This window comes from Sphaerodactylus townsendi, linkage group LG08 (genome assembly GCF_021028975.2).
Source record: "Sphaerodactylus townsendi isolate TG3544 linkage group LG08, MPM_Stown_v2.3, whole genome shotgun sequence".
Lineage (NCBI taxonomy): Eukaryota > Metazoa > Chordata > Lepidosauria > Squamata > Sphaerodactylidae > Sphaerodactylus > Sphaerodactylus townsendi.
Genome location: NC_059432.1, coordinates 85,772,785 through 85,844,873, shown reverse-complemented (window position 1 = coordinate 85,844,873; position 72,089 = coordinate 85,772,785). Strand labels below are relative to the sequence as shown.

General features: G+C 41.5%; 1 long non-coding RNA gene across 1 annotated transcript; it reads right to left on the bottom strand.

Annotated features, from left to right (window-relative positions):
- Window positions 1-33,584: 33,584 nt before the first annotated feature.
- LOC125438090 lies at window positions 33,585-66,926 on the bottom strand. The gene is made up of 3 exons (XR_007245291.1): window positions 66,812-66,926; window positions 35,753-35,889; window positions 33,585-33,725 (listed from the first exon to the last, which is right to left on the bottom strand). It is a non-coding gene; the product is annotated as an uncharacterized LOC125438090 (long non-coding RNA).
- Between the last annotated feature and the right edge of the window lie 5,163 nt (window positions 66,927-72,089).

The window sequence follows — 72,089 nt, the reverse complement described above, 5'->3', positions numbered from 1 at the left end:
TGATAAGAAGCATATGTCTGGAGAGAGAGAGAGAAAGAATCTTCATGTCCTACATTAGTTGAATTTTTTTTCTTTACTGAGTGTTGATCAAGTAAAAAACTATCCCGATGCCACAAGAGCAAGTGAGAATCTTAGTGGAGATAAGAGGGAGTAATGGAGAAGGAGAGGGTAGTCACAAGCTGGAATGTAACTTCCTTACAAAAGGTTGTGTATTTTGGAATGTCACTTGCTTGGGGTCATGGTGGAGACAGCTGCAATGCACCCTTTTTGCAGTGTTTGAAATTTGGACTTGTGTCACCAAACTGAAAAGATTAGGAACCGCTGGTCTACAGTGTTCCACACTGTATTAATGTTGTTCTCCATTCACACATTAAATCTGTTGAAATTAGTCATCAGGGATGCCCAAAAGTATTGCATGAAACTGCCCTCCAAGACCAAATGAGAAATTATAGTTCAGATGGTTGTTTCCAAGTTAGAATTACTGGGCCTGTTTTTCTTTACTGTCCAAGGACTGACCAAGAGGTTATTATGAAAAGGATGAAGCACCCTTGAAATTAGAATGTCAGAAAGACCATACAATTTATACCTGTTTGTGTACCATTTCTCACCTGCAGGAATCCCAATTAGATGGAATTACCACCCCAATTAAGCAGCAGTCCTTGCCATTAAGTATCATTAGGCTTAATTTGGTTCCTTGGGAAATGTCCCGTTTAAACAAATTTCATAATTAAGCACTTGCAATAAATGTGTTAACTCACATATAAAATCCTTCATGTTTCATAATATTGTGGTCATTTTGTTTAAAATTGATGGACCTCTCCGGCCCAGTCTCTTGCCGCAGCCGTGGATGTTTTCCACATGAAAAAGACTGCTTCCATTTTTGCTTGTGCATTTTGATGCATGCTTCATTAACTGTTGGTAATCTTTTTTCCTCTCTTTTCAGTCTGACTGTCATTTTGTTAATGATTCACAAAACATATCAAAACCTATCAATCACTGATCAGGCCCAAAGTGATCACGCTAAACAAAAAGAATGGTTTGGAGTTTCTGGATGATGTGTGTACAGGGTAAGAAAAAGAAAAAAAGATCTACAGATTTTTTTTATGAGTGCCTCACTCAACCATGTACATTGTGGTATTGTCAATGAATGGAAACCCCCCATGGAAGAAGCATAAAGGAATTGTGGGAATTGTTTTGAGACAGTTGTGAAACACTGGGCCATCAGCTATATAACTACACAGTACCATCTGCAGTTGGCAGCCATGAAATGTGTAACATAAGGAAATGTACAGCATGCATAATTGTAATGTCCAAAGCCTTTTGCAAGCTAAGATGAAGATTGTGTACTCTCATGAGACCAGATGATGACTTGAATTCACAACAAATGCTACACTCTCTGCCACTGAGTTCCACGGAAACCTTGCTTTGCAACTATTCTTGAATTTGCTATGCTGATATTTTAATCAGACACCCTGTGTCCAAAGTTCCGTTCTTATTTCTTTCCCCATTTCTATTCTTTATCACTTGTGATGGGGGTGGGGGGAGTCACTTGGATTTGGCAAGACCTTAGCCCTATTACTGGAGAAAAGCTGTCAGAAACTTCTTGAGGCATGGCTGAGAGTTTATTAGGGTGAAAGATTCTTGTCAATGGGAAAGCTGCGTCAGTGACACCTGACATTGTTTTTTTGAGGCTTTCTTGAGGCATAGGGAAGCATCAGGTTCTCGCAGGATTTGTAAATTTTGTGAGATTTGGGAAATTAGGTGGTTTATTTGTGGAACTGTGCATCACTTTTCTTCCCAAAGGGATCAAAGCTTCTCAAAGAAAAATACTGAAAAACAATTTAGGAATTGAAATGAATAATATAATTAAACAAGAACATAATTCCCAAGCCAACAGGATCTTCCTCGCTCCTTCCCATCATCCTATGCAACAATCCTATGTCTTGAATAAAACCCAGAAAACCCACACCAGCCAAAGTGGGACTTCTGCTGTAAGATGTACAGCTGTGTACTGTCAAAACTCAGAAATTCCTTAGGCCTATATTAGATCATACAAAAACTTACATTTATTCAAGTGGAAGAAGAAGAAGAAGAGTTTGGATTTATATCCCCCCTTTCTCTCCTGTAGGAGACTCAAAGGGGCTTACAATCTCCTTGCCCTTCCCCATCACAACAAACACCCTGTGAGGTGGGTGGGGCTGAGAGAGTTCCGAAAAGCTGTGACTAGCTCAAGGTCACCCAGCTGGCGTGTGTGGGAGTGCACAGGCTAATCTGAATTCCCCAGATAAGCCTCCACAACTCAAGCGGCAGAGCTGGGAATCAAACCCGGTTCTTCCAGATCAGAGTGCAGCTGTTCTTAGCCACTGCTCTTAGTTGATAGAAAGATAGAAACCCAATCTCAAGAGTATATTTCCTTAACACAAGTGGCTAGCTATTCTGGCATGTGAATTCAAGTATGGGATATTTGTTTCTACAGGAGAGACCCGCAGAAATGTCTGTCTCCATTGCACTTCAATGGGGAGAACAATGGCTACTGGGAGATAAGAGAGAGGCATCAGAGGGCAGCTCCCGGATTCAAACCGAGGAACATCAAGAGATAACACTTATGCACTCTTAAGTGATTTAGCACCTCCAGTGTCTAGGCATGCTGAATCGCTCATTCTAACAGTATGCATATACGCATATATAGGGACACATGCAAACACTCCCACCACCTTTTATCTGAGAAGAAAGTGAAGGAGGGATTTCCATTTTGTTGCAAGTATGTCTTGACCAGTGTTCAAACTTCAGTAAAAGGATTTCAGTAGAAATCCTCTCGACCAATCCAAGACTGTTTTACCCATGTGAAGGGGGTAGCTTTCAAAGTGTTTTGCTAGCTCAGTGGTGGAAAACTGTGGCTGATTCTGATTTTTGCAAATGAATGGAATTAAGCTCCTTTACAATGCTGACTTTACCCCCTCAGGTTGAACAACTGTTTTGATCATATTGATAAAAGTTTGTTCACAGTTTAGAAATTTGCACCGTGTGTCTGAACAGTGGTATCATTTAACAAGATAGCTACTCTTTATGCCAGATAGCTACTCTTTATGCATTCTCACAATTTACTAGCTTGCTGGGCTTGTCTCGCCTTGACTCCTGGCTTGGTCAAGTGAAAGGCAGTTGTATAAACATTTTAAATAAATAATATGTTCCAGGGTTCTACGGGAAAGGTTATGCATAATTTAAAAGCAGCTGCACATTGAAAATATATTCTTTTGGCCTTGTAAAGTCAATGCCACTAGTCAGTTGATGGAGTTTATCATTGGTGGTACATGCTCAGTAATTACTGGAATGAACTGGTCCTAGTATGAAAAGGAACTAGGACCCCTTCCACACATGCAGAATAATTCACCTTCAATCCACTTTGCAGCTGGATTTTGTGTGAAATATCAAAATCCACTTGCAAACCATTATGAAAGTGGATCGAAAGTGCATTATTCTGCATGTGCCGAAGAGGCTTAGTTTACAATATTAATCACAGCCACACTCGACTTTTGGAATCATGCAGGCAAAGTGAGTATGGCTGGAATACTAGCAAGGTGAGCCATATTTATTTATTTGTTTGTTTGTTTGTTTATAGCCCACTTTTTCCATGTGTCCCAAGGCAGCTTGCAAACCATAATTTAAAACATCCCACTTTACAGCCAACAAAATAAAACTCCAGATAAGCTCCTTCCCCAAAAAGATAATGGCAGTGAAGTCGTCCACATAGGGCATCAAATTGCCTTGGCTCAGCCATGGCTGCAAGTAGCTTATTCCTGCACATGGACATGAGCAGGTTATGAGCAGCCAAATATCCAGTCAGTTGACTGGCTGCCTGATCACCACTGATGAATGGGAAGTGAACTGCACTGGCAGGTGTTCAAGTATCCCTAGCCATAATTAGCACTATTAATTACTCAGAAACAAACTTGCAGCCAAGGCAGATCTATTAAGGCAGATGTTTTCCTGGGCAGTGGTCTTCCTGAGGTCAGCAGGCAGACAAGAGTCAGGACGGGTAGGCAGCAGGAGGCAGCAGGCAGCTTAGAGGGAAGGAAAGTACAAGATAGGCAAGAATAAAACAGAGTAAGTATGAGTCAGTCAGCTCAGTGACTTTCACTCAGAATCTTTAGGAGGAGACCTCGAGGAGACCTCGAGCAAAATATAAAGTGATGCACATAGGGGCAAAAAAATCCAAACTTCACATACACGCTACAGGGGGCAGTGCTATCAGTCACAGACCAGGAAAGGGATTTGGGCGTCTTAGTTGATAGTTCCATGGGAATGTCAACTCAATGCATGGCAGCTGTAAAAAAGGCAAACTCTATGCTGGGGATCATTAGAAAAGGAATTGATAATAAAACTGCAAAGATTGTCATGCCCTTATATAAAGCAGTGGTGCGACCGCACTTGGAGTACTGTGTCCAGTTCTGGTCGCCGCATCCCAAAAAGGATATTGAGGAGATAGAAAAAGTGCAGAGAAGGGCAACAAGGATGATTGAGGGACTGGAGCATCTTCCCTATGAGGAGAGGCTGCAGCGTTTGGGACTCTTTAGTTTGGAGAGGAGGCGGCTGAGGGGGGATATGATTGAAGTCTACAAAATTATGCATGGGGTAGAAAATGTTGACAGAGAGAATTTTTTCTCTCTTTCTCACAATACTAGAACCAGGGGGCATACATTGAAAATGCTGGGGGGAAGAATTAGGAATAATAAAAGGAAACACTTCTTCACGCAACGTGTGATTGGTGTTTGGAATATGCTGCCACAGGAGGTGGTGATGGCCACTAACCTGGATAGCTTTAAAAGGGGCTTGGACAGATTTATGGAGGAGAAGTCGATCTATGGCTACCAATCTTGATCCTCCTTGATCTGAGATTGCAAATGCCTCAACAGACCAGGTGATCGGGAGCAACAGCCGCAGAAGGCCATTGCGTTCACATCCTACATGTGAGCTCCCCAAGGCACCTGGTGGGCCACTGCGAGTAGCAGAGAGCTGGACTAGATGGACTTTGGTCTGATCCAGCTGGCTTGTTCTTATGTTCTTATGTTCTTAGGAGCCAAGGCTGGTGGCAATGAGGACTGGAGGGACTAGGTAGGGTCTAGCATTGCAGAGGTCACCAGCACCAGAAACCATTCCAGAGCCTGCATAAGAAACCTCACCAATGGGCCTGGAGGCTGCCACCCTCCACCTGGCGAAGCCCAAACTCAAACCTGAAGCCTCCTCCCCTCTGATCATCTCCCACTTTGTAAGGAAGATAATAGCAAAAAAGCCCAGGTAGGGTTGCCAACCTCCATGTGAGGCCAGGTGGTCCCCATCTCTGCCCTAGTCCTCCTTAATCCTTGAGGTTGTAGGGAGACCTCCGTGGGTGTGGGTTCTTGGGAAGGCTCCTGCTATGGCTGCAGGTCATCAGAAGGCACTGATAGGGTATAGAACTTTCCAGTTGGTTTTGGGCTGTTGGCTCTTTGGATGCAAAGTCCACAACTGGTTGCTGTGTAGGATCAGAGGGTCCAACTATGAAATACTCAGAGCAACCTGTGCTTCAGAGATCTCAGGGTGTGACTCCTCATAAACTGGGGCAAAGTGGAACTGGGGCAAATTATGGCAGGTGACATGTTTGCATCAGCTGTCTCCTGATAATAATCAGCTGCCACATTCTGAATCAGCTGCAGGTGTCTTCAAGGGCAGCCCAACATAGGGTACACTGCAGTAATCCAACCATGAGATTACAAAAGCAGAAATTAGCATGGCCAGATTGACTTAAGAAATGAGATTGTTGGCAAACCAAATGCATCTGAGAGAAAGCACTTGTGGCTAGGTTTGCAAACCTCAGGTGGTTCCACCGTAGCTGCTCTGTGGAGAGGTGCATCTTGAAGTTATGCAATAAATCCACTCTTTGCCAATAATGCTTTCAGTGCAAATGTACTATGTATATTTTTAAACTTGGTACATCAATAAACACTAAAACATCAACCAAAACGTTTTATAATTTCTTCATAATTTTCCAACTTGTTTACACGTGGCAAGACATCAATACACCTATCAGCAAATTCTACTATCACACTTCAAACAAACAAACAAACAAACAAAGGTTTGGTTTCCCTGTCAATTCCGAACAACGTGCTATTCAAACTAAATGTTTAAGATTTTCCAAAAAATCTGACCACGAGCATTAAAAATACAAGGTAGTTATTTGCAGGCTAAATCAACCTTGGTTTGGTTGTACTTTCAAAAACTTCCACTTGGCCTGAATATTTGCTCTCTTAATGAACTGAATACGCTTCCCAGCTCTTGTTCTTCAAAACACACCATAGGTGTTGTTTTTACTTCCTGGGACTGCCAGTTTGCTGCTTGCTCTTAGAGTGGATTTATTGCATAACCTCCAAGTGGTAGCTGGAGATCTCCTGCTATTACAACTGATCTCCAGATGACAAAGATTCATTCACCTGGCGAAAATGGCTGCTTTGGAAGGTGGACTCAGTAGCATCATATCTCTTTGCCCGTTTCTGCACTGGTGGCAGAAGTGGCTGGCCACTGGCATAATTCATGCCTGTGGAGCCATGGAGGTTGAAGGGCAGCTTGGGTGAGTCCCTCCCACCCTCTGGAGCTTTGCAGGGAGAAAAGGTAGGTAAACAAAACAAACTGGCAGTGCCTAAAAACAGCACCTTCATGCTGGTGCACTTCACATGGCGCCAGCGGGAAGACTCCACTTTCCAAATAACTCACTCATTGAGCAAGTTAGGAAAAAAGCATTTTCCCGCCTTTTTGGGGGGGAGCACAGCGCTGCTGTGCTGCAGCAGCGGCAGCTGTGTGAACAGCACCCCAGGGACAGTGTTTTTGCGTTTCCTAGGATGCTGTTTTTGGCCCATGCAGAAACCGCCTTAGAAATCCTTTTCCTCCACAAACTGCAACTTCCTCAGGCTCCACCCCAAAATCTCCAAGTATTTCCCAATCTGCAACTGGCAAACCTACTTGTGGCTTCTACTCCAATTTGCTTTTTAAGCAGCAAAATTGGGTTCATGAGCACTTCCAAACTCTTAATCTATACTACATGTATCTTCCTCCTCCAGCTTCCTCAGCAAGCTGAAGACAGCCAAGAACAGCAGTTCTTTTGTAAGTTGCCATTTTTTCCTATCTGGTAGACTTGGTGAATTGGGGGTGGTGGTGGGGGTCAAGGATAGCAACAGGGAAGCAGTGCAAGAACATGAATGCTCAAAATATTTGCAACCCAGTTTAGAACCATTTTGAGCACCCAGGAAAACTGAGCAGTTTTCAAGGGTTGAAAGATGCTTGTTGCAAGTTGCGACCATATTGTGATTTGAAAGGAAGGCAATCTGCCACTGAACGTGGACATTATGCATTGTGTTGCATCATTTTAAAAAGCCCTCTCTTCAGATATTTGTAATGGTCAGTGCCAAGCTTATGATATACAGCAAATTAAATGCTTATGTCGACTGTGTAAGTCCTCTGTGTTTGATATTCTCATGAAAGAGACTCAAGCATCTTTTTACATATGACAAATTCATATTACATCTAAGATTTCAGTATATTCACAAACATGAGGCTGAAAAGAAAGACTTTCCTGGCATTGCTATTTAATGTCCTATAAGGAAAGAAAATCTTCTGTAGCTCAAACAGGCTTATTTAAAACCAGAGCTTTTGATGTTTTAATGCATAGTCTAAATTCAGTAATTCCCCTCCCTAACTCATAGAAGAGTCTCGTAAATGAGTAATAAACATAACAATGAAAATAACTGCCATGAAGAGCATGACTTATATCACACTTAATGTTTCAATGGGTGTTGGAAATGCAAGTTAAGCTAAATGAATTTAATTTGTGTTGGTATGCAGGATGTTTAAACATGTTGTTATTTCTGGCACCAGGTCTGATGCCTCTGAAATGGGACCATTGAAGAACATCAAAGGAATCGGAGTATCTCTGTTCTTTAGCTCTCCTTTGGAGATGTTTATCTGAACTTTTATCTGAATCCCATACATGCATCCAACAATCTTTGTTTCACCAAATTAGCATCTCTCTCCTGAGACTTTTCTGAACATAAGTTGTGTTGCCTGCATTTTCTACACAAACACTCTGTACTTCAGAATTAACTACAAGGGCACCAGCAACAGTAGTCTGAGCCAGCTTAGTTGACTATAGATAATTTAGAGTTTTCTCCAGTAAAGCATTCGAAATAGAAAAGAAAACTTTCTTCTGTTTAAGTCAAACTATGTTTCCAGATGTTAGGGTCAAAGGTTGGAGATAAAAGTATCAGGTTTTGGCCTACGCTAACTGGAATCCAGGACCAAATGTCTGAGTTCTTCCCTGGAGGGGGTTCCCTTTGTACTGGTTCAGTTTCCTTCTTCAGTCTCTCCCTGTAAGAGGTCCCATTCCATGCTGCTGAATTATGATACTTCACATCCATCATTTAAAACAGTTAAAAGACTTGTATTTGCTGTTTAACACTTGGCTTCATATCTAGCCTTTTAAATATCCTTTTAAAACACTGCTCATTTTCATGGAATGTTGTTAATTTCTTTGTTCCTGGAGCTGTACTGGTATGCTAAGGGGCAGTGGGAGATGTCATCAATGCTGACACATAACATTCCTGTTCCATCTATGCTAACAAAAGCCTGGAATAAAAACAAACAAATGAATTATAGAATATGAGTAATAAGATAAAGAAGCTTCAGTAGGTTTATCCTTCTCTCATGCGGTGGTGTTAGAGGAAATGGGGGCATACGAGTTCTGTGAGAAAATAAATAAAGACACACAGACTGGACTGGATCCCAGTATGGACTTGTGTGTGTGGAAGGTATTTTCATTCATGCAGCGGTGTGGTGGTGGGGGTAGGAAAATCTGTAGATGTATGTATATGTCTTGCATATGCACTGCTCCCAAGGCTCACTCAACCCTCAGGGACAGCTTTGGGTGGGAAGGAAAGCAGGGGAAGGAAAGCAGAAAGGAAAAGCAGGAAGATCACTTCCATGAATAGAATTCTTACTGAAGCTTCTCAGGTTCTGATTCCTATATTTAAAACTTCAAAAAGTTGGAGACCCTCAAAATGACAGTTCAATTACTTTCTTTAGTCTCTCATTTTATTAACTGTATCTGTATGCTATCATATATAGAGGGGACTTTGTGTTCAATCTTCTGATAAGCAATTTATGAGTGGGTGGTTATTACCTTTGAGAATGTAGAAGGGAAGCTACAGGATCTACTGATTTACTTCATAATGTCCCAACAGCATTCACGAATGTCTGGCTGCACCGGTCTGTGGCTCTGCAAGACATATTGCTATCAAGACAAATTTCTAGAGACTGGATTAAAAATCTTCTGAAACAGTACAGTACAGTACAGTAAACCTTTATTAGGCATAAATTTCTGAAACAATAGTCAGCTACATAACTGTCACCACTGTAATCAGGGATGTTAAACATGCTGTCTAGGGGCTGTATTTGGCCCCTTGAGATAGCTTATCAGGCCCACGAGCCAGCTGAGACAACCCCTCCTTGCTCCCAATCTGGGGCTGGGTGTTGTGTCAGCTGGCTCACAGGCCTCAAGGAGTTCTTATCTTGGCTGGCAAGCAAGTCCATTTTAATTCATAGGCATGCTGGGAAGTTGCCTGGGAGCACCACAGGCACAGGGGCCCCATGCTAATCTATGTATGTTGTGACTTGCAGTCAATAAACAAATAAATACTATACTAAACTATAAATATTTGTTATTGAAAAATGCATATTTTGCAAGTGTTTTATTCAAGATAATGAGCAATATCAATGTTAATTTTTATGATAACAAGTGGACTGGCATTTGCTTCTGATTTAGTATAATGGCCACCTCTGTAACCACACGTGCACATATATGTACCTCATGAAACTACATAACATAAAAGCAAATATGTCAATGTCACTTCAACTCACTTGAGAGTTAATAGCAATGGTATTGGTATATTTATATGACATTGGTTCTTAGGATTGAATCTGAGATTCATTAGGAACACTTTTAGGGTAAGCATGTAGTACTTATTCAAGAGTATGAATTTATGATGCAGTACTAGTAGCCAGATATTTTGTTGGAAATACCATTTACATTTTTATTCCTGTGAATAGTTGTGTAGGTAGGGGCCCCAATGCACTGCTTTGCCCTTGAACGTATAATGCTGTTAAGACACCAAGCTAGCTGAGGCAGTGTCAGGGAGATGCATACCTGAGTAAATGAAATGCATTCTTGAGACTATGTAATCACCAGATACAACCAATCAGTGACAAAGGGAGGGGGAACTGTGCCTGGGGCCCACTCGCCCCCTCCCACCCCTGCTCCACCTCGCCCCCCCAAACACCCCTGACACACCCATCCCCCGCCCCCAACACGTCCTGGTAATGGTGGCGCCCGGATGTCCCCATTGCCTCTACGTGTCTGCAACCAACAATGCCACTTTGTAACCAGCCTGCTATGTGTTACCACTGTCACCTGTGCATTTTTTCCTTGACCTCCGCGTCATGGCTTTTCCTGCTTTGTAGTAAACTAGGCATCCCTTGCATCCTCTGTCCCATGAGAAAAGAAATATAACTGTTATCTTGTTGCAGGAAGAGGACCAGGTGGCTCCAGCGCTATCTGTTGCTGACCTTGGGGCAGTCTCAGTTCTAGAGGCTGCATCTGGGAAGTTGGGAGGAAGGATCTGTTCGGGGATATATGGGTAGGCAAATGCCAGTTTCTTTAGAACTGACTTTTGCCAAGTATGGTGCTTCAATACCTCATCAGTAAACGCTGCTGATTGATACTTCAGGGTCCGAGACTTAACATGTGACAGCAGCCCCATGCCAGCCGAAACACCTGCCTGAGCATGTGACGAAGAACTGTTGGGGAGTCGTGATAGCATGGAGACTGGTGGCAGAGGCCTTGCGCTCGTCTGAATGTCCCAGGTCAGCTACCAGGAGGAGGCGGAATGGGGGTCAGTGGCAGAGATCCCTAGCCTGCCTGAGAGCGATGCCGAAAACAATTACAACAACCCTCACCAAGGTCTTCCAATCCATCCAACCTTCAACGAACTTTGGTTGCCAACTTCTAGGGAGGAGTAGGAGTTTTCTGTATACGATTAGTTAGTTTCTCTTTCCATACTGTTAAGAAATGTAATTAGTTTTTCTGTATACTGTTAGGTAGGTTGGTCAGGTGTAGCCAGTTCCCTTGTTGGAGAAATTAGGAATATTTTTAGGTTATCCTTGCAGCAGCCATAATTACAGAAGTTTTAGTTTAATGTTGTGTATTGATCTAGTGTTGTGCATTGATATATTGACATATTGTTGTAAATGTATTGATGCTGATTTATTGTTAATGTTTAGATACTGCCCCTTTTTGATATGTCTATGCTCTTTTAATGTATTGTTGATTTATTGCTATTGTATGGGTTTAGTATGGATAGGTGTGGATTTGTTCTTAGTGCTGCTGTTATTGCTTTAGCAAATTGTCAGGCTTGAGATGTTATTATGCCGCTTCTTGTTGTTAAGATGCTATTGTTATTTTGCTAATTTGCTATTATGTCTTGTAATATTGTTTACTTTTGACATGTTATGACTGAATTTCTTTGCTGTTTGATTTGTCTGTTGTTAAGCTGCCCTGAGCCCTTCGGGGGAGGGTGGGGTATAAATCGAATGAATGAATGAATGTAGCCACCCACCCCTACCCTTGCTCCTCCTCCTCCTCCTCCTCCTCCTCTTCATCAGTTTTGGTCTTTCTGGATCACATCACAGTTATTTTAAGTTTATGATCTTGTGAGTGAATGAGTGAGTGTTTGAGAAATAAGCCTCTGCACATATGCTCTTTATTTTCCTAATCTTCTCACTATATTATTACACACTACATATTCACAGCATCCAGCAGACACATTAAGAAATAGAAAGTGGGGGAAACCCTCAAATTGCTGCCCATTTGTAAGCAACAAAGTGCTTTTACAAATTGGGGTGTGTAGTGCAAGAGATGTATAGAAGGCAGTTTTTTAAACAGGAAAAATTGTCCAATTCCCTCACTATGACTTTAAAGGAATTGATACACACACATTATGTTAGTCCAAAAAACATTATAAGCCACAAATTCTGAAGTAAATTAATAATCCATTGACTGAATCTTAAATTGCTTTTTAAACACTTTTAAAAAAGATCTCTGCAGGTTGTAGCCATATTTACAATTTACCACCAGCTAGTGTTCAATATACAGTAATAGAGGAGAAATTTAAAGGAGAAAATTTACATTGCTAAGTCTGGAGCACATTTGCTGAGAACTGGAGAGGCAGGAGTGGTCTTAAAACCATAGCATCATTGAAAAGTAATATATCCACTATTAGGAAAGAGCTGATCTAACTTTTACGGTCCAGAATGGAAATGTTGACAAATTTAATCTCATTTTTAACATCAAAAGACTTCTGCAGTTAATGTGTGCCAGTGCACCAAAATGAAAAGGGGACGACAAGAGCTCTTTCTATGCTTGACTGTGAACTGGTTAGTATTTTGAGATGGGAAATATGTGGATCAATATCCTATTCTATTTGACAGAGCAAGCTCATCAGACCAAGCCCATCATCATTAACTAAGATATGAAATAAACATGCAGAAAATTATAGCAATCAAAATGGGTTGGATCCCACCAGCTTCTCCATTCAGTCTTGTACAAATTCCCTCCTTATCACAGAAGATGTTCAACATAGCATTTTTCCATACAGGCAGTGACGTAGGTATAGATTCTTTTATGGGGTGGGTTCGGTGACTGAGCCTTTCCGGCTGTTCCATTCCATGCATTGTTTCAAGCAGGCCGGACGTGTAATAGGAGGGGTTTGAACCCGAGAACCCCCCACCCCTTCCTACATCCCTTCATACAGGTTCCATGATCCCGAGCATAGCCTTGGGGGGAGGGCAGGTGTGTGTGGGGGAGGGTCCAAGGGGACCTCTCCTTCCTCTTTCACCAGCAGAAAAGCTGGTTGGATCCCAGCCCACACTATATTTCTCCAGTTGTTGTTGTTGTTTAATGGTTGGCTTACAGGGATATATTTCTCCTGTAATCATTGAAAGCTGCTACTTGCTTACCTTTAACGCTATCATATCTACCAGTTATGAACAGAGCCTTTCATTATCTGAACTGACAAAAGCAGGTATATCATCCCATCACCTGCTCATTACTATGAAATGGTTTGTTTGAGCTCACCATAAAAATAAATTCATCAAATTTGGCCTTTTAAAAAGGGTAGCAATCATTAAAAGAACTTAATGTTAAGTGTTGATCTAAGATTATATGGCATGTATCTAATTTTATATCACCAAATTTTAGTCACAATCATATCTGGACATGCCTAATGTATAAATAGTTGTCCTGGTCCAATGAGTGAATGTTCACATCCAACAACTGATGTTTATTTATTTAATTCATTTATATGCTGCCTCTTCGGAGATCTGCTCAAGATAGGTCACAGTATAAGAGATGAAATCATAAAACATAAAATGCTGAAAATGATCAGCCATTAAAAGCCAGCGAATAAAACCCAGGAGCATAAAAGCTCATAAATGCCCAAAATGGGGCCAGGAACATAAAAGCAAAAATAACCCAGAGCATAAAACAGTTGGCATAAAACAGTTGGCAGCTTGAACTATCCTCATAACAGTTTTCAATTAGAAGTAGATTGTAAAAACAATGAATAGATCAAATCCTTAGTTTACAGTTTGGGGAAATGTTTTGAGCTATTGCCTAAAGTACACTGTAGGGTAGGTATCAACTGAGCCTCAAAAGAGAGGGCATGCCCCAGGGAAGGTGCCACTGTTGAAAAAAACCTGGGGGCACAGACAACAGGGCTTGGGAAGAATATCTGATCAGTCGTGGCATGTTGGGTATTTTCAGTGATGCAAATGCCCTTTCTTTGTTCTTGCTCTGAATCTTAACATAGTCTGGCATTTTAAAAGTATGCTGACCCTTCTTTGGAGTTGCCAGGCTGTAGCTGGCACCCCCAGGAGGAACCACAGGTGCTGGTGGGTGATGTATTGACTCTAACTGTGGGCTTTTGTCAGGGTCAAAGTGAGGGGGAGCTGCGCCTGAGCCCCTGCGCCCCTGTCGTGCCCCAGCCTGCCTCCGCCATGCCCCAGAATGCCCCAGGCATGGCCCAGCACCAGTGTGCGCCTGGTGCATTGCACCCCACCCCCACCCTGCCCCCTTGGTACTATGCCAGTGACTTTTGGGCAGTAACTGCTTTCCTTGAGGCTCTTTGGCTGCAATGGGGTTTTCCACACAATTTTCTGTTTGCACAAGGTATCCCATGGGATGAGGGGGGGGGGAGGAAGGGGGGGAAGTCTCCATCAACTGTTCATTAATCTGCTGGGTTGCAAATTTTAACTATTGTTATGATGTTTTATTGAGAGACTATATTGATGTACACCACCCTGAGCCTTCGGGGGAGGGTGGTCTAAAAATGCAATTGATAATGAACAAAGAAACAAACATTGGGCTGGAGTACTAAGTCAAGCACTGGTTTTCATGCACATTCAGCAGAAACAAGCTGGCCCCAAACAACACAGATAATAAGGAAGGAACAGAATGTTCCATTACACACACATACACAAACACACACACACACACACCTTTTCCCTGGCATCTGATAACTTAATAGACTGGTTCCTTGTTACAGCATTAGACCCAGAGGTGGGATCCAACAGGTTCTCACAGGTTCCCGAGAGTAGATTACTAATTATTCGTGTGTGCCGAGAAAGGGTTACTAATTGATGATTTTGCCATGTGATTTTTGCCTTAGTTACGCCCTCCTCTCAGCAGTAGCACGCAGAACTTTAAGCAGTCTAGCAGGAGGTGCACCAGCGTGCGTAGCAGCCTGCGTCTGCGTGCATTCGTTCCCGCCCAAGGACTGGCGCAGCAGCTGCGTCCTTACCACAGCCCCGCCCAGGAATGCCCTGCCCCCAGAATGCCCGGCCACGCCCCTATTGTGCCCCGCCCAACTCCATTGGTGCTATGCCACAGTTTGAATCCCACCACCATGGGAACCTGTTACTAAAATTTTTGGATCCCACCACTGATTAGACCTTCGGCCTTTTAAACGCACATACAAAACAAAAACAAAGCCCTTTGGATAATTTGGAAATGATGGCCAGACAAGCAGGAAAAAACTGCTGTTGACTGAGTTGGAAAAGGCAGGAAAGAGCAAGAAAATCCGCATCAAGAATTATGCTTCCTGTTTAGCTGTTTTGCTTTATGGAGAAAAGTGAAGCTACAGGAAAGGTCACATTTTGCCAACATGTGGAAACCTCAAAGTTTCACATCTCTGCCCTATGGTGGCTTCAAAAAGGGCAAAAAACCCCCAATGCATAAAGGTGAACTCACTGTGAGCCAGAACGCAAGTGCGAAAATGGCCTGTATCTTTTCAATAATACTTCAGAGATTTCCTAATTTTATACTTTAAAAACCACAAAGTTAAAGAACTGAGAGACTCTACATTAATTACCACCTGAACTTTTTAAGGGAGGAAGGGGGATCAAATCAGTTTCTTTATCAGCAGTACCTAAAACATTTTTAGAATTTCAGGAGGCAGCTGAAATTTAATGGATATAAAGGAAAAAAATTACTTAGTTTGCAGGATTGGTCGGCTCTGAGTTGGAGTATTATATTTGAAGTTGAGAATTTGAAGAGCCATATTATCATATTTTGATAATTCTTACAGAAGAATGAATATAAAAAGTGCTTAAAACAAATGTATACTTAAAATTTTGGCAGCGAAGTCCTTCTTAGTTAACACTTCACAGAAATTACTTGTATGTACTTGACAACAGCATACATTTTTCATAACGCTGATTCTTGTGTTCTCTAGCAAAATATAAAGAAACAACAGCAAAAAAGGAATCTGACAAAAATGACATGTTGGCAAGCTCACAGAACTTTTATTATTAGTTTGGGAAAACTGAAAATATTGTCTAGGCTTGAAAGCTTGGGTCACAGTGAACTCCTCTCTCTCATTGGCATAGTTTCCTTTGTTGTTGTTGTTTTCAGAATCTCATCCTCCCCCACCCCTCAATAACTTTTATAAGCCTCTCTTTGAATTGTTTACTTGAAGAAATGTGGAGATGGTGGCCCATTCCGCACAACACAAATAAAACATCTTCAGGACATTTTTTTAAAAGTGTTTTGGGGAGCATTATATTAGTCTAACTTGGATGTGATCAGAGTATGGCTTACTGTGGCCAGAGCACTTCTGAGGAGTGGCTGTAGCTGGCATTTCAACCAATGTTGATAAAAGGAGTCCTGTCCCATGGAGAAAAACTGAACCTCCAACCATAGCCCAGGATCCCAGCAACTTCAAGCTAGGAACCTACTTCTTTAGAGAGGATGCAGTCCTGTCCAGGACAAGCTGACTCCACAGCCCCTGAGCAGTTTCTCTGGTAGGGTTACCAATCTCCAGTGTGCCCTAGAGACCCAGTGTGGTGTAGTGGTTAAAATCAGTCAGCTCTAATCTGGAGAATGGGGTCCTCCACATGAACAGTGGACTCTTATCTGTTTAACTAGATTTGTTTCCCTCCTCCTACACATGAAGCCTGCTAGGTGACCTTGGACTAGTCACAGTTCTTCAGAACTCTCTCAGCCCCACCTACCTCACAAGGTTTCTGCTATGGGAAGAGGAAGGAAAAAGAGTTTGTAAGCCTCTTTGAGGAAAGGAAGGGTATAAATCCAAACCCTTCTTCTTCTATTCTAAGTTGATATTTGCAAGGGAGACCTTCAGGGAAGACTGTGCAGAGGAAGGCAGTAGCAAACCACCTCTACTTCTCACTTGCCTCGAAAGCCCCTTGCTGAGGTTGCCATAAATCAGTGGCAGTTTGATGGCACTTTGCAAACACAGGGGATTTTTCCCCACCATATTTTAGACAAATAGAGGAAGCATTCTAAACTGAAGACAAAACCCAAGCCAAACATAAAAGATGTTCTTTTGGGACTGACCAAATCATTATGCCAGTTTCATACTGCTCAGTCTCTACCGACTGTCTGCCTTTGACTACACAGACCAGAAATAAAAGTTGAATGTTTCTTGTTTACTTTGACGACTGATTGGATGCTTTCTATGTATGCAATAATCCCCTTTGACAATACAAATATCTATTTCACATGATTAGATATGGAGTTATGTAGATGCTATATTCATTTTTAAGAGTCCCAAATAGTTACTTTCTTCTATTTGTCAACGGTGCAGCAAGCTAATCACTTTCTTAAAAAGTACAATGAAGTTACCACCAGAAATTTATTTCCTAGTGAAACAAATGAGTGGGGGAGTGATCAAGGTGTCTCCCCTGCCAGGTAAGTATGCTTCTCTGAGATACTTACCAGACTACATTCACTTTCAATGCCGACTCAATCCAATATGGCTCCTAAAACAAGCTGGTTTGATTACGACTGTATCCAGTCAAAAAGACTGCTGAGAGTGATATTTAAGACCACATATAATACCAACGACTCGTTATCCCTAGTAACCTATCTACAACGGAAAAAGGAACACCAAACACTACTACAAACGAAAAGAGACCAGTTTGCCAATACTCAATGGACAATATTATCTGATGCCCTAAAATCGAATAACACCAAACAATTCTGGGCAATAGTGAACGGACCTTCCAAATCATTACTTGCTGCAAATGTAACCGAACCCCAATGGACCAACTATTTCTCAGTTCTCCTTTGTGATCCTGCTAGCACATCTGATATATGGGAGAAACTGGACAGGGACAACATTCTGTCATGGCCATCTCCTACACTAGAGGACATACATCATTTAATTCATCAATTAAAGAAAAATAAGGCCCCAGGTCCGGACGGGATCCCTGGCGAGGTATTCTTGGAACACACTGACTGGTGGGCCTTTATTTTAGTCAAGCTGTTCTCCTTCATTGACCAGTATGGAATAATTCCTGAAACTTGGCTCTCATCAATTATTGTGCCAATCCATAAGAAAGGACCAACGAACAGACCAGAGAACTTCAGACCTATTAGCTTACTATCAACTTTAGGGAAACTCTATGCAAAATATCTTGAAAGCAAACTAACAACATGGCAAAATAAAAACAGGATTATAGGTCCAGAACAGGGTGGATTTAGAGCCGGGAAATCTACAATTGACCACTGTCTCACTCTCTCTTTTCTTGTGGACAAATATACCAACCAAGGACAAAAGAAACTATACGTAGCATTTTTGGATCTGAGTAATGCCTTCGACAGTGTCTCTAGGACCCTTCTCTGGTCCAAACTAGACCAAATGGACATGGATCCTCGTTTATTCATGCTAATTCGAAAATTGTACAGTGCAACCTCCTGCCAGGTAAAATTGAACCATTCGGGCTCACTCTCCAACAAAATACCTACCTCAAGAGGAGTCAAACAGGGGTGTGTGCTGGCCCCGCACCTATTTAACTTATATATAAATGACCTGCAAGACCATCTCAACACGGTAGAAGGACATCCACCGAAAGCAGGAGGCCATCCTATTCCATTGCTACTGTATGCCGACGATACTGCTATTCTATCGCAAACCAGAGTCGGCCTTATGAGATTTTTAAAAGCATTCTTCAACTACTGTGATATAAACGAACTGAAGGTTAACTACGTAAAATCCAAAATAGTAGTTTTCTCAACTCGCTGGAAACAGATGACATGGAAAATCAATAACATCCATCTTAATCAGGTCAAATCTTTTAAATATTTAGGCCTAAATTTCCAATATAATTTCCAGTGGTCACTACAAAGATCTTGCTCCATAACTTCCGGGAAAAGGCTGCTATCAGGTATCGCCCAATTCTATTACGGGAAGGGTTTTCATCATTGCTGCCCTGAAGATTTTCCAAGCAAAGGTGATTCCAAAGACTCTTTACGGGATCCCCATATGGATCAATGCTTTCAACTCAGAAATTGATCTAATCCAAGCATCATTTCTGAGAAGAACAATGGGAGTCCCCAATAGTATCACCTTCACTACTCTGTGCCTTGAATGTGGACTATCCACAGTCGAAACCCTAGCTTGGATTTTCACAATAAAATTCTGGCTCAAGATCCACTTTAGATCCAAGGATGATGACATTACCATGCACCTACTTAAAGATAATTACGTCTCCAAATGGTCCAAGGCAATTACCAACAAAATTAGGAGCATTGGAATAGATCTAACTGTTCTTCAAAACAGCAATGAGAACTTTACCTTCTGCCAAATCAAAGACAGACTGAAAGACCATGAATGCCAGGCTTTCTATTCATCCAAAATTCCAGTCTGTTCTCCTCGAGCTTTGGGCATCCTTCCCAAGTATGGAGTTTTAGCCAATTACCTAGCAGCTACTTTACCGGTTGCCCACCGTCGGGCATTTATGTTAGCCAGATTCAACAGTCTTCCTTCAGCCTCTACCAACGGAAGGTATCACCAAATTCCAAAACAACAAAGACACTGTCGCTGTGGCTCCATTGACTCTCTTACCCATGTCCTCCTAGAGTGTCAAATAAATGCAGATGCGGCCTCAGATTAATTCACCCTTTTACTAGTGGTGAGGAAAATTTCTAACCCTACTGTTGCCATACGCTTTCTTCTTGGAGATTACAATGCTCATACAACACGATTTATGGGTAGCTCTATACCAACAAACCATTTTAAAGTGCTAATTTATTCCCATTTTATTACTTTTAACTGTATTTTTTAAATATATATATATATTATACCAGTACACTAAACCAAATTGGTTTTTTATTATTTGGCACAGAATCAAATTTTTAAATATAAAATATGATACATAAAACAAACGTAGAACTTCATATAAAAGATAGGTATCGTCTCCAATCTGTCTAATCTGCATGGTAGGATACCTATTGCTGTATCATTTCGCTTTTAACTTGCTAAACAGATCTATTTTTATTGCAATTTTATATTGGATTGTATTTTTGCATTGATGTGTAGGGGTATTTGTTGTCGTTTGCTCTGGCTGTTTCTTTTAAAAAAAAGGAATCTGAAGTGATTTGAGCCCCTTGGGGTCAACCGTCAGGTTATGTGGTCTGTTTCCTTGCTGCTGAACTATACTTGAGACTGAAGAATGTGTCTGTGTAAATCTTGATCTATTTATGCCTATTAAAGGTTAATAAAGATAAAGATAAAGATAAAGATAAAGAGTGGGGGAGTGGGATGAGTTCATTGGTTTGATTTTCAAATGAATTGGTCTTTTTTTGTTTCTGTTTCATGCGTAGTCAATCAAATTACCCCTTCCTGAGGCACAGCATGAGCTTTAAGGAAAGGTAAAAGACTTGGGATAAAAAGAGAAATTCTGGATCTCTCAGGTGTGCTGTTTCCTTGATTTCCTTTACCATTTCTGAAGAAATGTTCTTAGGATCATTCTGGACATCCCACTAATTTCACAACTGGAAGGATTAGCATGTGCTTCTCTCAATTAAACTGAACATAAAAGGACCACAAACTTTGGCTAGATCATGCTTTAATTCAGAACAGTCAATGAGACACTGGGCTGTTTGAACTGCCTTGTGAACATTAGTTGATAACGAAAGTATTGCTTTACAAATTGAGCAAAATGCGCATGAAATAAATTGCAGGTATTTTATAGGCCGACTCAGGGTTCCCCCCCCCCCATTTGCAGGTATCATTTCTCAAACCAGTGATTAATTTAATATTTATCCCAGTATATATAATGCAAGTAATATATTGGCTGCATTGTGATACTTCTTACATCTTCTTTGTAGAGTGACACAGCAAGGGACCAATGGTTAAAAAAAATAATCCTGAACCCTCAATTTTCATGCTACTTGTGGATCACCTGTGAGTCACACCTAAGACTCCAATGCCAATGCTAAGTTTTTCACCTGCATGTGATGGGTTTGGGGTAGCATAACATTGTACCGGCTTCAGGGGTGTGGCTGGGACAGAAGAGGTTTAGGAAACCAGCAAAGTGGCTATTTCTTTGGGGGAATAATCTGGTGCTGGCCCAGTGCCAGTGAGCCTAGAGATGGTGTGTCTACAGATATGCTAGCATATTTCCAGGTTACACTACTGTCGGGTTTGCTCGCCACACTAACCCTTTGAAGGCTAAGTTTAGACTTGCACTGTTAGTACTTCTTAATCAGTCCAGGAATTTCTTGGTGGGTTCAACGGATAATGCTAACTTCATGGGAGGATTTGTATACATCAATGCTAAACATGTTCTAATGGCAGTATGGCACTATTTACACAATCAGGTATGGTTAAGAAAAACTTGTGAGATTTGATCTTTGACTCTTAATGGATTGTTTTCATTTTATGAAAGATGAAGACAGCACAGCACATGGGTGTTGTGAAACTTTATTGCCTACTAGCTCAAAATGGGACGAGCATGTACAGCACTATGTAAGTATAAAACTTAATTGTTTTAATTAAAACTAATTTGATCAGCTTAGGTAACTACTGAATTGAAAACACCTGCTGTATTACCTCACAACCTTTTTGCTGAAAATGGGAACTGATGGGGAAGAAATGTCTGAGTGAGGACATTTGACAGAGCAAATAGTTTCCTTTATTTGCTGAACAGCATTGCTCAGTGCTTTGTTGCTTACACAGAGGATTTTCCATGTTCCACTGGAAAGTCAGTCTTTCACGTGCTACATATCATTAATGGCCCTTAAATTAGCATTCTCAGATAGCAGACAGCATTTTCCTAGGGAATGCTACAAGATTTCTTTGTCTCTTAATGAAACCCATGACAGGCAGTGCTGACAAGTGAAACAAGCCAGTTAGAGGCACACACAGGTATGCTGAGTGCTCTGTTCCCAGAATGGTATTATGAACCACTTCAAAGGAAGAAGCCAGTTTTTAATGTTAATGACTGCATATGTTTATTTACTTTATTTATTTCATTTATACCACACTTTTGTCTGCAATGAAGACAAGCAGGATACATAATTCTCCTGTCCTTCATTTTATGCTCACAACAACCCCATGAGATAGGTTAGGCTGAAAGTGTGCGACTCGGGTGTGACTTGGCTGGGATGGGAGGGGGTACAAATATAAGAAAATTAAAGTAAAACTGACTGGCCTAAAGTTATCAAGCGAACTGAGTCTCCCAGATCCTAGTCTGACAGTCTGACCACTACATAACATTGGCTGTATATGCAATGCCTCTTCCATTGAAACCTCCTGCAATAACTGAAGAGATCTCTGTATGTGCATGCATGAGTTGTAGGTGTACATATATGCAAATACAGGAAAATAAAAAATTAATCCATTATTCTTTTGAATAGGTACACCTCAACTGGATATTTATAGGCTACTAGCTGCATTGGCTCATTGACCCAATTTAATATTATTTATTCTCCTGAAAATGTTCATATATCACCTCTTCAAGGCAGCTCACAAGAAGATAAAATCATAAAAAGTAATTGCTGTGGACTGTTTTCAGTTCAGCACCTGCATTACTTCACTTAACTTTGGTGCTTTCCCCACGGCCAAAATATCCTGGGGGAAAACTGGGATCATACATACCAGGAAGTTTCTATCTCAGTTTTTCCCTCCACATGGTAGCCTGTCAGTGCATTCAGGCCAGGAGGAAGAATTCCAGGTGATTGGTTACGCACAGCCCCTAGTTTGCCTCACCAACATAGCCACGCATGCACGAACTGTCCTGTTTTTCCACCATTCTGATTGGCTGCAGCTGGCAAGACAGGAAAAATAAACTGGTCCATCACCCACGGGGTTTGAATGGGAGCAAGATCGACACAGTTTTTTTTAAAAAAAGAACCCCAATTTCATCATTTTTTAAAAGGTGTGGGATAAGGAAAATCTTGTGGGGTGGCCCAAGTTAGACTCGGAAGTCATGCGGAAATCATGGCTGAACCGGGATGATTCACCTCCTTATCCCAGGATATATTGGCCATGAGGAAAATGCCTTTGTGTGGTTTGCTCCTCCCCATTCCATTATGTCATCAATATGATGACCAAGGCTGACCAGGATGCAAGATGGTAGATGCAGTAGGGTAGGGTGCAAGATGGAGTAGGGTGCAAGATGGAGTAGTGTGCAAGATGGAGAAGGAAACATGGCAACCCCTGGTGCAACTTATTCGTTCTTGTTCCAGTAGTGTTGCAGGATAGATTGCAAGAAGACACATTTCTGTTCAGGTTTTCAGTGCCAGGTTTTAAAAGAAACTTCCACCTTCCAGAAGGCTGGGGTTCTGTAACATGGAAAATGCTGAGCATATGGAAAGTGTTGAGGGGGTGGTCTTGGAAATTTGATTAGTGGTACTCACACTTCTTGCCACTTAAAATTGTGTTACTCCCTCTTTCAGAAGATAAAGCTAGCATCTGCACAGCAAACATTCTAACATAATCTGAAGATACATTTATTCTATTGGATATTGGGTTTTATTTATTTAGCTAATTAAATTTTATCCATTCCCTTTTTTTGTTCTTATTTGTGTACTACCTTTGTGGATTTTTTTAAAAATGCCAAATTAATATTAGGGAAAACAATGTAGATATAATCCCTCTGTGCACATGGACAGTTTGTTGACACTGAAGTACATAGTGATGCCTTTAATTCTGTGAAACACTATGTAAGCCACTGGTATGGGATGCGTACCATTTAGGTAACATTGCTAATCAGCTTCTGCTAACTAAAAGTGAAGCATCTCTGCTATTGTCTAAATTTTAAGATATCATCTGAGACAGGGAAATCTGCGTTTTTTATTATGGGACACACACCCCCCCCGCCCCGACCATCTTCTACTGTATTGGCAGAGGTCAACCAACTGCTTGGTGGCATGATTTCAGAGGGCATCTGAAAAGCTGGCTTCTGCAAGCACTGACTGCTTTATTTGCACTAGAGTCAACCTAGTGCTGTTAAATGCATTTAAAGCAGAAGCACACTTTCAAACTGATACAAATTTCCATCACCTTAACATGAACAAGGCAGGCTGCAGATACTCTTCTGGAACACTTGGAGATAATGATCATTCCCACAATGCAACTAAATCCATCTTTGTTCTAAACCCAGATCTAAAACAAATCTGAAATGGGTCAAAGGGCATCCAAGAACTCCTGAAGCTGCTCGACCACCACACACTCTGCCCCCACCGTATGGTAACCCTGTAGGGTTTTCAAGGCAAAATACGTTTAGAGGTCGTTTGACATTGCCTGCCTTCATATCACAACTGTGATTTTCCTCTGATCCAAATACTAGGCAGGGTCAGGGTTCAGAGTTGTTTGATTGGCCCAAGGTCACCCAGCTTGACTAGAGATTTGAACTTGAGTTTCCCAGGTCCCAGTCCAACACTTTAACCACTACACCACACTGGCTCTTAGCAGCACCTTAAAGGTCAACATTTTTTGGAGTAAACTCAAAGCTCAGTTTGTCAGTCAAAGGTCAGTCCATCAGATACAGGGGCTGTTGACTCATGAAAGCTCATACCCTGGAAAAATATGTTGGTCTGTAAGGTACTCAATTTTTGTTCAACTTCTACAACCCAACATGGCTACCAACCTTAAAAACTATAGGAGACAGAAACAGAAGACTCTAGGGGAACACAATTGCGCAATGAGAGGTTTGTGCAGATGCCATCCACTCCTGATAGCCAGCACTGTCCAGATATCATAAGGTGGAGGAGACACATACTTGAATGCATCTTTGGGTAGCACATCTGTGTGGTCTTTGTATTCTTTGACTCCCAACCCTGAGAATCATCAAAAGCAAGAACTGTTTTAATGGGTTAAAAAGTTTCTATGTCTATTTCCGCATGGGCGAGCAAGCATGGGTGCCCTGACATAGTTGCAGTCGGTGCACACACACACCAGGGCTGTTCGCACACCATTCTTCAAACAGCCTCGGTGCCCCAGTGGCCTGTGAGGCCACCTTTGCACGGGGCACACTGCTTTTTTCCTTCTCTTACCTCCTCTTGGCTGCCATCGATGTAGAGAGGCCAGGGTAGCCAAGGTGACACCTTTAGGAATGGAGGCTAGGAGGTGTGTCCCCTGGCTTTTCTACAGTGATGGCAGCCAAGAGGAGGTAAGGGGGGGAAGCGGTGTGGGGAAAATGCCACCTTTCATCTGCTGCTGTTTGCATGGCAGCAGGTGGAAGAAGCTGCTTTTTTAAAAACTTGCTCATTGAGCAAGTTTTGAAAGCAGCGTTTTCACACTGCTAGAGGAGGGCAAGCACGGCACTGCTGCGATGCAGCAGCGCCAGTTGTGTGAACAGTGCCCCAGAGACAGTGTTTTTATTGTCCCTAGGGTGATGTTTTCCGCCTGTGTGGAAACAGCCTTTGTTTTTCCAAACTATTTCTTCTACTTGAATTGAATCGATTTATTAACAACAACAACAACAACAACCTTTATTTGGCATTTAAAAATAGGTTCTAGAGCATTGCCAGACATTTTTGAAATACAAATCAAGAGTACATTCAAAGCGCAGACAGGAAGACTATATAGCAGTATACATTACTTAGAAGATTTATTAATTGAGGTCATTGACCAGTGCAACTATCCTCTATTCAAAATGCTGTGTCATGCGCAAAGAGTTCATGGCAGATGTGCAGGGGTCCCTGAACACTGGAAATGGAAACACCCCTCTTCTTGGTATCTACACCATGCTTCCCCACTTCCCACCAACTAGGAATAATCCAATTTATACGATCAAGATGAAAGTATTTACTTCTACTACATCCAACTGAAATTGATGGTGTGTCAAGATGATTAAAAAAAACTTGCTTCCACACAAAGCTAAAACATTAAGAAAAAGGATTCTCTGTGTGTAGTGGGAGCTTTCAAGTACTAAAGGAAAGGGAGACTTGACTTGCTTAATAAACATGTGTTAGAAATATCATTTGGTTCCCAAGCCTGATCCGTCCTCTTCAGTCTTGCTAACTGTCTCATATGGATACAGGGTTGACCTTGCAGGGTTTTTTTTAGGCCACTTGTGAGCAGGGTCAGGCAATGCCCGTGCCACCTCTCAACTTTCCCCGATGCATAACCCAGTTATATCTTTTTACTATCTCTGCTGGACACCACACCTTTCTGTAATTATAAATGCCTGCTTTCTGTCACTTCAAAGCCTTCTCAGCACTGGGAGTCTTTCTTCAAAGACTTTACACTGCTGAAGAACCTCTGTCATTGACAGGAGGTCCCTCTTTGAAGTTTTTTTTCCATGCCACTTATTGATTTTTACCTCTTTTTAACTGATGTTCAGATTAGAAAATATTTCACTATGTTTGAAAACGTGAATATCTTTATGTTGTCGCAGAGGCTACCTCTTTGAAGAAATAACAGCGCTGCAGCCATATCGCTGTATAAAGAGACTGGATATCACTGGTGGCTGTCAGATGTACCTATAAGCTTCTGCTTTTGGAAACTTGTGGAATGTTCCTTTGTCTTCCCTTTTTTTGGTATTGATGGAACCATGTGCTTGTCTGTGACAAGACTCTAAGCATATGAAAAATATAAAAATATAAGGGTATAAGGCTCCTGTACACATACCTACAAGGGAGTTGTGGGGAGATGCAGCGTTTTATGAATGTGGTATGTATTTGAATATTGACATAGGACCAATCACATTGGTCTTTTGTACCCAATCAGCAGTTAGTACCTTCAGTGCTGCACTCAGGAGACCATATTTTTGCACATACCAGGTTTTGTGAAATTCTACCCTTGGAAGAGGCTCTTGACGAATCACAGATCTAATATGTCCAGAGTTAAAATTTGTTTAATCAAGAACCCCTGGGATACTTTATTGTTCAAATATCAGCATGGTAATTAAGTTTCTCTATATGATATCTCCAAATATGCATCAGACTTACCAAATTGTTCTGTTATACTTTTCAATAGGCAGATTACAAATACCTACAATTGAAATGCTATACAGTAGGTCGGGTAAGAAATGAGCCCTTCTAGATAGTGGGCACAGTTCAGGTTGTGCTCACAGAGGATTCACACAGACCAACAGCTTTTCATTCTTCTAAGAAAACGTGTTAGAAAACTGTGGTGTAGTTGAAAAGGAAGCTCACACCAGAATAGCCCCATTAGGTCAAGGAGGGCTGTTGTTTAAGGCTTTGCTTCAATTTTGTTTTTTAGATTTGTAGAAGGTTCTACAAATCCAGGTCCCATTTTCATTGTTTATTGAATGCCCCATCCTGTTGATTGTATTGATTCAGGTTGTGTAATTCATCTTGGGTCCCAGTGAGAAAGGTGGACTGTAAATAACATGAATACAAATAAAATACTATGCAGGGTTATTCCATCTTAAATTAGGATTGCACTGTGTCATACAGTGATTTTTCCATTAATTATTTATTTTATTGGCTTCATTTATACCTTGCCATTTATACCCTGCTTTCTCCTTGATAAAGCCTTGCTATTACCCAGGAATGCACAAATACCCACCAGTTCAGCTCACTGCATGTTCACTAGTTGCTGAGAATAAAAAAATCTGGTCTCTCAGTTTACCATTGGTTCAGCAGCTGTTTACAGCTGATCAGCATAAGCTGAACTGGCCCAGTGATTGGTTCTCATCTGATTGCCACCTCAGCCATCAAACACGCTTCCACTGAAATTCACAGTATCCCTACTGTTAACCAGGACAGAAGGTTGGTGGAGCCCAGTGTAAGCAAAGAAGAACTCTAGGAAAGTTGGGGGATGCCAGCTTGCTGCATTTTTTCTCCAACTTTTGTCATACTTATCTTTATGCTTAAGAATCCCTTTCCTCTGCTAGCCAGAGTTGGAAAACATTGTGTTTCCCCAAGGGATGGGGAAGAGCTATGGCTTGGTGGCAAAGCACAAGGATAATTGTGTACTATGTATCTCATGACAGGCATACACCAAGCCTGGCTAAGCCTTTTATCTCTAAATCTCTTCCTAAATTGTGTCACTCAGGCCCATTCCTAAACTGTTGAATGTGTGTATATGATAGAATGGGGCAGGTGCATGGAATGGAGAAAACATCGTCTTGAAATAAACTTTCATTTCCTTTTCCAGGAACTGAAATTATTAGTGATTATTTATCGTTCATGCAGAATGCAACTTTTTTTAAAAAAAATGTGCTGTATTTACAGTTTATGTTTGTCTATATCAACCTATCTTTAGTTGTCCATCAATCTCTCCAGCAGGCTTTTTCTTATGTTCTTTGTCTCCAGGGCAATGAAATGTGATTAGAAGTCACAGATCTGCTTCACAAACTGCAGCACTTTCCTTTGATCCAAGCCAGCAGAGGACAGTTCCATTATTAGCAGAACAGAGCTGCAAGATCAAACTTTCTAGTCACTACATGTGGAAAGTACTGGCAAGTCTCAGATGATTTATGGCGACCCAGTAGGGTTTTCAAGGCAAGAGACTAACAGTGGTTGTTGCCTTTTTAGCACAGCAGCGATAATATTCCTTGGTGGTTTCCCATCCAAGTACTAATCAGGGTTTACGCTGCTTAGCCCCCAATATCTGACAAGATCAGGGTAGCATGGGCAAGTTACAAAGGGCCAAACATCATTTTATAAATGTGCTTTCATTATAAAGCACATTATGAATACCAGTACCAATACTTATGCTGAAGGAAAAAAGTCAGTATAGCACAGTGGTGGTGAACCTATGGCATGGGTGCCAGAGGTGGCACTCAGAGCCCTCTCTGTGGGCACGTGCAAACAGAGTCACCTCCCTCTGCCCAGATCTAGACTGGCCTGGTCCGCTGGGCTCGATTATTAAAATTAAACCTAAGACCTAGTTTTGAAGAAGCAGTGTAGGTAACTAAACCCCACTGATTTTCATGGAAGAACTAAAGTGTGATCCTTTACCTGGGAGTAAGCTCGGTTGTTGGCAATGGGGCTTGCTTCTGAGTAAACCCTCCTAGGGTCATGATTCATCTGTTGGGAGAGTTGCACGGTTGCTTCAAAGCCAAGCCACTGACTACCACTAAGCTTACTCCCGAGTAGCGCACGCCATGGAGCCAACCATTTTTCCTAAACTAAAACCTCAGTATTCAGGTTAAATTGCCTTGTTGGCACTTTGCGATAAATAAGTGGGTTTTGGGTTGCAATTTGGGCACTCGGTCTCGAAAAGGTTCGCTATCGCTGGTATAGCATCGCTGATGTTCAGACTGTGTCCATTGTAGGATCAGTCTGTAAACTTACAGGGCCTGCACATATCTAAAAGTTTTCCTCTTTGTTTTTCCCCTCTAAGTGTTAAAAGAAAGTTCTGCTGACATCCCAATAGTATGAAGAAAAATAAGTGAATATTGTTTGCATAAATTTCTGTATTTCAAAGGCTACTACATCAAAGCAAATAAGATGACTAATGACAAAGGAAACAACTTTAGTTCTCTGTTTCGTTGCCTCTTAAAGCTACTTTTTGCAATGTGCAAAGTTAGGATGGATTTATGCAAATGTGCCCCCCCAAAGTGTTTACTGGCACATGGCAATGCAGGCACTGTGTGATAAGCAATCAGCATTCTGTTAATAAGAAATCATCTTCAGATGTGGAAAAACCAGGAGCAATCCCTGATTCAGTCATAAAAGTCACAGGCAACTGTGGTCAGTCTCACTAACCTTACAGTTCTGAGGGGAAAAAAGAGCTTTAGACAATCATGATATTTTAGCCATGAACACATCACTCTCTTTACCCATGATATGAACCAGGCTTCAGTTCATCTTTCCATCTTGTCTGGCACACTTAAAATCACAGATTACAATCATAGAATCATAGAGCTGGAAAAGACCACAAGGGTCATCCAGTCCAACCCCCTGCCATGCAAAAACACACAATCAAAGCACTTCCAACGAGTGGCCATTCAGCTTCTCTAAAGCAGGAGACTCCACTATCCTCCAAGGCAGTGTATTCCACTGTCAAACAGCCCTTACCATCAGGAAGTTCTTCCTAATGTTTAGGTGGAATCTCTTTTTCGGCACTTTGAATCCATTATTCCTTGTTCTAGTCTCTGGAGCAGCAGAAAACAAACTTACTCCAATTAAGCAATGCCTGAGTAAGTCTAAGGCAGACTATCTTCTGCTTTCATTTTGTAAAGCAGCATATATGTGCATATATGTACACCATCCCCCCTTTAAAAAAACAAACAACAACAAAGGTAAACAATTTAAAAACAATGCAAAACTGCTCTTGAGATGCCAATCAGCACTATCTAGTTTTTTCCCCAAATGAAACTGGAAGATTTTTTTAAAAAAACTCCAGAGTTAGCTTTTAAAAGCTTTCCCCAGGAAAAAGAAAGGCATGCTTAACCAAATGTAGATATTTCTGAACCACTTTTACCATTCTACAGATGTTACCACACATCTTTCCTTGAGATAACAATGTATTGTAATTTGCACTGAACCCTTTAAGATTCAGCAGAAAAGATATAATAAACACAGGCAGTTTCTTCATCGTTGGTGCAGAAACAGGGAAGGGGAGATTTTTAATTTCTCCTTTGCGTTTCTCACATTATTTGCAGACAAAAGGCTTGAATGTAAAATATATATATATTTTTCCTTCTGAGAGTGACAATTTGAAATAAAGTTCAGAAGCAGGACTGATATTTCTGAAGGCTGGATAAAACAGCAGGAGCTGCTGCAATAGGAACCTTACAATAGCACTGCGATACTTTTAACATATTTCCCATTTCTCTGGGAGCTATTTAGTCATTTGAACTACTTATTTATATAGTAACAGGAAGGAAGACATAAAAGTGGTAGTGTGCTTGGTTCTTAACTAGGAATCGTAACAGTCTAGCTAAATTCAAGGCACAAGAGCTGCAGAAGAATATGAGAAACACTCAATAATAACTGAAACTCATCTGAGAATACAAGACATCTGGAAATTTTAATTGTGCCCATTCTGTTTGTTTGCATATTTATTTATTTGCCCATCCATCATGAAGTTCTGATGGTCTGAGATGAATAACAGTACACTTTTTTTTTCTTTAATACATACCGGTAATTCATTTTCAGTACAATTATGCAGCTAATTCTCTGTCTTCCTTGTGACTTGGAATCTAAAATTAGGAATTTTTTAAAAAGTCTTAACGTTTCCAAGTTATGTTCCAGTTTGGGTCTGGTAAAGTATTGACTGGTTCACGTATGGAAATGATTCTGTCCCAGTGTTGCTCAAGTGTGGGACTGTAGAGAAACACAGAATGTTTCTCCTAGTTTCATGTGGCTCTTCAAAACACAAGCGTCGTCCCTTAAATGTCATTCAGAATGCCTCCCAAAATGCCGTTACATAATCATGAGAGCTACTCCACTGGGTGAGGGGGATCACCAAAGTCCTTATAATTGAACTTCTCTGCTGAATTTGATCTGTCATGATCGTCAACAATGGATCTAATTGCAGTCTTCATTGGGCCACTCCCCACTTACCTCGTCTGAGTGCAACCCCACAGCGACCCCTCGTAGAAAAGCCTCCGTGGCTTTTGACAACGGAGACATTTGTTCCCCACTCATTTTCCATTCAGGAAATAGTGTGGGGTTCCACATCAAGAGTCAAAGAGGCAATCAAGCGTTCTGATTGGCTGGCACATGTGTGCATCATTTACACGTGGGAGTTGCAGCCAAAATGGGCGAAGGCGGGAGAGCTCCATTTTGATTGGGGCTGACCCGAAAAGTTCGTTTGGATAAGCTGAATGCATTGTTTTAAAAGGCACGTCTGCACATGCTGACGTCCCTACCTGTTGCAAATTGCTTGGGCAGCAGAAAAATGAAAGTAACATACTCCGGTTTCGGTTTACACCGCCGACAACCCCTGTGCTCCAGCAGCACTTTGCCAAAACTGCTGCAAAACGAAGAGGTGGAGCTCTCGAGCAAAAAGAGCAAAAAAAAAAGAGCAATGTTAGGCACGTCTTGTTGTGCACCACGTCTCAATTTCCAAGCACTTTCTGACGGGGAATAACCTCCTAAACAAAATGAAACGGTTCCCTTGTTTCCCTGATTGGCGGAAGCTGCGGATGTCAGAAGCCCGAAATAACAGCCGCACGCGTAAACAGCCGAGGTTCCCCACCCCCCTGCGGCACCTGCGGGGTTTTTGAAAATGTTGCTCTTTTCAGAGGAGCTAATTTGCCGCGCAACAAGGAGGTGGGAGAGCGGCAAATTAAGGGCAGCTGCGCAGTGGGCGCTGGTGACGTGGGGAACGTCCATCCTCCTCGTGTCTTTTAAAGAGGTGACCCCGCGGCTTATGGTGAGTGGGGAGTGGCCCATTGCTGCCTCTATTGTGTCGTATCTATTACCTATTCATTTCTTTTAGTGTTGGCATGAACTACTGATTATGCATCCTGGAGACAGCCACTGATCTCTGAGGTCAGTGTTTGGTGCACTGCACTCCCTCTGCTCCTGTGACAGAATAGCCCACTGACCTGCAGACCTTGTTTTGTCTTTCACCAACCAAGGTGCCACAAACCTGGTTTCCCCAACCCCCAGAGGGGCTTTTCTCTCCATCTTTCACATCACTCACTGCCAGCACCCAGCCTTTATAAGCACTACCCACTGAAAGACCAGGGCTCCCAGCTTGCCTTCTGTACGTTGCTGCTCTGAGGCCTCACTTCACACCTCAATATCCAGCATCTGGTTACCACGAGAATAAGAAAAGTTGTTTTTATACCCTTCCCCTCCCCACAACAGACACCTTGTGAGGTAGATGGGGCTGAGAGAACTGTGACCGGCCCAAGGTCACCCAGCAGGCTTCATGAGTAGGAGTGGGGAATCAAACCTGGTTCCCCAGATTAGACTCTGCTGCTCTTAACCACTACACCATGAGACCAGTTTGCTGCACTTGTGCACCACTGGAGAGGTAGACACTTGACAGTTAACTGCCTCTTTCATTCTCCTGGCGGTCCTTTTAAAATAGCATATTTAAAACAGTGGAGAAAACCGCTATCTGCATGAAAAAGTTATAAGAACATTTATTAAAAAGACAATGCCCACATGCATGCTGTCAGTACAGCAACAGACTGAGGAAGAAACCTAAACACACCATTCTTCTGTCCATCTCTTGGTATGAGCCCTGGTGGATGTTAATCTGAGGCTGGCTTTTTAACTCAAAAAGTTACAGTGATTCTTAATGGGTGGTACTTACCTTGGGGTCTCTACTCAGGTCTGTAGTTTTCCACATGGCAATGGCCACCTTTTGCAGGATCCTGGTGTGAGCTTTTTATGCCTTGATGGAATCAGTACAAAGTCTCCTTCTGAGGGAGAGGGGTCAAAGTAGCCTCTCCTGACATCTCCAGGAAGAGACACTTCTAGCCTTTAAAACCTCCAAGCTCTCTCTTCCCTCTTCACCTCTCAAGCTGGAGGAGGGAAGATTGTATCTGGCCTGACCTTCCATTTGCATTTCTAAAGTCTTCTTAGCTGAGGTGAGACTGGAAAGCGATTGAATGTTCTTTCCCCTCCTGCCCATTCTCTTCCAAGAGAGAAAGAAAACTTTTTTTAAAAAACTGAAATTGCTCCATTCAAATCCCCAAGTAAAAAAAAAAATATTTCTCTACAATCCCCAATAAAAATACACAACTTCAAGGGATGCTGTAAGACTGGAGTGTTTATTTGACTAAACACATATGAAATGTCCTGTCAAATAGCGATGAAAAAAGTATGCACAGATACATACATACCTAAATGGAAAGAATTGTCAAAAATACATTCAAGATGGTTGAATCCCATTGAAATGTTCCAAAAGGGGAAGGCTGATTTCCTTTGCCATTTCCTATTCTGGTCTTGGAGTCTCCTGTTCCTGAGGAGCAGCATGAGGGAGTGTTTTGGTAAGCCTTCATGAAACAGGCAAATAGTTTAAAAGTGCATAGACATCCTCAAAAATCAGTGAAAATACTAAATTAAAATGAGTAATAACCTCTTCCCAGTACAGAATGACTTAAACATCTGCTGAACAGGCTAGCTTTCCTCCATATTCCAAATTAAGCTGACATGTGTGAAGATGGACTTTATTAATTGCTATGTGAATTGCACAAATAATTAAATGTGTTCTCTTTCTTGCTCTGGTCCCCTGTGAAGCTGCCCAATTGGGTTTACTAGTTTTGGCAGCTAATGCTGACTCCAAGATCAACACATTCACACACCACTCCTTGACTTTTCCTCACCTGCACCAAATTTGAGCAAAGAGATGTTGCATATCAACCCCCCCCCCCCCCCACACACACACACACTATACAGCATAAAGGTTCAATCACTGATGTGTAGCACTGTGGGATTAACACTCTCCAGCACTCTGGGACGTCATCAGCACATGGTTTGGGGCCTCTTTTCATCAAGGCACTTGTCAGTCTAAATTATTATCCTTGCACGAATCCTGCCATCCCCAGTTAGGGTCTCATCTGTTCCGCAGGATCAGACCAAGTTGAAGAATGCAGTCCAGAGGTGGGATGCGGCCTATTCACACCTATTCGGTAGAACCGGTTACTAAAATTTTCTCAGTTCGGAGAACCAGTTATTAATGATTAACTCCACTAGGGACAAGGGGGTAATCTCTGTCCCTGGGTACAACAAATCTCGTCAAGTGGGGGATGCAAAATCGCCCCCCTGCCCCCCATGGCACCCCCCATGTGTGCATGAACTATATGAAATAATATAATATATAGTAATTCTAATTTTTTTGTTCATTGGTATAAAGGTTGGGAGAGTATTATAGGTAAAGATTTTTCATTTTCTTTTTCCCCCTTGAAATTTATATTGGAAAGAGAGGAGTTTACTCTTTTAGATTAAGGATTTTGGATCTCTCCCTCTGTTAGTTTTCTTTCAAGTAGAATAGATAAAGTAGTTACAGGAATCTGAAGGGGAAGTAGAAAGTAGGGAGGGAGGGAAATATGGGAAGGAGGGAGGCAATATAGGATGTTTTAGTTGGGGGGGTTGAGAGAGATAGACAATTAGATATGTTTGTAATATGTTAACAATTGTAAACAGTTTTTGGTTTCTCTCATGTTATTATTTAAAATCAATCAATATAATTATATAAAAAAGAAATAATACACTACCATATGGTATATTGCTTTTTTAATACTTTAAACAGTCATTATTTGAATATAGAGGCGGGGCGAAGGGGAACTGCACCTGGGGCGCATGCGCCCTGTGTCCTTGCCACAGCCCCGCCCAGGAATGCCCCACCCCCGGAATGCCTGGCCATGCCCCCGTCATGCCCCACCCAGCCCCATTGGCGCTACACCATTGTTTGAATCCCACCACCATTGGAACCTGTTACTAAAATTTTTGAATCCCACCACTGATCCAGTCCTCTAATAACAAAAAGTGTGAGGAAGAAAAGATCATTTATCTCAGTCAATCAAATAGAAACCCCTAAAATTCCTGCTCAACCCCAAAGCAATTCACTACTCTCACATGGTTGTCACAGGGAGTTAAAATTGGGGAGCTACACAGCAAAAAAGAAAAACACACCAATTGAGGAAGAAACAGCTCCGAATAGCCTCCCAATGCCAGTTCATGGGAAGCACTAACTGAGGTAGCCCTTCCTTTCCCCACAACCCTAATGTGTAGTGCCTTGAGTTCTGCTAGTGTAAGCATACAGGTGCAAAACTATCCCTGCCAGAATCTGGGCAGAAGCATGCGTGCATAGGGTATTATCAAAATACACACAACCTCAGCTTGTGGGTTTTGTGCAGCAGAACTTGGAATACATCTTGCAAAACAATTTAAAACAAATTTTCTGCTAACTTTTCACTTTGCATAACATATATCAACCTGAAACTTAGTAATCCAACAAAACCATGATCTTATTCAAGTTTAACTTACCCCTTTCCACAGCTTGCCTACCTCAAGTCCATTTCTTTCCTCTTACAGGTGGGCCAGTAAGTCTCCACGTGAAGTCTTGGTACACAAGCTTCAAAAACTGCAGGTCCCAAGAGAACTCCCACCAAATAAACACAGCCCTGAAACAACAAGTTACAAAATTTCCAATTCAGAACAAAAGTCTTCCTCTCTTACCAGTTCCCATACAAACATCACTGTTATCATAAATAAGGTGATAAGAGCCTATAATTAAATTTCAAGCTCCCAGATGGGCAAACTTGCTTCCTTCTTCTGCTTTCTACACATTCTGCACCCTTCTGCCTCTAGAGGCTCCACTTCTTCTGGGCTCATTCTATTTGTATGTAGGGGTTACAAACATAGACAAAAATACTGCTGAAACAGCTTGGTAGGGGTTTTTAAATGCAGCATTTATTCATTTTCTAGCAGTGAAGGTCATTGTTCAAACAAATACAACAGGCCATAGAAAACTGTTGGTGGGTTAATGGTGCCCTCCTCCCACCAAGAGGGCCAACCCCTCCTGCCTTTCCTTCCTCCTTGGCCCTGCCTCACAACCTCCCAGCTCATCCTCATCCTCTTCCTGGATGTCTGCACTGGCACCCAAGGGTTAATGGTCTGTTAAAGGGGGCAGTCCCTCCTGCCTTTCCTCCTTCCTCGGCAGGTTGTCATCAGCACCCTCCTCCTCTTCCTAGATGCCTGCATTGCCATGCAACAGTTAACAGCATGGCTGCGGCTCCCAGGAGTTGTGACCCTCCCAAAGGGAGCAGCCATTGCCTGTGCCTACTCTTTCTCAGGCAGCTGCAAATGGTGCAGTGACTGTAATTACTCAACAGTGGGGGAGAAGGGCAAGCCCATGAGAGAATGGGTAGCCACCACATTCTGCCATTTTGTTTGTGTTTTTTACCTGTTCTGTGTAAGCCCTGCACCCATGCCGTGTGTGCATAGCAACTGGCTGGAAGTGAGTTCTCACCACCATGGCTAGCCTTTTATATAATAGGATATGCCTAGTGAATGATTGACCAATCTAAAAATTGCCTACCAAGTAGAGCAGTAGTATAACACAGAGAAGAGAAAACAGAACTTGAGGAGGCCTTCTATCAGGGACGTAGGTATAGATTTTTTATGGGGGGGTTCAGGGGTGGGGCCATGCCCCCACCCGCTCCTGGGGGCATAGCCATGCCTTCCCAAGCCCTGCTCTGGCCTCAGTGCTTATAAAAGTAGCTCTCTGAGGCCGGGGACAGCAGACTCACCTGCCCCACCCTTCCCCACCCCCGCACCAGCTGGGCTCATAGCAGGCAGCCAGCAGCCCCTTCTGCCCTGCCCTCCCCTCTAGGCAGAGGTGTAGCTAGGGAAAATGAAGCCTGGTGCAAAATCTGAGTTTTGTGCCCCCCCCGGGTGGCCGCTGTGATGCTGGAATCCACCCCCAAACAGCATAACTTTCAATGGTGTTTAAACTAAGAAGAATCTGGGGAAACTGGGGGGTGCCTGCTGTCATGGGTGCAATTGGTCCAATCACCAACTCCCTGGTGGCGACTACAGCACCAAATGGGTGCAATTGTTAAGCTAGCAGCACCAAAATTTCAGGGTATCTTTAGCAGACTCTCCTAATGATATCACCCAGGTTTGGTGAAGTTTGGTTCAGGAGGGTCCAAAGTTATGTCCCCTCAAAAGTGTAGCCCCATTTTCTATTAGCTCCCATTGGAAACAATGGAGGATGGGCCACCACATTTGGGAGTCCATAGCTTTGGACCTCCTGGACCAAACTTCACAAAACCTAGGTTGTATCAGTAAGAGACTCTCCTGATGATACTACCCAGGTTTGGTGAAGTTTGGTTCAAGGGGTCCAAAGTTATGTACCCTCAAAGGTGTAGCCCCCATCTTCTATTAGCTCCCATTGGAAACAATGTGGGATGGGGCACCCCCTTTGGGAGTCCATAACTTTGGACCCCCCAAACCAAACGTAATCAAACCTGGGTAGTATCATCAGGAGAGTCTCAAAAAAAATCCCAGAAATTTTGGTGCTGCTAGCCTAAAAACTGCACCCCCTGCAGGCCAAAAACAAAAAACCACTTAAGATATCAAAAAACCACAAACAAGGGGCGGAGCTTCAGACATGTAATGGGGGGGTTGAACCCAAGAGCCCCCCATTACCTACGTCCTTGCCTTCTATGAACACAAAAGTGTAAAAAGCCAATAGTGCTGTACTGCCTTTTAAGGCCAATTTCGCATGGTACAAATATAATGGGTTGACAAAGGGAAATATCCCAGGCTGATTTTTCATGGTCAAAATGCCCCATTGTTAGCACAGAGAATACTCCAGTGCAGTCAGGAGTTCTTCATGGCTCCCGGTGCTGCAGCATGTCTGCCACATTGTTGCCTGGTGCCACCCCACAGCATTGGCTTTGCTCTGTAAATAAAAAAACCTGCCAAATTGGAGGTTCTTTTGAAAAGCCCCTTTGTTGCTCTGGTGGCTTCTGCTGATGAGAAAAACTCCACGGCAGCAGAACCAGGGCCATTTTTCCTGTCTCGCTGCTCTGCCCTGCCCAACCAATCAACAAGTGCTGAGAATGGGAACCCTTCCATATGGGGGATGGGGCACCCCCTTTGGGAATTCATAACTTTGGACCCCCTGGACCAAACCTGGGTGTTATCATCAGGGGAGTCTCCCCCAAAAACCCTGAAAGTTTGGTGCTGGTATCCTAAAAACTGCGCCCCCTGAAGGCCAAAAGCCGAAAAAACACTAAAAAATACAAAAAACACAAATGGGGGGACATGTAATGGGGGGGTTGAACCCGAGAACCCCCCCCCTTACCTGCGTCCTTGCCACCAAGTGAAGAACAAAGACAGAATAAAATAGACCTGGATTCAAAAATAACAGATGTAACTCATTATTATTATGCTGTATGGAATGGACCATAGAAAGCAGCTTGCCGAACAGTACGGCAAAGAAACAGCTTTCTCTTAATCACTAGTGGACAAGTTGTGAGCAAAGTACTTGGTGTTTGAGAATCCCTAGTTACAAGCATGCCCCTCTTGTCGTCATGAAATGTTGCATGGAATGTAAGGGATCTGCTTAGTATCATGTAGAGCTGTCTACTCTAAGGCCCCTTTGATGGGAGTTCTTTAGGCAACTTTGGCCAATAGATGTCTTCTTTAAGTTTTCAAATCGTAAGGATAAAATGCCATCCTCTCACAGTTAATGAAACTTAAACAGGCTTTTCCAAAACCTGTTTTGATTTGCTTTTGTTGCTTTGTTGTTTTTATCATTAGGTACATTTGAAATCTTTCAAAACAATCTGAGTGCTTTCAGAATCCTGAGTGGGTTTGAACGCCTGTATGAAAGGCACCCCAGAGTATCTTCTGAGTATCTTATTTCATTAGAATAACTTTTTAGGACACAGTCAGAACAGTAAGTGCTGACACACACCACTACTACACTCATATTTTGCAAATCAAGATCCAGAGGATTTATTTTAAAGTGCCTCTTCATTAGATATTTTTTGTCCAGAATGCAGTTCTCAGTGAGTGAATTACTGTTTTTGTTGGATTGCACCTGTAATGCAATTTGAATATAGAAGTTTCTCCTCAGGCAAAACATCTGAGGGATTTTGAGGGAACTCAAAAGAATTTAGGGAAGACTAAACAAAAATCTCAGTTGAGGGATGTGGGGTTGCACATCCATATTTTTAACATATTCATTTGTTAAAGATGAGGGGGTGTTTTGAACATGGCCTGTTGACACTGTTCTTTGGAAAATGTTTAAACTATTAATTTTATTCCACCAGGAAATAAAAGTCTGAACATGAGAAAATGCCCTGCATATGGCATTTTTCTTTCTGCCAATATCACCATTAATTTCAAGAAATGAGAGTATGCTGTGGCCTTTTCTCCTTGCTTTCTATTCTTTTTCACCCCCCTTTTAAAACTATTATCTTTGTGGGATTAATGATTCCGTAGGGTCAGTGTCTGAACATATTATACTCCAATTTAATTTTGCTGCATCACAAAAATGCTTGTTCAGTAATGTTTCTAAACACACAGGCTGGATAAAGTATTTCCATCAATAAGCTAATTATGCCCATCCAATTTTAAGTTTCACTCTTTCATGAGAGCTTGGATTAAGTCTCTTTTACTATGTCAGCTTTTATACAATACAGTCATTAAATTCAGCCATAAGCCTAGATGCAAATGCAGCTAAAATGATGTTGAAAAGCAAAATAAGACCATAACAATATAAGAGCCTGCTAGATCAGACCCAGAGTCGTTTAGTAACTTTCTTTCCAGCTGGTACCTCAAGAAGAACCACAAACAGGGCTTAAAGACAACATTCTTCCCTTGTATCTGATACTCATAGGCAACTTATTTGCATAGCGAAATAAACAAGCCATGTATTTGGCCCTGTACAGAAATTATCTGTCGTGCTGGCATGGAAAAGTAAAAGCATGAGGACAGTCTGCCTCCAGCCAGTATAAAGTTATAGGACTGGACCTTAGAAGAGTTGGTTTAGTACTGACTCCTGTTCACCTAAGTAAACAATAACTGTGAACTCTGGTGAGATCCGAGGTTAAGCTGAATGGACGGCTAGGTAGGGTCGCCAACCACCAAGGTGGGGCCTGAAGATCTTTTAGAATTACAAGTGATCTCCAGATTACAGAGATCAATGCCGTTTGGAGAAAATGGTCGGCTTGGTGAGTAGACTGGCATTATACTTCGCTGAGTACCATTCTTCAAACTCTGCCCTCTCCCCTCCCCCCCCCAGTCTCCAACCTGAAATCTCCAGGCTTTTCCAAATCCCGAGTTCGCAATCCTGGAGTGAGGACAGATTAATGGCTTCAGTGCGGAAGCAGGGCCTTGCACCCAGAACCATGGCAGGGCACTTGGTAGATCTCTCTTTCTTCAATAAGGTTTATGGTTTCCCTGACCATGCATTTCCTTCAGTGCTTGCTTGGCCATGGAGATTTGGAAGAGGGGCTCCTGACCCCAACAGACCAATCACATTCGCTGTCCTGAGACAGCTGGTACGATGGGTGCCCAGAGTGTGCTGGTCACCCTTTCAGACCTCGCTGTTCGAGAGCACCTTTACCCTGGCCTTTTTTGAAGTGCTCAGGACCAGGAGTTGGTGATTGGACCAAAAGTCTGCAAGACGTCTCCCAATAAATTTGAGTTGTCTGGGAAGATGCTTAAACAGTAACTATTTCAAAAAGACATTCCACTTTTGTTCGACTTAAGTCAGCTCTATATCTCCAGATGTTTCAATGTCATTGCACACAGCACATCAAACCTTGGAGAAGTTTGTTCATTTGGTAGTAGGGTCTCAAAAGGATATTGTGATAAGATTTTAGTTAGGTTGCAGTCATTCACAAAAATAATAATCAACTTGATCATGGGATTCAAGAGGCTGATCCATTGTGAACTACATCCAAAATCTTCCACCCCTATAAGAGAGAAGGTGTGTGTATATGAGAGGGAGGATAGCTTTCATGCTTTGCACAAGCATAATACTGTCTTCATCTCTGGAAAATTAAGGGACAGTAACAATAGTATTCAGTATGGTTCAATTAACATCAACTGCTACTAGTTGATGGTTTGGATCCCAAGAATTTAAGCAAATTCTGCTCATAGAATGGACTTTTGACACCACATCTTTACACAACAGCACCCTGCACTCCTCAAAAAGGTTCCACGCTAGCAGGAACTGTGTGGGATGTAACATGACATCCTGTTGTAAGGGGGAATCAGCGGACCCTGTGCAGTGGTGGGATTCAGCACGTTCACACCACTTTGGCAGAACTGGTTGTTAAAATGGTGCTTGTAAACAACCGGTTGTTAAATTATTTGAATCCCACCACTGACCCTGTCACTCTCATGAGTTGAATTACCAATTGGTTTATACAATATAGGCCTGGATTCAACCAAGTGTTAGTACAATTAAACTGATTATAAATTAACATGTGTGGATCAATCGTTGCAAGTAAAGGTCTGCAACAATAAATTTCCACATATTGAAAGTAAGATTGTGGCAAAAATAGATGTTATCATGGGGAAGAGGGGGGAGTATTGTGGTCTTTCCAAACAGGGGTTTATACTCAAATTTTGAACTGTGTTACTCAGTCCCATTTCTTGTGAGATTTGAGCTCATGAAGCCTACTTTAATGCTTGTAAATGTGAAATTCTCTGCATATTGAGTTATCATCATAGGTTTTTGTGGGTCAGAAGACAAGAAAAAAAATACAGGGCTTCAAGGACATGTCTTTATTTTGCATTATTCAACTAAAACTTTTGAAATCCAGGAAAAACTGGGACACTTTTAGAAAACTGCCTGATCTTTTTCTCTCTTTTGACTTATTTTAGGAAAAGGTTGTGCGGCATTCTGGCTTTTATTCATTTTGTTGAGGTCACATAAGGATTGGATTTGCTTCTTTGTATACTTCTGTGTTCGTTCCCTTTATAGCATACTTTCTTTCCGTATGAAATGTGTAGCTTGGAAACGAGGTTCTTTTAATGAACCTTTTGAGTCTCACAAAATATGATTAATCTGATTAGTGTTCTGGCTCTTTTTATGCTTACATTAACTAACACAAAGAGCCCCCCTACAGGTTAAAGTTTAAAAGTGGATTACCAGCTCAAGCTAGTCTTCATGAGGTTTCTATGGTGCAAGGAAAAAATTGAATTTGCCTTTCCCCTCATTTCAGCCTTTGTCTTTCTGGGTTTTGCCCTTCTCCCTCGTTCACAGTAAGGTTATTAATTTTGCAGCAAAATCTTTAAGCAATTATGCAGATAGCTTGGGGAAAACAACATACAAACACTGTAAAGGAAAGCATCACTCCCCCTCCCAAATGGACCCCAGATATTCATTAAAACCAGATGGTAATATTGCTCACAACAATACAAAAACCTAACTTTGGCTCTTAGGCCAAGCTGGAATTAATGAAGACAAAATTTAAAAGGAACCATCAAAATAAATTCTATTCCTTATGTGCACTTTTAGATTTACAGCTGAAGAGAAGGGGGCAAGTCGAAGGATGTCTTTTTGATGAACGGCTAAGAAAGGCTACCCTACCCACAAACACATCCATCTTTAGTCAGCATTCCTCTGTGGGAGGCTTGCGTTCAATTTAATAGATAATGAACTTCTTCAGCTGAATCAGAAAATTGAGAGTAAAATAAAGTTCTGAATTTGGCAAGGCAGTTGTTAAACAGGTGGGGCTATTTATAGTCGCAAAATGCGCTTTGCTAAAATTGCTGCTTCTTTTTTGAAAGCTCAACAGCCTTTGAAATTCCTCATCCCATTTTTTTAAAGTTTCACATGTTGTTGTCATGCTCTTTTTTGCTTTCTTTCTTTCTTCTTTTTTTAAAAAGGCATGTCAAACTGCAGAGAATGAGCACTTAATTAAAAACACGGGGTTTGTTCCGGGGCACCGGGTAACATTTCTCCTCCTCGACAGAGCCTAAACAATGGAAATAGGAAGATTTTTTTGCATGCTGGAAGGTTGTGGGTAAAGAAAAACTAACACTGCACAATAGCCATTATGGACTATAGTCTCCCCTCATTGCACACACATAATTCCCATTACTCCTAATGGCCCTTGCACATGCCCCAATTGAAAAGCGAATAGTTCCCATATATAGAAGTTCCATACCAAAACATCTGGCAGCAAGCGATGGCAAGACAAAGAAGCATCTACCTCTAACCAACAGATTCCTGCACTAGCTAGCTTTTATCAGCCACTCTTAGAGTATATTCATTTTATAGCTAAATAAGCAAGTTCCCCAGACCCGGTAAGGGATAGTAACAATTAGAAATGTCTGAAATGCACATGCAAATAAGGACAATGTTCCTGTTTTTAAGGAGGAATCCTTACATCCAGGGATCAAGGATGAGTGCACTTCTGCCACTAAATTAGTTCAGGCAACATGACCACCACCTGTCTTGGGGGTGGGACCAGCCTCCCAAGTGGTTAATCAAGCTGAAAAGGAAGGCTATTAAATCAGCAGATCAGGGAACGCAAACCTGTGTTTGTGTGTGTGTGTGTGTGTGTTTATTTTCAAAATATTACTTTTCTCCCAATTCATTATTTATCAGCCTCAATTTTCTTCTATATGGCCCCTTCTGCACAACTGGGCAAACTGTGTAAATGACATTGGTGTCGCCCTGATCCATTTGCACGGACGACCCTCCTGTTGACAGCAAGCGAATTGGCAGGACCACTAGACTTTGCATGGCAACACGGCGGGGTTTTTTTTTGTTGGCCACTCATTTCTGTGTACCTACGCAAGAATGCACACATGTACCCCCCGCCCCCCAGCCACAACGACCTCCTGTGATACCCCGATATGACCCTGTGTGCCTATGTGGCTACACAGATGTGAACCGGAAATTGTTATAAAACCACAAGCACAGCTGGAGCAGAAGTGCCTCCTGCTTGTTGCAGAGTGCCATTTTTGGAAAGAATCATTAGTTTACCGATTCACCAATACACCATTTTGGAGGAAATAGAGCATTGCAGCTTCATTGCAGCAATGGTGGCTGTGCAAAGTTCTCTCCCAAAATGGTGTGTTTACCATCCTTAAACCACTGCTTTTGGCCCGTGTGGAAGGGGGCTATGTAATGTAACTTGTGGATGTAAGAGTGAACAGGTTAATGAATACTGCTGAGCATTGTGGACTGACCCAGGAATGAATTAAAAGAAATAAAACAGTATGTACACGTAGAGGGGGAGATACAATTGGGGACCTGTAAGTACTTGAATGGGGCATCTCATTTTCCACTCTTCTGTTATTTCTTCTCTCCTTTTTCTGAAAGTCTTCATAGATACCTTATTTCCCTCCATATCTCCTTCTGATCCACTAGCCAAACTAGTTTTTATCTGCCCCATCTTCAACTATATGTGTTATTTATTTATTTCATTTATACCTTACTATAGACCAGGGGTAGGGAACCTGCGGCTCTCCAGATGTTCAGGAACTACAATTCCTATCAGCCCCTACCAGCATGGCCAATTGGCCATGCTGACAGAGGCTGATGGGAATTGTAGTTCCTGAACATCTGGAGAGCCGCAGGTTCCCTACCCCTGCTATAGACTGTCTTCGTCTCGGTTGATCCTCACAATAACCCTGCAAGGTAAGTTAGATTGAGAGTGTGTGACTGGCCCAAAGCCACCCAGCCAGTTTCCATGACACAGTGGGGATTCATACCTAAGTCTCCCAGATCTTAGTCTGAAGCTCTGTTATCATTTTGGTGTTTTTAACCCCCTCCCCGAATTATTTTTTTTAAGATTTCAAGATTTTTCTGCTAAGGTGGGGCTTTTCTCAATTTTGTGGAAAGATCTATCTTATCTGTCCAGGACCCCAATACAGGAGAATGTGTACTTAAAGAAGTTATAGTTGATTTAAGTTTTTTTTATCAATACACTGATTAACTGATTATAAAGTGGTGCGTATATACATATAGATTAAACAGAGCCTTTGAAAGAACAAGGATTTTTGTTTTGTTTTAGATGAGGCATGAACATCAGAAGAGGCATGAACATCGTTTTAGAAGAGTCTCTTGTTGTTGCACATAAGAGAAGGGAGAATGCCTCTTCTAGGAAAATGCTTATCATCAGAATTTTTATGTGTACTTGTTTACATTCATATAATTGTAACTAATACATTGCAAATCACAGGTTTGCAGAAGATTTGAGTCTGTAAAGCTTTATTTTTTTAAGTGAGCAGTCTCCCAAACTTTACCTGATGTTACATAAACAAATTGCTTAATATGGATGTACCATTTCAATTTGCAGGTGTAATCTCACATAACTTGAATGATATTCCATTCAAAAAAATCTCCTTCACCGTGGAATATTAGATGTCAGAGAAAGATTCAAGTTATCAGAGAAAGTTTCAAGTTGTCAGAGAAAGATTCAAATTGAAACTTCTTTCTGACGTGCCAGTTTTCCAAATATAGGGTTATTTAGATGATAGGGTCTAGAGATGTATAACCACCTCATCTGCCGATTATGAAAATAAGGCTCCAGTAAAGAAATGTCATGAGCAAAGGATGTCTATGGGAAATAAACCACATAAAAAGAAATGTAGATCACAATAGAAATAGATTTTTTTCCAGCATGCATAAAGAATGAAGTCTTTTTGACCCTGACATTCAACACAGGAAGTATATATTACCAAAATTAGTTTGGCAGTCAAGTAGAAGGAACCCTTCAGAATAACTCACAAATGAGATGTGTTCTGGTAATTGGTATACAGAAGGAACAAAACAGGCCTTCTACCTACTAAATAGTAAAGTTGAAGTATATGATGCTGCCCTCTGCTGTGCAGTATAAAGAGAAATAGCTGCTCAAAATGAGATAGAAGGAAGTTTCAAAGTTAAGGGAAGTGGGGCTGGAATCCCTATAGGCTGCCATTCCTCTTGTAGAACTACTCCTGAAAATAAATGAAGCTATGCTTGAATCTACAGGAAAGTACAGAAGGAAAAGTATAGTATCCAAATCTTTCTATAATTCCATTTAAAAAAGCATGGAAGAGGAATGAATGGCAAAAAAAAAACCCAGCATGCAATTGGTGACCTATGGAAATAGAAGGGGGAAAGAATTTTCTAATGGTGTAACTCAGAAAAAAGATTTCAGAGATATAACAAAATATGACTTATTCCAAAAGGATTGTTGAGATCAGTGTGGACAACTTGCTGTAAAAAAGGTAGTCGCTGTTACCCAAGAACACATTCCAATTGTCTATTAAAATTGTCTAGTAAAAAAAAACACCAACATCCAAGCATTCAAAGGAATGAACATAGATGCATTTCTTCAACTGAAATGAATGCGGAATCTTTCTGCACAGAACTCTCATGTGTGTTGGAGAATTCTGAAGGTGCTGTGATTCAGCAGTAGAAAATAGGCCATGAAGTCCTCAGTTCAAACCCCTTGCATTTCTAGTTAAAAATAACAGGCAGTAGAAAAGACCTTCCTCTGCTTGAAACCCTTGAGTGTGGCTGCCATTTGGACTAGGCTGTACCAAGTTAGCTGGACCTTGATTCATGGTGGGTTCATGGAAATATATTGTGCAATCAGTTTGGTAGAGCATATATCTAGGTCCGTGGTGGCGAACCTTTGGCACTCCAGATGTTATGGACTACAATTCCCATCAGCCCCTGCCAGCATGGCCAATTATCTAATATCAGTATGTTTGTAAAAAGGATATCCATGACATTAAAATATCAACAGACTACCCATTTTGTGTCTAATGAATAAGAAACAAGGATAGAACTATTGAAGAAAATGATTTCTAGTATGTTAGTTATATGCATAGATCATATCATTTTGGAGGCATAAACAAATTGTTGAGTGATGTCTGAATCCATCTGTACTAAGACTAATAACTTTCTTGTTTCCTGGTTGAGGAAATTAGAACAAGACTTAAATTAATCACACTCAGCGCCATCTAGCCATGTGACTCAGAGAAGATAAGTAGTTATGCCATTCATTACATCCTTGTTAAAATAAACAAAGAAATAATAACAACCTATTATAAGGTACAATTTCACTACTTCAGGCAAAACTCAAATGAGCAGGAGTTCTATGAATGCATAGAAAGATAATGCATCTATAAACATTTCGAACCCTTTGGCTACATCCCGTACATAAGCCATATCTCAGATGTGGATCATATTGAATCAGATGGGAAGTTGCCACACAAATGTGATTACCAGACGTAGAACTTATATCTCACAGTATCAGAAATACTTTCTTGAAGAAGCTTACAAATGTCATTAAAATGATGAAATAACATGTCAGCAACATAAAAAATCATGGGAACAAGGATTTAAAACATTGAAAGCATCAGAAAGTAGATAAAAACATTTAAACTCCTTCAAAACCAGTAGTGTTCTGCAGACGTTTTGCAGGCCTTATGGTTGAGGCTGTTATGGTTGCACTATTTTGCCTGGTCTCCTCTTCTCCTCTTCCCCTCCTTCCCTCTTTCCCTTTCTCTCTCTCGCCTCCCTTCCCCTTCCCCCCTCCCCCTTTTCCTTTTACCATTTCTTTCCTTTCCCCTCCCTACCTTTTTTCTGCCCTTTATCTCCCGCCCTCTTCTTACTGACTTTCTTTCCATCCTTCCCTCTTTAGAGAACAGACTGGAGTGAGAGAGAAGAAGAGCTGAAATTGATGTACCAGTAGTTAAACATGTTTAGCCCCATTGGATGTAAAATTGAGGGAAATTGTGCCAATCTCTGTTTATACTGGGAATTTTCGTTAGTCAATTGATTGAATTATTTTAAATATTGATTATGTCGTATATTAACTATGTTATAGATAATTATATTAAATATTGATTATGTATATCATATATTGATTGTGTGTAAGCTGCCCTGAGCCTGGCCTTTGGCTAGGGTAAGGCAGAATATACATTTAATTAAAAGAAAACCATTGAAGCCCTTAGACAGTGAAACAGCAGAGATAGCTCTTTAGGTGGGGAGGAATGTTTAGTCAAAGATCTGGGCAAAAAAGGTACCTGAAAGAAGATAGAACCCACCCAGGTTTTCTGCTGGTAGAAAAGAGAGGTGGGAGGTGGGAGCCCTTTATCTCCCCAAAGGACTATTGCTGAGGTTCATGGGACCTGCACACTATATGGAATGGAAATGATAATAAGGAGGGAAACTGGTCAAGTTTAATCAAGAAAGTTGGCTGGATCCAACCTAACAAATTTGGTGCCAGGCAGAAGTCTGTGCTGCATTCCACTGTCTCTGTGCAACTACTGAAAATGCAGCATGAGGTTTTTTTGTTTAATCCACAAGTTGCTTTTGGGCTCCTGTTATTTAAGGAAGCCATACTCAGGGGGTGATATGTAATTGACAGAAATTATGTTTAGTCTTTTGTGATTTTTGCTGTACTACCTAGAACAACGTATAGAAAATAAGCAGCATTTAATTGATTGAATGTTTAAATGTAAGGCCTGACTTCCTAAAGCTAATACAGCTGCCTTAAAATTCTCCAACAGTATCATGGCTACCACTTCTGAGAACCCAGTCCCAAGTTATCGTGGACAGACCCTTGTCAAGCAAAGTTAGAAGCAGCTCACAGCCAGTTCAGCAGTTAAATATAATTGAAGCACCAAGTACAGGAGGGCATAACAGAGTTGAGTCTAAAGCAAGATCAAAACTGGGCTCAGACAACAGAAACACAAACATTGGCTTTCAAGTCCAAACACAGCTTAACTTCCAACTCCTTATATAGCAAATATCCCACCCACCCATGCAATAACTTCATGAAGCTGGAATATTTTAGTCTAGCTCCTGCAGAGACTTTTTGTTGAGTCCAGCTCACTCCAGAGCTGCTGGCCTCCTGCTGTGTCACCTTTCCTGACTGACATGCCGCTTTCTCCAGCATCATGGTTGGGGTTCTAGAGACAAAGGGGGCAATAGACCTGACACGACCTCCCCTGGTTTGCTGTCAGGAGGATGGGGAATCTCAGAGCTAGAGCCTGGATGTGGTTCCCAGCCTGCACGCTCTGTCTGAACCCTTGGACTTGGTTCTTCAGGGACTACGGAAGGTTCTGCCTGAGCCTCTGGGTCAGGTCCTGTAAGCAGTGGCGTATCTGCCATGGGACATGGGGTAACCCATGTCTCCGGGTGCACACCATCTGGTCACGTGAGGGGTGCAAAATCGGCTCCCCACATGGCCAGAGAGTCAGCTTTCTTCCGGAAAGCATGGAGCAGGCTGCTTTTTCAGCTTGCAGTCCAGTCAAGCCTCCTCCACCGCCGGGTACCCCCCTCCCCACTGCAGGGAGCCCAGGAGGGGGGTAATACCCTGCCCCAGCTCCAGCCCTACCCACAGAGCATGCAGAGTTGGGCCTCCGCAACAGGCCGAGTCCTGCCTTGAACTAGTTTTTCAAGATATGGTGAGCCTTTCAACAATAACTTGAAAAGATAGTCCAAGGCAGGACTGACCCTGCTAAAAGCAGCGGGATAGCCATGTTCCTGATCTCCAAGGTCAGTGCCTTGGACCAGTGGTGGGATCCAAAAATTTTAATAACAGGTTCCAATGGTGGTGGGATTCAAACAGTGGTGCTGCCACACACACACACCTCCAGTCCCTATTGGGCAGGGAGGTTGCTTTAGTAACCCCTTCTCAGCACTCAGAAAAAAATAGTAACCACTTCTAGAGAAGTGGTGAGAACTGGTTGGATCCCACCTCTGCCTTGGACTATGTTTTCAAGTTATGGTGAGCATTTCAACAACATATCCATGAGCCTTTCCTAAATTGCAAATTCGTAATGCTCACCAAATTCATAATGCTCATTCGTAATGCAAATCATAATGTTGAAATGCTCACCATAACTTGCAAACATAGTCCAAGGCACTGACCTTGGAGATCAGTGGCCCCATCTTCCTGCTTTTAGCAGGCTTAGTCCTGCCTTGGACTATCTTTTCAAGTTATTGTTGAAAGGCTCACCATAACTAGTTCAAGGCCATAACTAGTTCAAGGCAGAACAGGGCCTGCTAAAAGCAGGCAGATGGGGCCATGTTCCTGATTTCCAGGGAGGTCAGGGGTTGGGGCTGAGGGAGGCCCAACTTGCTTTGTTACCTAGCTTAACAGGGGGAAGGATTTCTTTTGGGGTTAGCACTGGGGAAGAATAGCTCGGTTTGGCAAATACGTTGGGGAAAGAGCTTAGCTTGACAGAGCAATGGAGAGAGCAACTTAGCTTGGCAGAGCTTTGGGGAGAGCAACTCACTTGGCAATGCGAGAGGAGGCTAGGTTGGAATCTTTGAGACTATGTATACGGGGGAAAATGGCATGGAGTGTTCCGCAGAGTAACACAAGGAGTCCAAATCAAGTTTAAAATGTTTATATAAATTTGGTTTCAAGCAAACATACAGTAAGATATGGGGGCACACACATACAAGTTCCTAGAGATATAAAAAGGTGGGGAAAATAGGTCTGGATGATAGAATGGGAAGTGGGAGGCAGCAGGGTGATACGTTACCAGCAGACGAAGGAGAAGACAGGGACTCTATGCCAGCACAGAGATCCCGTAGAAGGATGATATCGTGTCTCACACCAACTTGACCAAGGGAGGTTCAGGTTATAAATGAGCAATGAGCTTAAGGTGAGCAGGAATTTTATAAGGTAGATCGCTGGTTTGGCGGGAAAAGAGACCCTTTGCATTAGGTTTCATTTCTTGCAACTGTGCTGGGTTGCAGGGCTGAGCTAATTAGCATTTCTATCTATTGTTCTAAACCCAGGGGATTGGTAGCAAATTGTTCTCTGATTACATTAGAAGCACCTTGAATAGGTGGCCAGCAGAGTAAGTCTCTGGCTATTGTAATTTTGCAGAGGCAGCGAGATTAAATCAGGGATGGGAGCATTTAGGAGGTTTTAGGAACAGCTGGAGGGGAGAAAGGTTGCAACATCTCAATTCAAGGCGTGATGCACATTCACAACTCTATTAACTGTAGCTCTGGCTTGGGTGTGGACATTAAGGAGCAAATGAGTAGATTAACTCTCTACTGACTGTTTGCTGTTTCCAGACTTGTTTTTAGCCTGTTTTATCTTGCTCCACACCATATATAGCTGTTAGCATTAATATAACCAGAAATATATCTCACATATATATGATATCCATAAAAATCCCAGATTGAATGTGTGTTCTGAGATGTGAGGTGGAAGGGGAACATAACAGCTTGCTCTGCAGATGGGTGGGGTTTCACAGGCCCCCTGCAACAGGGATGGGCAGGGCTTCTGGGGGGCACCTGGATGAGGCTTTTGTCTCCAAATGCTGTTTGGTCCCTTAAGACTCTGCCTGCAGGCATTACCTGGGACTCTGGGGCCAAAGCTGTGCCATCTCCCCAGTCTGAGTCCTCCTCCGAGGAGTCCCCAGATATGCTGGGCTATGCCATAACACTGATTTCTGCAAGTAAAATAGAGATATTGATGCTGGCAGAAGAGTATATTTTTGGTACGCCTTTGTGATGTAAGTCCTCATTCTGTAAATACATACAAGATATTCGAAATCAAAGACAGCTATAGATCACTGATAGTATTTGGATTTGCTGAAACAGAACATACAGCAGCATCCAGCCAGGTCAATTCAAAGAATTCCTAAATCATATGACACAATTTTAACTAGACTGTTTGTTGCATCTGTGAACTTCTAGCTGGGATCTAAGGCTAGAAGATTCCGTGAGGGCAGTTCCATGGTTTGGTTGTGAAGGGTCACCAATGGCCAGCATTTCCACAACACTATTCAATGCAATAGTTGGTCATCCCTTTACCCTTCTTTATTCCCTCTCTTCCCACCATGCTGCCGTAAGAATTTTGCTATATGCTTTGAATCCAAGGCCTCAAGACCAACTAGACTGCCTAGAACCTGAGTATTTAGAGAATTAGTTGTTTTATATTCTGTATATCTTGTCAATGTTAAACTGTACTCTATTTGATTTTAAATACCTTTTGAATTGTATTTAATAAAGCTTTATTTGCTTTTTAAAACACTGTGAGTTTTCTGAACAAACTCAGAAGAACTTGGTTGCATTACCACCAGCAGCTAGCCCTGCTGCTACAAAGGGTCCATTTTCCCAGCTGGGTGAGGGATTTAACAAGGCTCTGTTTCTTCCACCTTGGCTTCTACCTGGGGATGAAAACAAGACATTTGCTCTCTCCTCATCATCAGACTTGTGAGAATAGCTCAGGTAAGGAATGAAAGCTTTTGGAATGAAAGACTTTCTCATACCAGTGCACAGAAACAGCAATCAGAGTTGACCCTCTGCAAAACAAACAGGAGACTCGAAGGTCTGTTCTGCACAGTCTAAATAAGATGTCCTGGGGATGCTAAAAAAGGCATCCTGGGAAGGCACTCCACACAGATTTCTACTCAAGATGTCCTCAGGATGCCTTATTTTAGCTCAGGCATCTTTTTTGGAGAATGTTTCAAAGTACACCTTTCCCCCTTAAGCTGCCTGCAAGATGTCTCCTGCTTGGCTATGCTGAATGGAAAGCTCAGGAGGGATCTTATTTTTTTCTGTCTGACCATTTTTCTGTCTGGTCATTTTCACCCTCAGCTTTCTCCTGACATTTTGAATGCAGCTGAAGGGATTCTTCCTGCCACCATTTGCTTTGCAGGCAGAGGTGGAGTGAGGGGAAACTGCGGCTGTGGCACTGCCCACCACCGCCCCCTCCATGCCTCTTCATGGCCTGGCCGTGGCCAGTGGTGGGATTCAAATAATTTAACAACCGGTTCCGGTGGTGGGATTCAAATAATTTAACAGGTTGTTTACAAGTACCATTTTAACAACTGGTTCTGCTGAAGTGGTGCGAACCTACTGAATCCCATCATTGGCTGTGGCTCCTCCCAGGGCGTTGTGCCCCCCCTTGCCCCATTGGCACTATGCCACTGTCTGCAGGCTGTGATCTATGCCACTGTCTGCAGGTGGACATCCCAAAAAGCACATAATTGTGCTCAGCTGGTCCTGCCAATTCCAGCAATATATTGTTTTTCAACTTTTTAAATTTTCGGTGAGCAATCTCCATACTATGCAACTACAAGGACACAAATAAGAGAATCTTAGTCCCTCAGAAGACCTATCTACCTCCCATTGAGAAGCATTGGGTTGACTTGCCCTCAGAGGACTGTCTCAGTTTTTCTGTGCAGTAAGAAAAAATGCTGTCCACCTACAAAGGACATGTCAACCCAATGCTTTTCAATGGGCAGCAGACCCATCTTCCTAGCAGCAAAGATTCTTGTATTTGTGTCTGTATAGCTACGAAGATGGCTCCTTTAATTTTTTTTAATATGGAAACTATATATTGCTAGGATTGGCAGGGCTAGCTGAGTACAACTGTGTAGTTTTGGGGCTGAAAAAGTGTACAGGATTGGAATCTGCAAAGCAAACATCCTAGGACGTTTCAGCAAATGGCAGCAGGGAGAATCTCTTCAGCTGCACACAAAATGTTGGGCACAAACTGGCCAGAGAGCAAAACGGTTGGACAGGAAACAGCCTATTTTCCCTGTGACACCTTTGCTGTCTAGAAAGCACACCAGAAGCTGCCTCTTTTTAAGATGTCCCCTAGACTTCTTATTTGTGTGTGGAGTAAAAAGAGGCAGTCTCCTTTTTTAAAGATGTCCCACAGGTGTCTTTTTGTACTGTGTGGAATGAAACAGTGTTCTATCTGGATGTGTCTATCCGACACATATATGTGTCACTCTCTTCCCATGTTAATCTTTCCCTCTTCTTCACCATCCTAGGCAAATGGAACTTTGAAGACAGTACAAAGGAATGGGAGCAAACCACAGAGCACAGTCAGGCACCATTGGGTCACTGGACCAGCCATGGGAGCCCACCTAGTTGGCTGAAATCTGAATATGGAAGTAATTTTATTGGTGGTTGAAGAAGAAGAAGAAGAGGAGGAGGAGGAGGAGGAGGAGGAGGAGGAGTAGTTTGGATTTATATCTCACTTTTTTCTACTTTAAGGAGTCTCAAAGTGGCTTACAAACACCTTACCTTCCTTTCCCCACATCAGATACCTGAGAGCAGTGGCGAAGTTACAAAGGGTCAGGGGGCACACGTTGCATTGGGTGTGCACCCCGGCCCCAACCCTGATGTTTTCTGCCGGCTGGAAAAGGTATGTGGGAGGACAGGGCCACCAGGGGGGGACAGAAAACATGGAGTGTGCCCCAGGCATGTGTGCCCAGCTATGCTTCTGCTGAGAGAGGTCTGGGAGAACGGTGACTGGCCCAAGGACACCCAGCAGTCTTCGTGTATAGGAGTGGGAAAACAACCTTGTTCACCAGACCAGAGTCTGCAGCTCATGTGGAGAAGTGGGGTATTAAGCCTGGTTCTCCATATTAGAGTCCATCTGCTCTTCGCCACCACACCACCCTGGCTCTTCCTTCAAAGATTAATGGAAAGGGAGGTCTGGCAATGTAATTTACTGGTAATGTTCAGTGTATCACTTACTACCTGGGCCGGGGAGGGGGGGGTCACTGCTAGCCAGAATCAAGCAGAGTCACTGGCTAGGTCAGAAACAAGTGCTAAAGGGGCTGCTTAACTTGGTTTGGTCCAGGACCAATTTACCATCACCGTCTGCCACAGTCTGCCACTGGTAATGGACTGATCATATTTAGGTTACTTTTTGATTCAATGCATTCTGAAAATATCTCCCTATCAGTGTCACATTCCAGCTGTCAGGATGGCCGTTTTCAAGTCACTATCCCTCAGCCTAAGCTCCCTCATAAGGATAATATAAAAAAATCCCATGTATCACCTTATCTTTTTTTTTAAAAAAAAAAGGCAGGAAGGCCTGCTTTCAATAATGAAATACTCCTTTACCATTTGAAAAGATAATGATTTCGAACAATGGCTATTACACAAGTAGCCCAGAAAGAATACTCCACCTACCTCACTGGGCACACAATTTTGTAGAATGCATGCACCGCGAAGAATTGTAGCTGACTGAAAGTATATCTACAAAAGTCAGAGTCCAGCTATCAGCAAGATACTTATATTGCTTAAAAAATTAATGGGACTGAAGCAGTGCAATCCTAAACAGAAATAAAGCCTTCCAAGTATACTGAAGACAGGATTGCACTGGGGGAAAACATGATTTGTGTTAACAGGGTGCTGTGTTGTTCTTAGGCAGAATATTTCCTGCTCCATGTTGGTACGTTAAGAGCCAAAATGGGGGGGGGGCAGGGGGGAGTCTCATTTCTGGAGCTGGTAAAGCCATGGCTTCTGGCACAAGGGGCAAATGCACCAGCAGAGGAGGCAGATAGGCAGGAACCTGGGATCCACACAGCTCTGTGGCACGTGACCCTGCAAGAAGCTGTCAAGTCCCAGCCCCATAAGCCCAGGATGCTGTGCCAACATGGCTGCAAACATTCCAGGGGTATTTCTCGGGTGGAGCTGACCTTAGTCAGCTTCCACCTAGGGTTTGGGCAGAAAGTGTGGTACCCTGATCCATGGACTGATGATGCCACTCTTTTGGATGGTATATGTTCACTGAGCCTAGTAGCTGTCCCCACCCGCCAAGTAGCTGTCCCCACCCCCCACTTTATGCATTGTGTATAATGTCTATCATATGCTTAGTGTGGAACATGCAGTCAAAGAACTAGAATATTAGCATTGTTTGGGGATTTCCCACTCCTCTGCTGTAGATCATGCAAAGTCCATGGGACTGGGAAAAAGGTCTCTTTTATGAAGGCAGTATACCTCTGCTAAGTTGCTGAAAATGAACAGAAGAACAGCAGGAGAGTCATGGTTGTGGAAAAGAACATTGGACTAGATGAAGGGGGAGAAGTATGAAGGTTGGGTCATACCTAGGGGAGTAGTTTTTGCTGCTCCCCCCTCCAGCAGCAGACCTCCAAATCCTCTCCTGTGTTATTCTGGGGGAGGGGCAGTTGTCCATCCTGCAAGATCAGCAGAAAGGAGACATTTGAGGCTGCAGTACAAAAGACCTGGGAAAGTAGCACTCTGCTGATGGGAGTCCCCTGTCAGCAGTTAATTCTGGCAGGATCCAAGACTTGGACTGAACCAGGACAATAATTGTTGCTACAGTGGACAATTCCCCTTTTAAGAACAAATAAGTAAAACTGACTTTTGAACTGCTTCAAATAGCATATTTAAAACTGGTCATAGTTGTGTTTTATCTCCCTTCTATTACAAGATAATAAACAGCAATGCAACTTGTAACATTTCTAGCATTTTATACACCACTGTGCTGAACAGTAATAACAGCATCAATAGAAATAGTTGCTGGTGCATTGCAACAGGCAAAGGTTTTTTTAATTTGTGTCTGCAAGTTTTTTTAAAATTCTGCTGTTGAAAGGGCAACACATTTAGCCTTTCCCTCCACCCCCCTCCCTGCGCATCTCAAATATGCAATTGTTCAAGTGTGGGAAAGTTTGGTCCAAGTTTACATCTTTACAAATAATAGCTTAATACATTGCTTTTCCTTTCTTCACTGTTAATTTTCATCTGCTCTGCTCCCTCTGATATTTTTGCTTGTTTGTTTTGTTTCCCACTTCATGGCTGATGATTTCCATTATTAAATTATTTACTGAAGTGTCAAAGGCATGTTGAATAGATTCATTACAATTCACAAGTTCTAGGTCACTAGAATAAGACAAAAACACCTCTTTAGACTCTTCGGGGACAAAAAGCATCATGTTTATTAGGTCTTATAAAGCATTTAATAAAGCATGAAAAGATATGACATCCATCCCACTAAAACACAAGGGAAAATGAATGATGTTACTGTAAATCTTTGCATCAATCACGCCTGGTACTTTGGACAACAATGTTGTTTTGTTTGCATTTCACAAGTGACAAACAACTCTTCTGACTGGCTTAACATAGTCACTTTCCATTAGCCAAGACCAGAAGCAAGTCAGAATTAAAACGTGGCTCTTGGTTGCTAGGCAGCCGAGTTGTCTTGACATGGTGGTTAGTTTCCTTTTCATTGAATGACAACAGTGGAATGAAAGAAGTTTTGAAAAAAACTTGATAATGGTTTTCAAAGGAGGGGGATAATTGGGCTCATTTGTGGAACACTGTGTGGAAACTTTTCCTTGGCGGCGAGGGAAGACTGTCACTAAAAATTTCAACTCTTGTACACAAACTTGACCTAGAATCTTCTCCAGATTTCCCTCAGTTCATTTGCACAACTCTTCTCTCAAACCGAGGGGTGCAGGGATGAAAGAGATAAGACAGATGGGTAAAGTCCCAAAGGAATAAAGGAATCAATAGTTGTGATTTTAATCCATCGATGAAAAGGAGGAATTAAGTGAAATCTTTAAAGTAAGGATTGTGTAAAAAAAAAGTACACATGATATATATTTTATGAGTACTCTGGCAAACACCTGCATTTGGCTTTTTGGTTTCTTTTTTTACAAACTGGGATGATTGTGACATCTTCTGCCAGAAATTAAGTAATTTTGCTGCTGTCATTTGTGTGCGTGTGTTCTCCACACAATAGGTAATTGATTTTCTCCCCCTTAAAATATATATATATCCCTTCGGTATCAAAAAAAATGTAGAACATAAGATGATTTGGAGGCAAGCTTTTGTGGCAAACATTCATCCAGGAAATTAATGAGATAATAATAATTAAGTTTGCTACATGGTTGCATTAGCATTTAAGCTGAAATAAAAGTCTAATTATATATAACTGTCCATATCATTAATTTGCCTTTTTTTAAAAAACAACAACTGAGCAAAATGCTCCTAGAATGAAAGAAAGGACCAATTAGCATTGGATTAACATTCATGGTTATTTACAGTTGGTTTTGTGCTTGTTCTTGTGCTCTGACTTCCTAAAATTTCACAACCCAAAGATTTAGAAAAAAGGAGTTGTTTAGACGCAAGGTGCAATGAAGTGGCTGCAGCCATTGTGTTGACACCACCTCGCTCATTATACCCTCTCAATCAACACTCGGCACACAGGAAACCGCAGTAAAGCCCATCTGCCATGGTTAATCGGCAGGCAAACCCACACCCGGGTTCCGCGCCCGTTACTCTCCAGCCGTATTATTCTCAGATCCAAAGCTTCATAAGGGATCAGCCAAAGTCCATTAAAGTAAATAATAGCTAGAAATGACAGGCTTAGCCAGGATTGGGAGGAAGTTGAAGACCAATCTGAGCTGTGAGCTCTGATTAATAGAGAAAAGCATTAGGAGAAAAGGGGAGAAAAATGACCTCAGCCTGCTCCAAAGAATTCCTGAACCTTGGTTGTTAGGGCAAGTGCTACCATCTGAGACGTTAGTGATCCTTGAATTTCCTTCACTTTGATGCAGCTGAAATGGGAAAATTTTGAAAGTTCACCCAGGCCCCAGACCCCAGCTGGAAAGCCGTCTGGAGTCAACCCTGTCAAAAATGCTGCCGAGTTTTTTTTTAAAAAAAGCTTTTATTAGCTAGATGGCAACAACAACAACCGCAAAAACTCCTCTCAACTTTAATAAGAAAGTAGGTATTCTATGCATTAATGAACAGATACTACTCAGTCGTTTACAAATATAATTAAATACAATCTGCAGCAATGGATTGAATATTAGGCAGAAATTTATCTTTAGTTTTTTTTAAACAAACCTAGATCCTTTAGAAATTATTTGCAGTGGCATTTTGTAAAAAGTGTTTGGGAGGACTTGTATAATGAAGGTTGCTTCCAAGGATTTCTTGCAGCCTTTACTCTGTTTTGTCAGCTGTATAACTTGTGCATGAACAGCTTGTAAAGAGAATGTTGGGACTATTGGCCCTTGAAAAGGTCTTCTTTTTGCCCCGTTGACTAACCCCTTGTGGCTTTAAATGCGTGAAGTGCATGTTCAAATGGTTGGCTGGGGGAAAGAGAATTGCCTGCTCCAGCACATGCAGGAAATATTTCTATGCATAACTGATGCATATGATTTCTGACCAATGGGAACGAGCCATACAACTTTTGATATTCAGACTCCTTTAAGTATCCGCTAGACAACACCCAAGCTATGCGAACATCAATATTTCCTTATCCCCAACCGACTGTAAATGAAACGATTCATTACTAAAAGGCAGGTAGAGATAAATAACTTTTCAAAGGATTCCCACCCACCCCTTTTGCATCCAGCCAACCTCAGCCTTTGACAAAACTGTTCCAGAACATGGAATAAAATTATACAGTCACTGGTTATAAAAGCCAGGATGGAGGAGCAAAATTCACCTGTTTGGGAATTTTATATAACAGGAGCTCATTTTGTGGCCTTATTTCAACTAAAAAAAAAGTTTCTAATAAAAAACTGTGCAGTTTTCATCAATAAAATGGGAGTGAACAGGAATAAAAAATGATGGCTCTGCCAGGAAATTGCTGATAACCTAGCTAATGCACTTTTTTGCGTCCACGTGATGTCATTTTCATATTTTAATCTTAAGTAGACCTAGAAATGACAATTATGAAAAGATAAAATAGATACCACCAACAGCTGTAATGGCTATATATGCTGCTCAAAGATACGCAAAAAGATACAGTAAATCAATATTAAATTCTCCACATGTACAAGTATCGCATCCAGGATATCATATAACATCATTATAAGCAAACTCTAATACAATTTGGACAGTTCTTCTGGAGAATACAGGGATATGCAGCTAACTGCTCCTGTACAGTTTCACTGGTTTGTAGTAAAGGGAAGCAAATATCTGTCTCTTTAAATGCATAGTTATAGTACTGAACTGATGCATGCATTGGAGAGAGTGAAAAGATCATCTTCCTTGTTTGTTCTTATTCATTTCAAAATCAGACATTTGTATCTAAATTAATTTGTATGAAAAGTCAATATGTAGGCAGCATCAAATTTAGGGAACAAATACTTCATACACAGCATTTGTTCCAGATGCTTTGACTTTATTTTTCTTCTAAGAACAACTGTTTATTGAATTATGTATATTAGGGCATCAAGGAAAATAAGCTTGATCTTTTTAAAAGAAAAGATGAACAAATAAAATTTTGACATGAAACAGGAGGGAATTACACTGAAATAAAATTTAAAAAGTTAGAATGGTGGAAAATCAGCACAGCTATTGATAACCAATAAGTTTCACAAAATAAAAGTAAAGCAGCCATATATTTTAAAATTTTTGTGGCACAGCTTTTTAAAATATGTAAGGTTTGTTCTGGAAGTATGATGTATGTAAAAATGCTTTCCCAGGAATTCGTCTGTTCTGACCTTTTACCTTTTGAACATGTTTTATATGTCTGTTTGTTTCACAGAAATAAAGAAATGCATAGTAACTTGGTGTATTTGGTTGCATTAATTTTTCTCTTTTTTGTGTCCTACTGGACCCAAGGTATAATCATGTTCTCTTGCACATACTTGCACTGAAGGTAAGAGTACTGTTACAACATCACTCATGATGAAAATGTTTACTGTCTTTTCCTTTAAAGAAAACCCAAAGCAAAATTTCTCTTTCATCTGATATTTTGTCTTTCCAGATTGCCTAATGCTGTCATTTTCTGTAGGGACTTAGAAACATGTTGACTTTACATTTGGGACCAATCTAACAAAAGAAAAGAGATGGAACAACTTTTAAGAATGATTGCCATTAGCACAAAAGAAAGTATATATTTAAGTTCCATTTGGGATTCACTCGCTTATACATGAACAAATATAATAATAACTGTGATTTACTCAACCAGCCTTCCCATGATCATGGTGAAATCAAGATTTGTCCCCAGCTTGTGAGATTTTATTTTTTTTAAGTGGTGGGGAGCCCATATTGTCATATTGCACAGAAACTCCACCGATCCATTTTCCATTACTGATTAATCTCTGTAGGATAATGTCTCTGGTCATGCTCTTAGAAGTGGCTACTGTACAGACCAAATACAGCCAGTGGTGGGATTCAAATCATTTAACAAGTGGTTGTTTACAAGCACCATTTTAACAACTGGTTCTCCCAAAGTGGTGCGAACCTGCTGAATCCCACCACTGCATACAGCCATGCAACCAGGACTGACTGTTTTATGGGGCCTACTATGGCTGAGCTAAAAATGTTTTGGAAAAAACGGAGTATGGCTTTTTCCGGATCATTTTGATACACTACTTATAAGAATCTTTCTGTAATCATAAGTTGCATGGGGGTGTGTGTGTGTGTGTGTGTGTGTGTGTGTGAGGTAAAATAAGTCCATTCCTTTCAACCCCCTATTCCCCTTCCTCTGCTGTCTCTCACTCTGTTGAAATTTAGACCGCCAGCTTCTCACAGACTGCAAGCTTCTCAGGGGTATTGACCTGTCTTTTTTGCTAATAATACTGTGTAAAGTGCTGGGTACACAATAGTGCTGTATAAATAATACATAGCAATATTTTACCTGGTAACTTTTTTCTCACTGTATGCACACACGAGTTGTTTAACCCTATATTGTCTTAAAGGCAATGCCTCCAGTCATACAATTAGAGGCATAACAACTATTTCCCCAGTCCCAGTGGCTGCCATTTTTTTACCCATGGTTGCCAGGGATTTCTAATGCTTCCTTCTTGGCAATTTTTTTTATCAGGAAGTGTGTCCATTTTTGACAATTTGTTGTAAGGTATGGTATACCAATATTATAATGAAATGTACAATGTAAACATCATGGTTATCTATAATTATAGCACATGTTTTTCACCCTAAAAACAAAGGCGGTGACTTGTTTAAAATTATTAATATAGCAGAAAACAATTATTTGAAGCACTTTCTGTGATCTTTCTATTAGCTTCTTCCGAGAATACAGCAACTTAAAGTCAATGAAACAGTAGCAAATAAATTGTTTAAATCTGATTGCACTGCTAAGTAAGTAATTTGACAATTGCATACTTTCTGCCTCTTTCGTTTCCCATATCTAAGTTTGTCTCTACAAACTAACTAGCATCCTGGGAACTCGTGAAGGGTTTTACCACATTCATCACTGAGTGACTTGGCAGGTTTTGTAAGCAGCAGAGCTGGCTTGGATTTTTTTCTTTTGTCCTTCAGTTTGGTTCTGATTTTAATTGGGTGCTTCCTTGGCTATTGAATACCACTTTTCTTTGGCCTAGGCGTGGAGCTAAATTTGTGTCTGGTCCATACCACTTCAGTCTGCAGACTGGGTCTCACATGACAGAATGTCTTACCATGCCAAAAGAAAATTACAAAAAAAAAAGTGTAACACGCAAAAACTATGAGACTAGAACATCAGGTTTTCTTTGCTGAGGGAATCATTTTGCATGGGGATACATTCAGTCATTTCTGCCCCCATCCAGTCTGAAAGTGGTTCAGTGTGAAGGCAAGTCCATCACCTCACTGAGAAGTGGGATTTTGGTAGTCCTTCCAAGTTTTGACAAATTGCTGAAGAAACTGAAAAATCCAATAAACTAAATATTTGTGGACCAATTTTCCTTGATGGAATGAGCAGTCATAAAACTGAGCAGTAGTTGCTGCTGCTGCCTAATTGTGCATTTATCTTTGTTTGTATTCAGCCACCTGAGGTACAGTCCTGTTGCTCAACATTGGCTTTCTATATCATGTACAATATGACTAGATAACTTCTTCATAAACAATAGACGTCACACACAACACAGTTTTCCCACTCTGTTTTTCATATAATCCTTTGTTAATCACAAGAGTAAAGGCTGATTTGGGGTCACCGATGCAACAAATATTGGCAACGTTATACAAAGATGATCACAAGTAGAATTTCTACTGTGTTTCTCTTCCACAACAGCAATATTAACGTTCCATGATATAAAGGAGTCAAAAGACCATCCTGAATGTGTACACACTTTTTTTAAAAAAAAATTAAAAGACATTGATCAGTACAATTATCTCTAGCACTTGATGCATTTTATTTCTACACTGGCTATCCTGCCTAATTTCTCTTGCTGCATTAATTCACTGACCAACATTGCCAGCTTGGTGCTAAATTCTGCTAGTAAATTTGTTCAATTTTGTAGTAACCAGAGAAAATAATTTTCCATAAAACAAAAGAAGTGATTAATGCTTCCTCCAGATCATTTTAATTATTTCTTGAAGAATGGAATTGTATATTGTTTACGTTGGCCTGAATTTCTTAGCCAACACAGTCTATTTAATTTCTAACTGGGATTGACTTTAAAAAAATTCTTGAATCATGACCAACTTTCCCTGGAAGCTCAACTCCCTGTTACTAAATCTTTTCATAAGCAAATGGCATTGCTTCTGTCATAACAGCAGAAACCATAGCTGTACCTAGAAAGTGAGCCTGTAAATCATTCCTTAGGCAGTCTCTTGTGAAATTTTGCATGCAGTTTCCAGTCTGACAGATACTGGAAAAGTCTGAGTTCACTTGTTAGATTACTTTGACAGAAATAACTTTGCATTTTTCATACTACATTCTCTAGAGTCTAGACATTTACACGACAACAAACATTTGATCCCTGGCAAACACTGTATCCATGAAAGTCCATGAAAGCAAAGTTAATGAAAGACATACTACTTCAACATATGCCTAAACATCAAAACTCTAAAATCAAACTTCCTTCTTGCTGTAAAGAATATGCTTCTGATTCTGGACCAGCCTATCACAAAAAAGTAAATTTATTTTTGCCAGGGAATTATTCAAAACCTCTGTCATTAAGAGTACAATTCTATGAACACTTAAAATACTGAGTCCCTAAATCATCCCATTAATTAATTTGCACATCTCCATCATAACGCTTCAGGCATGGAGGCAAAGAGATCGATCCTACTCCAAAATATCTATCATAGTTGAAAATCAAGAGCTATCACCAAGTGATCATTTCCAACCCGCATGTCTCTATTATCTTATTTAAGATATAGCTTAGAGTGCTGCACTTCCCTCAGACTTTCCATTGAAAGGAGTAAGCCTAACCATGTTTTCTCAGAAATGTCCCATGTTATTCAATGGGACTTACTCCGGGGGGTGGGGGGTAGGGGGGGTTATTAAGAAAAAAAGGGTGCAGCTGAGAACCTGATGCTTTGGAACCTTCCATATTTGGCCCTTTCTTCAGGTGAGCAAGCACATGACTCTCTAAGTTATTGATGTAGTGTCCGATAATGTCGGTTCAGTCTTTACTGACAATATCAGTAAAATATTTGATTGCATTGCATCAAAAGCCATAATAAATATGTCTGATAATAGATACAACACAATGTATTTCAATCTATGTAGTTAGGCTAAAATGATTTTAAAAATCAAGGAGGTGCAACATATTGCTTATGTAACTAATCATAGGGTGACATAGTTATATGCATTCTGTGTGCATTTTTGATAATAGGTAAGATGGCACTAGAAAGTCCTGTATCCCCTGCAATTTTAGCAGATGATGCTGAAGTTGCCATCATTTAAAGTGCCATCCTAAGCAATGTTAAACCCATCTCAGACCACTGAAATAAATGGGTCTAGGAGGGTACAATTCTGCTTAGGATGGCTCTGTTTAGAGTACTTTCAATGTAACAAATAGTTAGCTAAGAACAAGATATTTTATTTAAAATTCTGAAATCATAGATGCCAGTGCTCTCCATGTATGTTTTCACAGATCCATTAAAACACTTTTCAGACTATTTAAAACATGTTTGGCTATCTATTTAGTCCGTCACTTTCTGTCATATTTCTTTTTTATGACAGACAGCACTCGAGTACAGTATTATGGCTTCCATTCTTGTGATTAACAGCATCACTGCGCAAAATTATTCAAGAGAGACTTTGCTGTCTTTTTCTATTTGGCACCAATACAGCTTTACCACTGAAAAGCAAATCCCCAAAGAAAATGTAAAACTGTTCTTAGCATGTGTGTATTGCATTAGGAGCATTGGGGTGGCGAGGAGTATTTTGGAAAAACTCTTGAAGCACCCTTTCTTGTTTTGTATCCAAATAAATAAATAAATAAGCAGGCTAAGCTAGGTTTCTATTATCCAAAACATATTTCCCAATTCCTGTTTTCCCCAGTAGGTGTCACTGTTGTGACTGCAAGGTGACAATTTTAAAACTAGCAGTTCATATTTTTAAAAGATATTCTGGCGGTGCAGTATCAAACTGAAGTCATTCTAGTATCACACAATTCATTTTCCACCCACATCTAAGGAACTGAAGATAGGTGATCAAGGATAAAATGGTCTGTCAATTTATATAAACAAAGATGCAAAGAATGTGTCACAGGCAGATCTAATTGAAGCAGTCCACCTTATGACAATCTTTGCATTAACAGAGAATGTAACGGGAGAATCAGATTTGGGAAAGTTGGAGGGGGGGTTTACCTCAAAAGGCAATTGGCTAAAAGTTGTAAATGTTTCTTGTAAACTTGCAACCTTTCATTAGTTCTTTTTGTCTCATTTCAAAGTTTGCATTTCCAGTCATTAACATAAGTGGATTGATCTGTAGCCCACTTCTGTGTATACTCACTTGAAAATAAATCTAATTTAACTTGCTATGGCTTGCTTCCCCCAAAGTGTTCTAGAATTGCATCATTAATTAAATCAAAATACACATCATATGACATGACATAAAATAACCTTTTGGAAATGCAAGCTGTCAAGAGTAAGGAAGGACTGTAAAGGACAGCTGCCATTAGAGAATAGTAGTTTGGTGCGAGTTATATATGTCCATTTCATAGGTAATTTACATCCTGGATTGTATTTTGAACAGCATTTTAAAAGAACAATCAAAGAAGATAATACTCTAGATTTAGATTCTGTTTCCAGAAAGATAGAAAATAATGGCTAGCTAAGGAAAAAGGATTATCACAATAAAAAAGAGATAGTTATTTCTAATTTTGTTGGCTGCTTACAGGTATGACAGTGGATAATTTCAAGTATTTCTTTTGTTCTATAAGGGGGGAATAAAATCCCATAATTATTTTTAATTCTGTTGATTTAATATTCTAATCTTTAATGTACTTTTTAAAACTCTAGAGCTTAAAAAATTACAATATCATGTACTTAGCAATAGTTTTCTTGATTAAGATTGTATAGTCTTGATTAAAGTCCAAAGTTATGTACGAAAAGCACGCATCACAAAAAATAAACAACTATTACTGTTTATTTTAATCATATAATCTTAGAGGCAAATGCCGCACAGTCAATATTTCTTTTTTTTAAAGAACAAGCAACTTCCTTACATATCTGAAGGTTGTTTAAAATAGTCCCAATATAGATTGATACAAAGATAGAGACTAAAGTTATCTAGATTAAAGTTATCTGTTCCATGAGCAACTTTACAATTAAAACAAACAATCAAACATGAAGTCATTTTCCTGTTTGCATTTCCATCCCCCAATTAATTAAGGACTTTGTTGCACTAGCAAGTCTGGCCGGTAGAGGCCTCTTTAGATGTGCCTTATGACTGAGGACCCTCCTAACGTGCCAGGAATCATATGCTCTTTGCTGAACTACTTGAAAGATTCTCTTACATAAGGGGGAAAGAGAGAGGGAGGGGGAGAGAAAAGATCACTCTTTAATGCCCTTTAAGTTTGCAAGATGTTGATTAATGTTGCCCTTTACATTAATGATGTTTCAAGTAAAAGAAAACAAATTTAAAATGGATAAATTCTATTGAGGATGCATTAATTAAGCAGAGACTTTACCATATGCTGTGGCTGGAGTTCAGGCTGGCCTTTCTGTTGTAGCTACCTGTGTAAAATCCACCCCAGCCCTTACATGAATGCCCAAGCTCAATAGCCATTTGAATGAAGGCTTTAGTTTGATTCGCCATAGAAGGGGGGACTGTGTCAGTGTGTTTTCTTTCTAGGAGTCACTAAGTGATTTCTATATCTGTTGTCATGGTGATATTGCAAAGCAGTGGAAAATGGGGAAGGGGGGGGGCTACTTTAAACTCTCTCTCTACACCCTCTGAACTGAGAATGGAGATGTTGTTTAGGGACGCCTATAAAACATTGGGCTTTCTCCGGGCCTTCTTTTTGTTCTCTGATTGTCAATAAAACTCATTTTAAGGGGAACAAGGACATCTAAATGTCATCTGTCACAGTGTTAGAGAGATTAAGTTTGTTTAGGAACTTGTGCAGGACAAAAGGGTGCTATTTGCTGGGCAGATACAAAAACGACCATGGTTATTGGGGGTGGAGGTGGGCGGGGGGGAACTCTTGATTTTGAAGGAACAGAGAGAAGGCCTCAGAGGAGAGATCAGCTCACTTGCAGGTGACGGTAAGAGGATCCTTGACATGACAAACCTCAAAAACACATATCCTTGCTGAAAGAAATACAGTGTTTAATTCAAGCGCTCCACCCTCCGCCCCCCTTTTCACTCCTTCGTGGTTCTTTCTTAGCAGGTTTCTAAAGGACCCAAGGTAGGAGAACAGCCAAGCTTTTAAAGAAAAGATGTGACACCCACACCTGATAGCCCTTGAATGAATTATAAAAGAGAGAACAAGGATTCTTCTTTCGATGGAGGTACGTGTGCTCTGCCTTCCCTGCAAAGCCCCACAATAATAGGTGCTGTATTAACTCAGCCTTTTCCCCTTAATGAGGCTAAATGGAAAGTACAGATTAATGAAGACATTGGTGTTATTAAAATCAAGTCCTGCCGTTCATATGCTTTCCTTAATGACGAACATTGTGGCTATTGGAGAAGAAAAGGGACTCTGCCTCCCCCCCCCCAACCCCCATTAATTTGGCACACGTCCCAGATCTCATTCGACCAGAACCTATCCAGTACAAAAAGCAACCCATCCATAGCCTTTCTGTTCCACAGCCTTTCTGTTTTATATTTATGTTCATCTAGGAGGGAAGGGGGGCACTTCTCTTTTATCACAAACACCTTTTTTTAAGCAAAGGGTGATCTCTCAGCTTAGATATTCATTAAACAACACAGCCCAGCCTTACTAATTTTGACACAACTGTTGGCAGGAAATTAAGTAATGAGCGTTCTTATGATTACTTGAGTTTAGAACATTTGCATACCTTTAGGAAAGCAGCGCATTAATCATCATAGGGATATGTGGAAGGTCTTTGGGAGTGAAGTCTGGGGAACAGTATTCTGTTCCATACAGAGGGATAATTGAGTAGTTTACAATGTTCTGGTTGCTGCTGCTTGTGGTGATATTGTTGATGCAACCATGACAATTCCTATTCCTTCTGCTCAATCTTTATTTAGAGTTCTATTGTACTGATATAGCTGCTTTGGTAATGGCTCAAAACATGTAATAGCACATCAGTTCAGTCACCCACAAAACAACCTTGTAAAACAGGCTACAAATTGTTTGGTCCACATAACAGATGGGTGTGAGGTGTGGAAAATACTGCCTTCACTGAGGCCACCTTCTGAGTTTGGATAGTGATGAGCTCGTCTTGGTCAACACGAATGCTTTCAACAGAGGCTAGTGTGACGTTTGTAGCAGGGAAAAAACTGGGTTGGGATTGGGGCTTCTGCTCAGCCACCAGTTCAGAGGCGTAGCAAGGGGGAAAAGCGTCTTGTGCATTGGTGCGCCCTCTGCCCCATCCTGGAATGCCCCTGTCCCGGAACGCCCCCACCATGCCCTCACCACACTGCCACAGGGGGGCACACCCGGTGCATTGCGCCCCCCGTCCCCTTGGAGCTGCGCCTCTGCACAAGTTCTCTGGGAGATCTTGGACATGTCACTGTCTCTATGCCTAATATACCTCACATATTATTATGAGGGGGGGAGTGACAACAGTAGGACTAGGTAGGCAGGCCACTGGCGGGGATAAGAGATCCCCACTCCCAGCTCTTATTTCCCCTGCTGCTCTGAGTGGTGGCTGGAGAAAAAAAAGTTGTTGACAGCGTGACATGCCTCTGTAGCAATTGTCAAAACTCTTTGCCTTTGTCCAAGGAAAACTTGGAAGTGATGTCATGCCATTCCCAAAGCTTGCTTGCCATGCCCTCCCCCATCTAGGTTTTTGGGGTATGGGGAGGGAGGGGAGGGAGGGGTGGCATTCAAAGAAGGGGAGGGAGTAGGAGGGGATCCGGCATCTGTATATTGCCCACCCACCTTAACAGAGGAAGGGGTGGCATGCAAGGGAAGGAGAGGGAGGGGTGGCATGCAAGGGAAGGGAGGAGGCCCGGCATCTGGACATGGTCCACCCACCCTAGTGGAGGGGAGGGAGAGGGAGGGGTGGCATGCAAGGGAAGGAGAGTGAGGGAGGGGAGTGAGAGGGGGTGGCATGCAATGCTCATAGCCAGACTGTGCCTGTTAATCCTAGGAAGTGTGGGGGGGACCACAGTATGCTGGTAGGGTGGGGCAATAAAATATCATCATTAATGATAATACATAAGCACCTAAAATATGTATGGTGATATTTCTCTCTTTGAAACCATAACTCCAAAATAACCTCTGGCGCTTGACTTAATTTGTTAATCCCTATCTCCAGATGAAGTACAATAACTGTTTGTACCTGTCTTGCTGTTTGTGCCTATAACTCAAGACAGACATCTGTATTTTGTTTCTGTTACTCAGCAAAATAAATGTACAACAATAACAGCAATAATGTGGTGACCAGAGACAGAGTATTTTCATTGGTAGGTAAACAGAACTCCGGGTAGTTGGCAACCTGAGGCTTACCTGACACCTACTTTACTATACTCTCAGTGCCAGGTAAGAACATTTGTTTCTATCCTTTTAGCTAGTCTCTTTAGTAGGCTTATGGTCTGTTTCAAATCTATTTCAGGGATATTCATTTAGGCTGCCCAATGCTTGTTTTATATTCTTGGCTTTAATTTTTATATTGTTAATAGCTGTTTTTATTGTTTTATAGTATTTGCTGTTTCTACTTGTGAACTGCCTTGAGCAGGGCCCTGGAGAGGTGACAAATAGGCCCCTTCTGCACACGCAAAATAATGCATTTTCAAACCACTTTCACAACTGTTTGCAAGTGGATTTTGCCATTCCGCACAGCTTCAAAGAGCACTGAAAGCAGTTTGAAAGTGCATTATTCTGCATGTGCGGAATGAGCCACAGTCTTTCATACATAATCATGGTTATTGTCTCCACTCCTCCACGTGAAGCCTGCTGGGTGTCCTTGGGCCAGTTGCAGTTCTCTCAGAACTCTCCCAGCCCAACCAGAGGCAGCTAGTGGCAAACCACCTCCAAATGTCTCTTGCCTACATGCTACACTTGTAAACATTATCCTGCCTTCCTCACTGACTTTCCTAAGACCTTTCTGCTTATATCTTTTGACTGCCTGAAACTCTCAGTCAATAGTATGTATAGGGCATGCAGGAGTTTGATGGATATAGGGTGGCCTTGCAAATAACAAACTCCTTCATGAAGGCGATATCAGGACTGCTCTAGACCAAAAGCTCTTAACCTTTAATCCACTAATCCACACCAAGGATGCAATGTTATCATGGAATGTCCCCAAGCAACAAGAAAAATGGACATAAGCAGAATCATTCCAGAGAAGTCAACTTTATTTATTTAACCATATTCATGGTATATGCATACACTCTCCCAGTTTGTGAACACTTGGCACACGCAGTAAAGGTAACAGGGGAAAGCCGCAGTCTCATAATGATTAACGTCTACCTTCCCCCTAGCTCCATCAACAAGACGAGGGAATTGCAGTGGCATAAAATCACTGAATATCTAGAAACTTTACAACTTTCTAATACATGCGATGAATGGTTGGTAGCAGGAGACCTTAATGCTAGGGTGGGTACAGATGAGCAATGCCTCCAGAAGTTGGTAGGGCTGGACATAGAGAACTGCCCATGGTATTTTTCCTTAACCAGAACATCAGAAGATCTTCTGACTAATGCAGCGGGGGCTGACTTTGTAAAATTTTGCTCTCAGTTTGGCTTAATACACTTAAATGGCTTAGCCCGATATGCAACCTCAGGTGACTATACCCATGTATCAATACGTGGTAATAGTACTATAGATTACATACTAGTCTCTCAAGCAAGCTTCGAACAGGTTTAGAACTTTCAAGTATATGCATACTATGCACACATCTCAGGCATACATTTGGTAAGATGTTTTGTAGAAGGCTTTCACAGCTAGAATCAACTGACTATTATGAGTTTTCTGGGCTGTGTGTCCATGGCCTGGTAATTTTTGTTCCTAACTTTTCACCCGCATCCATGGCTGGAATATTCAGAGGCATCTTCAGATTTGGTGAGATGGCCATGTTGTAACCTGACTTGCAGGTATAAGACAGGATAAAAATGCGTATAACTAAATAAAGAAAATACCCCCCCCCCACCCCGTTAGGATAGATTCCTATTTGCTGCATGGAATGAACTCTCCCCAACTGACTGTCAGAGGCCATGGCAAGGAGGGAGTGTGGTGTACTGGTTGATGGGTCAGACTAGGATCTGGGAAACCCAGGTTCTTATTTCCAAGCTGCCATGGAAACTTGTGGGTGACCCTTGGCCACTACACAGTGTCCCCCTTGACCACAGCAAGCATTTGGATGGGAGACATCCAAGGAACATCAGGAGTATGATGTGGAGGCAGGCAATAACAAACCACCTCTTAACATCTCTTGCTATAATTCAATTGTGACTTGACCACAAAACTGCATATACAACTATAGCTCTTAGAACTGACAATTCAGAAGGGTCTTAGTTCCCTTTGTATGACAGAGCTGCCCTGTTTCAGCAAGGGCAATGTCCTTTCTGATATTGGGTCACTGCATATAGGAACACTATAGGGTCCGGAAATGTGCTGCTTCTTCTTCCTCTGTGCCCAGGCTATTATCAAGAATTGGAGAACTGCATGCTTTCTAGTTCCATATTCAGCTATCACTTTCCTCCTCAGAACTCTGGCTAAGAATTTATTCCAGTTCCAAAATCTTGTCCCCATTTGGAGTTTGCTGAATAATAATGATTCTGAGAAAAAAGAAAAGCTTTTCCTGTGCTCTCCTTCCTGTTTTGCAGAATTCTAA